This window comes from Triticum aestivum, chromosome 4A (genome assembly GCF_018294505.1).
Source record: "Triticum aestivum cultivar Chinese Spring chromosome 4A, IWGSC CS RefSeq v2.1, whole genome shotgun sequence".
In the NCBI taxonomy this organism is placed as follows: domain Eukaryota; kingdom Viridiplantae; phylum Streptophyta; class Magnoliopsida; order Poales; family Poaceae; genus Triticum; species Triticum aestivum.
In genome coordinates this window covers 615,555,736-615,627,824 of record NC_057803.1, presented here as the reverse complement: position 1 = coordinate 615,627,824, position 72,089 = coordinate 615,555,736, and the positions used below count along the sequence as shown (strand labels likewise).

General features: G+C 42.9%; 2 protein-coding genes across 8 annotated transcripts; both read left to right on the top strand.

Moving 5' to 3' along the window:
• The first annotated feature begins 38,997 nt into the window (after nucleotides 1-38,997).
• On the top strand, nucleotides 38,998-46,548 carry LOC123082625 (uncharacterized). 7 transcript variants are annotated; one of them, XM_044504925.1, is made up of 23 exons: nucleotides 38,998-39,228; nucleotides 39,995-40,494; nucleotides 40,586-41,233; nucleotides 41,343-41,495; nucleotides 41,580-41,928; nucleotides 42,106-42,147; nucleotides 42,269-42,328; nucleotides 42,420-42,491; nucleotides 42,608-42,682; nucleotides 42,772-42,828; nucleotides 42,922-42,996; nucleotides 43,360-43,524; nucleotides 43,615-43,695; nucleotides 43,844-43,954; nucleotides 44,066-44,202; nucleotides 44,276-44,392; nucleotides 44,487-44,627; nucleotides 44,717-44,782; nucleotides 44,888-45,153; nucleotides 45,249-45,438; nucleotides 45,565-45,675; nucleotides 45,760-46,089; nucleotides 46,187-46,548. In XM_044504925.1, exons 2-23 carry the CDS (start codon nucleotides 40,000-40,002, stop codon nucleotides 46,304-46,306), a joined length of 3,861 nt encoding a protein of 1,286 aa, XP_044360860.1. In that variant the 5' UTR covers nucleotides 38,998-39,228; nucleotides 39,995-39,999; the 3' UTR covers nucleotides 46,307-46,548. The 7 variants fall into 7 exon arrangements, with proteins under 7 accessions (XP_044360860.1, XP_044360858.1, XP_044360859.1 ...); XM_044504923.1 differs by having other exon boundaries at nucleotides 42,772-42,831; XM_044504924.1 differs by having other exon boundaries at nucleotides 42,605-42,682.
• Nucleotides 46,549-52,994: 6,446 nt separating this feature from the next.
• Nucleotides 52,995-60,196, top strand: LOC123084073 (uncharacterized). Its single transcript, XM_044505865.1, has 23 exons — nucleotides 52,995-53,225; nucleotides 53,944-54,443; nucleotides 54,535-55,182; nucleotides 55,292-55,444; nucleotides 55,529-55,877; nucleotides 56,055-56,096; nucleotides 56,218-56,277; nucleotides 56,369-56,440; nucleotides 56,557-56,631; nucleotides 56,721-56,780; nucleotides 56,871-56,945; nucleotides 57,309-57,473; nucleotides 57,564-57,644; nucleotides 57,793-57,903; nucleotides 58,015-58,151; nucleotides 58,225-58,341; nucleotides 58,436-58,576; nucleotides 58,666-58,731; nucleotides 58,837-59,102; nucleotides 59,198-59,387; nucleotides 59,514-59,624; nucleotides 59,709-60,038; nucleotides 60,140-60,196. The coding sequence occupies exons 2-23, from the start codon at nucleotides 53,949-53,951 to the stop codon at nucleotides 60,194-60,196; spliced, it is 3,801 nt and encodes a 1,266-aa protein (XP_044361800.1). The 5' UTR covers nucleotides 52,995-53,225; nucleotides 53,944-53,948.
• The last annotated feature ends 11,893 nt before the right edge of the window (nucleotides 60,197-72,089 follow it).

Here is a 72,089-nt window from a genome sequence, read left to right as displayed (position 1 = left end):
CCACCTGTCGGACACTCCCCGCGCAGAACTGAACTGGTTGAACCGGACCGTGTGGCGAGGCGACACTCCACATCGGATCCCCTCCCTCACGAAACCCTCCGCCACCCAACCCACCATGCCGCCGGCATCGCTGCCGGACGACCTCGTCGAGGAGATCTTCCTGCGCCTCCCACCGGACGAGCCTGAGAACCTCGTGCGCGCCTCCCTCGCCAGCATGCTCTGGTTCGGCTGTCGCTTCCGCGGTCGCTACCGCGAGCACCATGGAGCTCCCCCCATGCTGGGATTCCTTCATACCTGGCCGGGTCCTCCTTGGGGATGCGAATCATTCATCCAAGCCGCTCGTCGTTTGGGATGGGACCCCATAACGGGCTGCCGTAATGAGCTGCCCATGCCTTACATGTTGGGAAACAGCCATCGGGCCGCCGTGCTCTGCGCCATGAGCGGCTGCGACCATCGCACTTGTCACGCCGGTCCCTTCCAGGTGCTCTGTGTCGGCCTGTACAGGAAAGGAGAAGTTGATGATGATTGTGTTGCACACGCTTGTGTGTCCTTGCCAGAGACCAGCATGCAGTGTCCCCCTTGGTTCGATTTCTGGGGAGAACCATGCCGTCGTCTTCATCTTCCAGACAATGCACGCATAGAGCCAATGCCCCCTGTCCTAGTTGAAGAAGCACTTCACTTCATGCTTGAGTATGATGGTGATGACAGTGTACAAATTCTCAAGTACGACTTGAGCTCCAATAGCTTATCACTGATTGATGCACCTATTGTGGACTCTCACATCGCGAGTGCCTCTATCCTCATGGCGATGGAGGATGGCGGTTTGGGGTTTGCACATGTGGATGGGCTGACCCTCTACATATGGTCAAGACAGATGGATCCCAACAGAGTTGCGTCATGGAGTCGGCGTACAGTCATCCATCTCAGGAACCTTCTCCCCATCCAAAATCCCGAGGAAACACTTATACTGGTTGGATCCGTGGAAGGCAGTGATACCATTTTCGTGACCACAGACCTGGGCATCTACGAGATTAATGTCAAGTCGCATCACTGGAAGAAGCTGTGGAAGAGACAAAATTTCTGTGCTTTCATTCCGTATATGAGTTTCTACGATCCATAAGGTATAGTTGTATCTATATGTCCTTTTTTATGATTTGAGAACAACTGTTAAGTAATACTCTATATAAGTTAGTGGAGCAACAAAAACAATGAATCTCTAATCAGACATAAAGTTGCATTTAGTGTTCCCGATCAAACTTTCAGTGCTTGGTAATTACATCTAATTATGCTTACTTTTTGACGTTTTGTATAGTATCATGGCATACCTGTTTTGCAATCACACTGACAAATATGTGTTTGCAGAAAGAGTGATGCCCAGTGACGCGGCGCATTGACAAGGTATGCTTAAGGTTAGGAGACCACTCTCTCATCAACAAGAAAGAAGACAAGCTGGGAGGCAACAGGGGTTTGTGATGAATTATGCCACTATTCAGTAGCCCTTTTTGTGCAGTTGTGTTTGTTTGATTTCTCATATTGTTTTTGGCTTTTGTCAGTAGGCTTGATAGTGTCTCCAGTGAGTGAACGGATAACCTTGTAATGAATCTCCAATTCTTCAGGTGCAGTAGGAACCATGTACTTAATTTGCAAGAGACAGTAGCTTTCTCTTATCATTATGAAAACTCTACAGTTTACTGCCCCCCTCTCTAAATTCATCTCTCTGAAGAGGTACCTTTGAACTTTGATGAGTTGATAATGATGACATGACTAAAGCTAGTCGTTTGTCTTGCTCTAGGGAAGTAGAGATGATAATAGTTTCTGCATGGTGAATTTAGTTAGTGTTTTTTTAACAAAGCAATGACAAGTATAAGATGTAAACTGAATCTTGAGCTATCTGTTCAAGGAACTACATATATGGGGCTGTATTGCTGCCTGAGATCTTGTAAGCTTTTATTTTGCGTCAGTAGCTAGCTCCACAAAACAGCATGAATATCTTCAGTAGTTCGTTATTTGTTGCATATTTTTTGCCTATAGTACACATAATAGTAGACTGCAATGTCTATGTAGTGAGATGAAGATGTTCATATATATGTTTGGTCAGAGTGCAATACTACAATGATCATTGCAGCGGTTTGTGGTGTATTATAATTTCCAGTTTGATTTCACAAATTTTCCTCTTAGACAAGAACTTTTACTCAAAATCACGAACACATGTTTCTCTATTTTTTTTTCTGTACCTAAATTACATGGAAGGGGTATGGTTCTGTTCCAAATACCTGAAAGCTAGTTAATCTTGTTCATCCTTCATGGGAAAAACGAATTGCCTTTTGAGTTGGGTTTTTTTCTCTGCATTCACCTGTTCCTCGTATTCGGATCTTATTCGCCTGTTTTTCTGCATTTTTCTAGATAATTGCTTGCTGTTCTGGGTATATCTGAGGCTTGAGTAAGTTATCATGTCCATTATGGTATATACACGCATCGAAAGTTGTTGAGTATGCTGAAGGGCAGGGTGCTCGACATGGTATGGCTGAAGCCAAGCTAGATTGGACAGTTTAGAAAATATGAGAACTGTGAAGTTTCAAAATGTACTAAAAAAGAATCACTCATGAACTAGTAAAGCATTTACATTCAAATTTTCATGATAAAATCTGCTAATTTATGTTTTGACGTAATGTATATGCGTGATTTTTGTCGAGAATTTTTACTTTTGTGAGTCTGTTTGGTAAAAAAAATGTGTCATCCGTAAGGGTGATCCTATATGTATATGCATGTAGTACCATTTAAAGAACTGTATAGTTTGCTCTCCCTGCTTTGGTCCAATCTCAAATTCTGTCCCAGAGGAGGTTCAGATGATCAGCAGAGTATGAGGGCTTGTCCTGAGCTAGGATTATCTGCCGATCAAGAGATGATGATGGCTTGTGCATGGTTTGGTTATAAATCATAATTAACCTTTGTGAACTGAAGTGCTGAACTATGAGTATTTGACAAAAATCTACCACATTAGGGGTATCCGTCCCACAGAACTACCACTTTCAAAAAAGTGACTAATAACCATCGAAAATTTCTAATTTTGTGATAAAAAACTACCAAGTCGTGTTGATCGTCCATTTAGCCGTTTTAACCGCTTAACTGTCAGGGATGGCCCACATGGTAGGCCAACGGCTGCCCTAACGGCTAACGGACGCCCGCTCGTGGCCGTTAGTGGCCTGGCTCGGTCGGAACCAGCTAGGGGCCAGGTCAAAAAGAACGACCGGCCGGCCGACCCTCACTCACTCTCACTCACTCCTCTCCCCGAGCTCTCTTCTTCCTCTGTTTCTCACCTCCGGCGACTGCAACGCGGCGGCGCGAGGATGCCTTCCTGGCCCAACAGCAACGAGACATCCGATGCCAACGATGACGAGTACATGGACGAGTACATCAGCATGCAGATGGAGTATTTTGTAAGTGAGCTCACTCTGTTCTCTCCTATGCTAGGGTTAGGGTTAGGGGTTGAGCTCACTCTGCTCTTCCATGTAGTTCTTATGTGTGAGGTGTTGTGGCTGATATATATGGGGTTGGTACTGCAGCAAACTCTTGACACGGTGATAGATCCAAGTTTCAGTGGGCTTGTGGTTGAATCTGGTCGTAAGTGCATCCTGCATAGGCAGAGACCAGGCAGGTTTGTGGCATTTGAAGGGACTGACACTGGAAGGAGATTCATTGGATGTGCTACTACGGTAAGAGCAACTATTGTTAGTGGTTTTCATGTGTAGATTTATTTGGTGATACATAGTGCAAACAACATTGATATTCTTGTTGTTTCAGTATCTGTTAACTGAAAACTGAAGTACAAAGCTGGTGTGGTGTTCATGTGTTAGCTAAATCTCTGCTAGGAACTGAATCTAGGAAGCATCTAAAATTGGTCTAACTGGATTTCTTTGTTACTGCATTCAGACAAACATTGATATGTATGTATGAATTCTGTAACTGAATTTTACTGGATTTAGTTAGCATTAATATTTCACTGCATTTTCAGGATGGTGTGAACTGTGGTGTTCTGCAGTGGGTAGATGCTCCTTGGCCAGTAATTCTGCAGAGGTGTTTAACCAAGCTGTGGGATATGTATCATGAGGAGAACCTTGGTGGAGTCCAAGACAAAGAAGCTCATGAGATAGAGGTTGAGAAACTGAAGAAGGAGCTGGATTCTCTTGCCAATCAGTACAGTCAGCTTGTGGATGATGTATCCAAGCTGTTTGATTACCAGGATGGGCAGAAATCCCATGACATGGATTACACAAGCCAGACAATCAATGAATTTAAGGAGAAGAAGCATCAGCTTGAGGAGCAGGCAAAGATTGAGGTTCAAATGGAGAAGCTTAAGCTGAAGAAAGAACAGAGGTACATCCTGCAGAGTCAAGCTAATATCATTCAAAACACCAGGAAGGCCATGAAGGAGATACAAGTGGAGAGAGACCTCCTTAAAGAAGAGAAGAAGAAGCTGGAGCATGTCATTTCTGAGTAGGGCTGCAAACGAGTCGAGCTCGAGCGAGTTTGAGTTGGCTCAGCTCAACTCATATGAAAATTCGAGCGAGCTCAAACTGAGTGAAGCTCATGATCGAGCTGTAGAACATGACTCGTGCTCAGCTTGTAACGATCTCGAGTAGATCTCGAGCTAGTTTCGAGCTAAATGAGATGGTAAAAATTATAAATCTATCGATGAAAAACAAAAAATTAAGGTGAATATACTGGGAACCTTTGCCAAAAATATAGGATGTTTAACACACAGGCAACCACGTGCCATAATTAGGCCTAAATCTTCTCTGCATGTAATTAAGTTTCCATGTTCGTTGGTAAATAAAATGGAAAAAAATCATGGACAACATGTATGGTAATAAATTATCTTATTTCCATTTAATATATGGCATGCTCATATAACATAATGATATTTTGTCGAGCTATCGAGCTAAAATCGAACGAGCCAACATTGGCTCAAGATCGGCTCGTTTCTTGGCCGAGCTACATAAAGTGTTCAAACTCAGCTTGTTTCTTTTCGAGTCGATCTCGAGTCGAGTCAAAAAACGAATCGATCTCGAGCGGCTCACGAGCCCCGAGCTTTTCTTGTAGCCCTATTTCTGAGCTACTTAAGGCTGGTCATTGGTGCAAGGAAAAGTTGGACAAGATCAAAGAAGTTGTCATGGAGGAGTGATGTTTTTAGGCATGGTTGGTAAGTAAATATGAGGCCTATATATATATATATATATATATATATATATATATATATATATATATATATATATATATATATATATATATATATATATATATATATATATATATATATATATATGGCCTAGCAATGAAGGAGTCTGATGCAAATATGCATCTCAGTACTAATATTAGCTATGAACTGCCTAAGCCTAAGAACTGTCTATGGTTTCAGATCATTTTGGTTGTGGTGTGGGGTGCTGTTATGGCCCTGATCTGTAATGCTCTAAGATGATGTTATCTTTAATGCCCTGATGCTAAGTTAAGAACCTTATTATCTAAGCCTGCTGCAGTTTCTATCTGTCTTTTTTATCCTACCTGCAATATGGTCCTGAGAGGTTTGTTGTAACATTTCACAGATTCCACAAACTTGGTAACACTGAACAAAGGTAGGTAGTTCACATAGGAGGCACCATAGGTAGCATTGCATAGATAGCACAATACTTGCTAACACTGAAGATAACTGACACTGACGAAACTGACATATGTAGTTCAATTGACGAAACTAACATAGGTAGTTCAACTACTGACGAAACTGAATCTGAAACTTATAGTTTTAGATTCACTTAGTTGTCTGTCCTGCTAAGCGCCCGGATCATCGTACCTCTTACTTCAGTTGGGTGGGATTTGGCTGCACCTCCACCTCCTCTTCGTCTTCGTCTTCATCGATGATGATGATGGGAGGAGGACGGCGGCGAGCCTGCACAGCTGGTTGTGCGACGATCTATAGGTCGTCATCGTCTTCGTGCACCTCTGCTGCGTTTGCATTTGATGTAGCTTGTGCTGGAGCGACATAGCGGTGGTCTGCCCACCGCTGCCTCTGCCCAGCATCGCCGGAGTCGGCCTCCTTCATTGCCCATAGGAGAATGTCAATGGGCATGACCACCTTACCTGGGTTTCCATAGCGCTGCTCCATGCGCTGCTCCATGCGCTGCTTCTCCTCGCTAGTCGCCTTCTTCCTCACTTCCTCTGCTGCATCTACCAGCCCAATAGCGTTGGTGTACCTCATGGCGACCTTCATGTAGTTGAGGAAGAGTTCTTGGTCGCCGCGTGCTGAACCAAGAAGCATGGCAACCCATCCCTTGCCAGTTGGGAATGGGTTTAGCCGTGGGTCTGGGGAAGGGGAAGAGGAAGAACCAGCCATGGTTGGAGCTAGGGAGAGGAGGGGTAGTTGTGGGTGCGGTAGAAGTGAGGTGGATAGGTGTTGGAGTAGTAGTTATGTGGAGGAGTTAAGTCGGGGGAGGTGTTGTGTGGCAGTGGAGTAGTAATAATGAGTGGTGAGATTTTACTAGTCTGTACAGATGGTAGATGTGCTGTATTTAATGTTCATAGTTTCAGTGTGTTGAAACTTGTGATAATTTGCTGCCATTTCTCATCGGGAAAGTGAAAGTTAGGTTGGAATGTAACCAAACGCAAAAAAGATTTGTCAAGTATTTACAGACATTCATGAACGTAAACCTGATTCATAAACTTAAACCACATTTAAAAACATTCAGCAAGGCTTAGATAGCATAATCGTTAACCAGAGTCAGACATAGACAGAGACGAAACATTTAGTACCACGCATTAAAACGCATAAAACATAGATAGTTCGAGCTGATTTAAGCAAACATAGTACTAATACAGATGACGAAGATGATGATAATTTGCTGCTCCATCTCCATTTTTGCATGCTCTCTCACTCTACAGACGACGAAGATGACGCCGCTCTGAACATTCAGAAATAACAACAATAAGTGCACGCAAATGCATTATAAAGGATGACATAAGTTCAGAGACATACATAAACAGAAAACACAGAGCATGCAGAGAACATGCAGCGAACTAATCCTCTCTTCCTTCGAACGCAGCCAACATCCTAGTCCACTAAGTCCTTGTTACTTGGAATCAATGGAAGCTTGCCCTGTCTCTTGCCCACCAGATGACAAGGTCATTCGTGATGTGTGTTCCTTCTGGGAACGCCTCATTGAACTGCTTGACATCGTTGGCGTTGCGTTCTACCATAATCCTGGTAGCCAGCCTCCGCCGTCGCTCCAGCGCGTGCGCTCTGCGATTGGCCCTTGCAGCAGCCCTATCAACCTCCTCGTGGTCATCCACTACCTCTCCTAATGTTGGATCCATCTCTGGCTAAACTAGGGTCCGCGTGCTTCCGCGGCGGCTAGGTTTTGGGTTAGGGGAAAGAGGTTGTACGATCGCTGCATCTTTTGTAGACAGAATGGCAGGCTTGGGAGGGAGGGGGGGTAGAGAGATCTAATAACCGAGCCCAGTACCAGGCCCAAATTAATAAAGCATAACAGGGCAGCAGGCCCATCTTAGATAAGTTCAGTTTCAGACAAGTTCAGTTTCAGACAAGTTCAGAAACTAAGTTCAGACTTACCATTAGTTACCACTTGCATAGAAGTAGCCCTTCAATTTGGATCTTGGATACCTCTTTCTTTTGGTCCGTGCCAAACCTTGTGCAGAAGTTGTGGCAGATCTTGGTGCACTGAAACCAGAATTTCTCCCTCTACCTGCAGGCCTGCCCCTTCTAGATGTACCAACAGGGGCTGGTGCTGATGCAGAAGGGCCTGGAGCAGAATATGATGCTCTATTTGCTGTTGCACCAGGGACTGATATGGTAGGATTGGCTCTTCAGTTGTAGCATGGCCTTGAGCTGATGCAGCTGGTGTATCTACATAAACTGCCCTGTTTTCCTGCATTCAAGAACCAGGACACATTTAGTGAGGTAAATACCATGGAAAAAGGAAACTTGTAAGTCATGTAATTACCTGATGTTTTTCCTCATCTGAAGCTTAGGCCTCAAAGGCTTCTGGCAACTTGTATACTTGTGTCCTTATAGCCCACAGTTACTACATGTTATAGTCCCCATCCTACTACTATCTCTTGGACCTGGAACTTCAAATTGCCCTTTCCTCCTTGCAGTTTGTTTTTTCCCTGCCTTTTCTTTAAAAACAAGAGGCTCAATGTCTGGTGTGTTTGTTTGAGGCCAGCAATCTGGACCAGGGACAGGGTATATAATATTTTTGTATGTCTCAAAATATAGTGTCTTCTTGAAAAATTCACTAATATAGTCCTCAGGATGCAGTTTTTGCTTTGTCATTGCAGATATGGCATGACTGCAAGGTACTCCTGACAATACTTGGCATATTGTTTCACCTGCTCTATCAGCCTGACAATACTTGGCATATTTCTTGTTCTCTTCTAAAATCTCTGCATAGTTGGGTGTGATTGTCCACCTGCTAATCTGTAACTTCTCTCTGGTCTGCTGCCTCTTGATCATCTGCTTGGTCCTAATCCCTTCAAACATTGTCCTTATAGGCTTAGCCCTAACATCCAGTATCATCTTGTTGAACACTTCACTCAGGTTGCTCACCACTAGATCTGTTTTGCATGTATGATCCATAGCAAACCTAGCCAAAGCAGAAGCATCAATCTTTTTGAGCCATTTCCAAGCATCCTCACACTGTGCTTTCAAATCTGCCATCCCTAATTCATGACCATGTTTTGTGTAGGAGTAGCTAGCCCGATCCACACATTTCTTTAGTTCCTACCCTCTAAATCCAGCTGCTTGGAAATTTGCATATATGTGCCTAAGACAGTACCTTTGAGGTGAATCAGGGAATACCTCATTTATTGCCTTAAGCAAGCCCTGTACATTAACAAATTAGTGATGCACATGATCAAACTTAAATAATTCCAATAGGTACTAAAACCACATTGATCAAACATATTTGTGCATAAGACACTAACCTTTTGCCTGTCAGATATGACGGTGTCTGTTCCAAACGTGTTTCCACTACCAATGCAACATCTCAACTGAGTTAAAAACCAAGTCCAACTCTGTAACACCCCGGATGTAATTTACCTTATCTGTATTCCAACTCTTGCCGTTTCCGACACTAAGTTATTTTATTTCTCCGTTGTCAGGTTTTTGTCTCCGTGTGTTTTGTCTTTGTCATGCTTCTCATATCATGTCATCATGTGCATTGCATTTGCATACATGTTCGTCTCATGCATCCGAGCATTTTCCCCGTTGTCTGTTTTGCATTCCGGCGCTCCTATGTCCTCCGGTGGTCCTTTCTACCTCTTTTCATGTGCGGGTGTTAAACATTTCCGGATTGGATCGAGACTTGTCATGCGGCCTTGGTTTACTATCGGTAGACCGCCTGTCAGGTTTCGTACCATTTGGACATCGTTTGATACTCCAACGGTTAACCGAGGGACCGAAAAGGCCTCGTGTGTGTTGCAGCCCAACACCCTTCCAAAGTGGCCCAAAACCCACCTAAACCTCCTCCATCATCTAGAGCGTTCGATCACGATCGCGTGGCCAAGAACCACACCTCATTTGGAGCTTCCTAGCTCCCTCTACCTCTATAAATAGACCCCTCCTCAAAAATCACGGATCCCCTCCTTCGAAACCCTAGAATCCTGCTCCCCTCGCCGCCGGACGTGTCCGAATTAGGCCAGACACATCTGCCCACCGCCGCCGACCAACGGGACGCCGCCACGTCAGCCACCGTGGCGCCCCACATCGCCGCGCCGCCCGAGGCCCGCTAGGCCCGCGGGAAGCCCCCGAGGCCCGTTCCGCCCACCGCCGCCCGAAGCCATCTTCGCGCCGCCTCTTCGCCGCCCAGGCCGATCGCCGCCTCCGCCGCCCCACTCCCCGCCCGCCGGCCGAAGTTCGTCGCCGGCCAGCCCTCGCGGCTCCCCGCGCCTCCCGAATTGGCCAAGGGGCCGGAGCCGCCGCCCGCCGTCAGATCCAGTCGGGGAGAGGCCGCTTCACCTCTCCTTCGCCTCCCCGCCGCCTTGCCGACCTCGCCGGAGCAAGAACACCTCGCCGGAGTGGCCTCGGATTGCGTGCCCGCGAGGAACCCTAGATCTGAGGGTTGACCTTTTTGCCTCCGTTTCAAATTTTTTTTGCAATCTTCATCATGCCATAACTCTGCATCCGTAGCTCCGATTCGTGTGTGTAGCATATCAAAATGTTCGTCTCGACGAGTACATCATTTCATATCATTGCATCATTTTCATTCGAGCTCATCTTGATGCCTGAAATGCTGTTGGAAGAGGGCTATGTGAGGAATATGTCAGATCTGTTTCAGCAAATGGCCATTTGTCATTTTTGCCATGATTAATGTGTGCATGCTATGATCTTGAGCTCTACATGTGTTTTGTTATATGCCATGCCATCTTTACAGGGGTGTATGCCATGTATTTTTGTGATCTTTGTGGTGACTAGCACAAGCATGCAAAGTAGCTTACTCGGTGATGTTGATTTCAGGGACTTAGAATTTCTCCAAGTCCTTGTCCTGTTTTTGTTTTTATGCCATATGTTCATGTTGTTTCCTAGTGATCCGTGCCTCTTTTGAGGATGATCAGTAAGGATGTTTTGTTAATATTGTGGTGCTCTATCCATACATGTCTTTGTTTGCAATTATCGAGCACCCTAGCTTGAGTCAATCGAGCTCTACTTTTGCTATAAAATGTTCCTGACAGATTGTTAACATGTTTAGCGATTTTGCCGAGCTTGTTGTTGTTGATCCGTTCATGCTATGTTGTTGTTCTTGCCATGTCTACCTCCTATGCCATGTCTTGTTGATGGGTGTATGCTTAGTTTTTCATGCCATGCTCTGTAGTGAGTGCATCGAGCTCGTAAACATGCCACTTGTTAACTGTTTTGCATGCTCCAGTTTTTCACTAAGTCTGAATCTGTTTATGTTTTTGCTATGTTCACATGCTTGCAATTGTATTTTATGATCCCTTTTGGCTCAAGGTCACTAAGGGACTTTTGTTATGTGCTTTGAGTAGCTTCATGCCATGCCTTGCTTTGCCATGATATGTTCCTATAGCATGTAGTTTTCATGCTCTAAAAATTGCTTCCTGATGATAAATTCCTGATATGTTGTTAATTTCACTAAGTCTGAAACCTGTTATCATTTGCACTTTTGCCATGCTTGTTTGATCCTGTTAATGGATGAATTAGCCGTAGCTCAGTGTTCATCTTTTGTCAAGATTCATGAGTGGATCCCGGCCATATATTTTGTTGCCATGTTTGAGTGTTGTAGCATGTATATCGTGATGCATTTAGATGGTCACTTGCTGATTATCGCAGACCGGTGTCATATTTGTTTTGCTTGCCATTTCCAAACCGTGCATCCAATTCCGGTGATCTTTATATCGATTTCGACCGAAATCATCTCACCTCTCCAGTGGCACTCTTGGATTTCCAAGTTGAGGCCAGGTTCAATCATTCCTTTCCAAATCATGCATATGCATCACATACCGCATCCCGCATATCATACCATGTTTGCATCATGTTACTTGAGCATTGCACGTGGTTGATTGTGCTCCTTTTGCTTGTTGTTCTTGTTTGGGTAGAGCCGGGAGACGAGTTCGTGAACGAGGAGCCAGTTGAGTTCGCTTACGAGGATCAAGGCAACTCTGAAAACTTTGCAGGCAAGATAACCATACCCTCGAAATCACTTCTATCTTTGCTTGCTAGATGCTCGCTCTTTTGCTATGCCTATGCTACGATACCTACCACTTACTTATCATGCCTCCCATATTGCCATGTCAAACCTCTAACCCACCATGTCCTAGCAAACCGTTGTTTGGCTATGTTACCGCTTTGCTCAACCCCTCTTATAGCGTTGCTAGTTGCAGGTGAAGATTGGAGATCGTTCCTTGTTGGAACATGTTTATTGTTGGGATATCACAATATTATCTTGTTATCTTAATGCACCTATATACTTGGTAAAGGGTGGAAGGCTCGGCCTTATGCCTGGTGTTTTGTTCCACTCTTGCCGCCCTAGTTTCCGACATATCGGTGTTATGTTCCCGGATTTTGCGTTCCTTACACGGTTGGGTTATAATGGGAACCCCTTGATAGTTCGCCTTGAATAAAACTCCTCCAGCAATGCCCAACCTTGGTTTTACCATTTTCCACCTAGCCTCTTTTTCCCTTGGGTTTCCGGAGCCCAAGGGTCATCTTTATTCAACCCCCCTGGGCCAGTGCTCCTCTGAGTGTTGGTCCGACCGAGTAGACTGCGGGGCCACCTCGGGGCAACTTGAGGGTTGGTCTTACTCGTAGGATATCTCATCTGAGTGTGCCCTGAGAACTAGATATGTGGAGCTCCTATCGGGATTTGTCGGCACATTCGGGCGGTGTTGCTGGACTTGTTTTACCATTGTCGAGGATGTCTTGTAACCGGGATGCCGAGTCTGATCGGATTGTCTTGGGAGAAGGAATATCCTTCGTTGATCGTGAGAGCTTGTGATGGGCTAAGTTGGGACTCCCCTGCAGGGATTTGAACTTTTGAAAGCCGTGCCCGCGGTTATGGGCAGATGGGAATTTGTTAATGTCCGGTTGTAGATAACCGGAAACTTAACTTAACTAAAATGCACCAACCGCGTGTGTAACAGTGATGGACTCTTCTCGGCGGAGTCCGGGAAGTGAACACGGTGTTGGAGTAATGCTTGACGTAGGTTGCTCTAGGATCACTTCTTGATCATAGTTGTTTCGACCGTGCTTTTGCCTTCTCTTCTCGCTCTCTTCTGCGAATATGTTAGCCACCATATATGCTAGTCGCTTGCTGCAGCTCCACATCATACCTTTGCCTTACCTATAAGCTTAAATAGTCTTGATCGCGAGGGTGTGAGATTGCTGAGTCCCCGTGACTCACAGATTACTTCCAAACCAGATGCAGGGACCGATGATACCGTTCCAGATGACATGACCGAGCTCAAGTGGGAGTTCGATGAAGACTCTCGCCGTTACTACGTCTCTTTCCCAGATGATCAGTAGTGGTGCCCAGTTGGGGCGATCGGGGACTGTGTCGCATTTGGGGGTTGTTCTTCATTTTGGTACCGTAGTCGGACCCTGAGTGTATTGGATGAATGTAATGACTTATTTATGTATTTGTGTGACGTGGCGAGTGTAAGCCAACTATGTATCTTTCCCCTTCATTTATTTACATGGGTTGTTGTGAAGATTACCTCACTTGCGACATTGCTTTCAACGCGGTTATGCCTCTAAGTCGTGCTTCGACATGTAGGAGATATATGAAGAAAATATGCCCTAGAGGCAATAATAAAGTTATTATTTATTTCCTTATTTCATGATAAATGTTTATTATTCATGCTAGAATTGTATTAACCGGAAACATAATACATGTGTGAATACATAGACAAACATAGTGTCACTAGTATGCCTCTACTTGACTAGCTCGTTAATCAAAGATGGTTATGTTTCCTAACCATGGACAAAGAGTTGTTATTTGATTAACGAGGTCACATCATTAGTCGAATGATCTGATTGACATGACCCATTCCATTAGCTTAGCACACGATCGTTTAGTATGTTGCTATTGCTTTCTTCATGACTTATACATGTTCCTATGACTATGAGATTATGCAACTCCCGTTTGCCGGAGGAACACTTTGGGTGCTACCAAACGTCACAACGTAACTGGGTGATTATAAAGGAGCATTACAGGTGTCTCCAAAGGTAGATGTTGGGTTGGCGTATTTCGAGATTAGGATTTGTCACTCCGATTGTCGGAGAGGTATCTCTGGGCCCTCTCGGTAATACACATCACATAAGCCTTGCAAGCATTACAACTAATATGTTAGTTGTGAGATGATGTATTACGGAATGAGTAAAGAGACTTGCCGGTAACGAGATTGAACTAGGTATTGGATACCGACGATCGAATCTCGGGCAAGTAACATACCGATGACAAAGGGAACAACGTATGTTGTTATGCGGTCTGACCGATAAAGATCTTCGTAGAATATGTAGGAGCCAATATGGGCATCCAGGTCCCGCTATTGGTTATTGACCGGAGACGTGTCTCGGTCATGTCTACATTGTTCTCGAACCCGTAGGGTCCGCACGCTTAAGGTTTCGATGACAGTTATATTATGAGTTTATGAGTTTTGATGTACCGAAGGAGTTCGGAGTCCCGGATGAGATCGGGGACATGACGACGAGTCTCGAAATGGTCGAGACGTAAATATCGATATATTGGACGACTATATTCGGACATCGGAAAGGTTCCGAATGATTCGGGTATTTTTCGGAGTACCGGGTAGTTACGGGAGAAGTAATGGGCCTTGATGGGCTTTAGTGGGAAGAGGAAAAAGGCTGCTGCGCCCCCCCTCCCCTTTGGTCCGAATTGGACTAGGGAAAAGGGGGCCGGCCACCTCTCCTTCTCCTCCTATTCCTTCTCCCTTCCTCCCCTCTTGGTGGACTCCTACTAGGTCTTGGAGTCCTAGTAGGACTCCCTATCCTGGCCGCACCTTTGCCTTGGCCGGCCTCCTCCTCCTCCATCCTTTATATACAGGGGCAAGGGGCACCCTCTACACACAAGTTGATCCACGTGATCTATTCCTTATCCGTGTGCGGTGCCCCCTGCCACCATATACCTCGATAATACTGTAGCGGAGTTTAGGCGAAGCCCTGCTGCTGTAGTACATCAAGATCGTCACCACGCCGTTGTGCTGACGGAACTCTTCCCCGACACTTTGCTAGATCGGAGTCCGGGGATCGTCATCGAGCTGAACGTGTGCTCGAACTCGGAGGTGCCGTAGTTTCGGTACTTGATCGGTTGGATCGTGAAGACGTACGACTACTTCCTCTACGTCGTGTCATCGCTTCCGCAGTCGGTCTGGGTTGGGTACGTAGACAATACTCTCCCCCTCGTTGCTATGCATCACATGATCTTGCGTGTGCGTAGGAATTTTTTTTGAAATTACTACGTTCCCCAACAGTGGCATCCGAGCCAAGGTTATTTATGTTGATGTTATATGCATGAGTAGAACACAAGTGAGTTGTGGACGATACAAGTCATACTGCCTACCAGCATGTCATACTTTGGTTCGGCGGTATTGTTGGACGAGACGACCCGGACCAACCTTACGTGTATGCTTACGCGAGACCGGTTCCCTCGACGTGCTTTGCACAGAGATGGCTTGCGGGCGACTGTCTCTCCAACTTTAGTTGAACCAAGTATGGCTACACCCGGTCCTTGCGAAGGTTAAAACGGAGTCTATTTGACAAACTATCGTTGTGGTTTTGATGCGTAGGTGACATTGGTTCTTACTTAAGCCCGTAGCAGCCACGTAAAACATGCAACAACAAAGTAGAGGACGTCTAACTTGTTTTTGCAGGGCATGTTGTGATGTGATATGGTCAAGGCATGATGCTGAATTTTATTGTATGAGATGATCATGTTTTGTAACCGAGTTATTGGCAACTGGCAGGAGCCATATGGTTGTCACTTTATTGTATGCAATGCAATCGCGATGTAATGCTTTACTTTATTACTAAACGGTAGTGATATTCGTGGAAGCATAAGATTGGCGAGACGACAACGATGCTACGATGGAGATCAAGGTGTCGCGCCGGTGACGATGGTGATCATGACGGTGCTTCGGAGATGGAGATCACAAGCACAAGATGATGATGGCCATATCATATCACTTATATTGATTGCATGTGATGTTTATCTTTTTATGCATCTTATCTTGCTTTGATCGACGGTAGCATTATAAGATGATCTCTCACTAAATTATCAAGAAGTGTTCTCCCTGAGTATGCACCGTTGCGAAAGTTCTTCGTGCTGAGACACCACGTGATGATCGGGTGTGATAGGCTCTACGTTCAAATACAACGGGTGCAAAACAGTTGCGCACGCGGAATACTCAGGTTATACTTGACGAGCCAAGCATATACAGATATGGCCTCGGAACACGGAGACCGAAAGGTCGAGCGTGAATCATATAGTAGATATGATCAACATAGTGATGTTCACCAATGAAACTGCTCCATCTCACGTGATGATCGGACATGGTTTAGTTGATTTGGATCACGTGATCACTTAGAGGATTAGAGGGATGTCTATCTAAGTGGGAGTTCTTAAGTAATATGATTAATTGAACTTTAATTTATCATGAACTTAGTCCTGGTAGTATTAGCATATCTATGTTGTAGATCAATAGCTCGCGTTGTTGCTTTCATATGTTTATTCTGATATGTTCCTAGAGAAAATTGTGTTGAAAGATGTTAGTAGCAAAGATGCGGATTGGATCCGTGATCTAAGGTTTATCCTCATTGCTGCACAGAAGAATTATGTCCTTGATGCACCACTAGGTGACGGACCTATTGCAGGAGCAGATGCAGATGTTATGAACGTTTGGCTAGCTCAATATGATGACTACTTGATAGTTTAAGTGCACCATGCTTACCGGCTTAGAATCGGGACTTCAAAAGACGTTTTGAACGTCATGGAGCATATGAGATGTTCCAGGAGTTGGAGTTAATATTTCAAGCAAATACCCGAGTTGAGAGATATGAAGTCTCCAACAAGTTCTATAGCTAAAAGATGGAGGAGAATCGCTCAACTAGTGAGCATGTGCCCAGATTGTCTGAGTACTACAATCGCTTGAATCAAGTGGGAGTTAATCTTCCAGATAAGATAGTGATTGACAGAATTCTCTAGTCACCATCACCAAGTTAGTAGAACTTCATGATGAACTATGATATGCAAGGGATAACGAAAACGATTCCCAAGCTCTTCGTAATGCGGAAATTGACGAAGGTAGAAATCGAGAAAAACATCAAGTGTTGATGGTAGACAAGACCACTAGTTTCAAGAAAAGGGCAGAGGGAAGAAGGGGAACTTCAAGAAGAACAGCAAGCAAGTTGCTGCTCAAGTGAAGAAGCCCAAGTCTGGTCCTAAGCCTGAGACTAAGTGTTTCTACTGCAAAGGGACTGGTCACTGGAAGTGGAACTACCCCAAGTGATTGGCAGATAATAAGGATGGCAAAGTGAACATAAGTATATTTGATATACATGTTATTGATGTGTACTTTACTAGTGTTTATAGCAACCCCTCAGTATTTGATACTAGTTCAGTTGCTAAGATTAGTAACTCGAAACGGGAGTTGCAGAATAAACAGAGACTAGTTAAGGGTGAAGTGACGATATGTGTTGGAAGTGGTTCCAAGATTGATATGATCATCATCGCACACTCCCTAAACTTTCGGGATTAGTGTTGAACCTGAATAAGTGTTATTTGGTGTTTGCGTTGAGCATGAATACGATTTGATCATGTTTATTGTAATACGGTTATTCATTTAAGTAAGAGAATAAATTGTTATTCTGTTTACATGAATAAAACCTTATATGGTTACACACCCAATGAAAATAGTTCGTTGGATCTCGATCATAGTGATACACATAATCATAATATTGAAACCAAAAGATGCAAAGTTAATAATGATAGTGCAACTTATTTGTAGCACTGCCATTTAGGTCATATTGGTGTAAAGCGCATGAAGAAATTCCATGCTGATGGGATTTTTGAATCACTTGATTATGAATCACTTGATGCTTGCGAACCATGCCTTTTGGGCAAGATGACTAAAACGCCGTTCTCCAGAACAATGAAGCAAGCAACAGATTTATTGGAGATCATACATACTGATGTATGTGGTCCGGTGAATATTAAGGCTTGCAGCAGATATCATTATTTTCTGACCTTCACAGATGATTTGAGCAGATATGGGGATATCTACTTGATGAAACATAAGTCTGAAACATTTGAACAGTTCAAAGAATTTTAGAGTGAAGTGGAAAATCATTGTGACAAGAAAATAGAAGTTTCTACGATATGATCGCAGAGGTAAAATATTTGAGTTACGAGTTTGGTCTTCAATTAAAACAATGTGGAATAGTTTCACAAACTCATGCCACATGGAACACCACAGCATAATGGTGTGTCCGAACGTCATAACCGTACTTTATTAGATATGGTGCGATCTATGATGTCTCTTACCGATCTACCACTATCGTTTTTGGAGTTATGCATTAGAGACAGCTGCATTCACGTTAAATAGGGCACCATCTAAATCCGTTGAGACGACACCGTGTGAACTATGGTTTGGCAAGAAACCTAAGCTGTCGTTTCTTAAATTTGGGATTGCGATGCTTATATGAAAAAGTTTCATCCTGATAAGCTCAAACTCAAATCGGAGAAGTGCGTCTTCATAGGATATCCAAAGGAAACTATTGGATACACCTTCTATCACAGATCCGAAGGCAAGACTTTTGTTGCTAAATTCGGAAACTTTCTGGAGAAGGAGTTTCTCTCGAAAGAAGTGAGTGGGAGGAAAGTAGAACTTGACGAGGTAACTGTACCTGCTCCCTTATTGGAAAGTAGTACATCATAGAAAACTGTTTCTGTGACACCTACACCAGTTAGTGAGGAAGCTAATGATGATGATCATGAAACTTCAGAACAAGATACTACTGAACCTCGTAGATCAACCAGAGTAAGATCCGCGCCAGAGTGGTACGATAATCCTTTTCTGGAAGTCATGCTACTAGATCATGATGAACCTACGAACTATGAAGAAGCGATGGTGAGCCCAGATTCCGCAAAGTGGCTTGAAGCCATGAAATCTGAGATGGGATCCATGTATGAGAACAAAGTATGGACTTTGGTTGACTTGCCCGATGATCGGCAAGCAATTGAGAATAAATGGATCTTTAAGAAGAAGACTAACGCTGATGGTAATGTTACTGTCTATAAAGCTCGACTTGTCGCAAAAGGTTTTCGGCAAGTTCAAGGGATTGACTACGATGAGACCTTCTCACCCGTAGCGATGCTTAAGTCCGTCCGAATCATGTTAGCAATTGCCACATTCTATGATTATGAAATATGGCAGATGGATGTCAAAACTGCATTCCTGAATGGATTTCTGGAAGAAGAGTTGTATATGATGCAACCGGAAGGTTTTGTCTATCCAAAGGGAGCTAACAAAGTGTGCAAGCTCCAGCGATCCATTTATGGACTGGTGCAAGCCTCTCGGAGTTGGAATAAACGTTTTGATAGTGTGATCAAAGCATTTGGTTTTATACAGACTTTTGGAGAAGCCTGTATTTACAAGAAAGTGAGTGGGAGCTCTGTAGCATTTCTGATATTATATGTGGATGACATATTGCTGATTGGAAATGATATAGAATTTCTGGATAGCATAAAGGGATACTTGAATAAAAGTTTTTCAATGAAAGACCTCGGTGAAGCTGCTTACATATTAGGCATTAAGATCTATAGAGATAGATCAAGACGCTTAATTGGACTTTCACAAAGCACATACCTTGATAAATTTTTGAAATAGTTCAAAATGGAACAGTCAAAGAAGGAGTTCTTGCCTGTGTTGCAAGGTGTGAAATTGAGTAAGACTCAAGACCCGACCATGGCAGAAAATAGAAAGAGAATGAAAAGTCATTCCCTATGCCTCAGTCATAGGTTCTATAAAGTATGCTATGCTGTGAACCAGACATATTGTATACCTTGCTCTGAGTTTGTCAAGGGAGTACAATTCTGATCTAATAGTAGATCACTGGACAGCGGTCAAGAATATCCTTAGTAAGGACTAAGGAGATGTTTCTCGATTATGGAGGTGATAAAAGAGTTTGTTGTAAAAGTTACATCGGTGCAAACTTTTACACAGATCCAGATGACTCTAGGTCTTAATCTGGATACATATTGAAAGTGGGAGAAATTAGCTAGAGTAGCTCCGTACAGAGCATTGTAGACATAGAATATTTGCAAAATACATACGGCTCTGAATGTTACAGACCCGTTGACTAAGCTTCTCTCACGAGCAAAACATGATCACACCTTAGTACTCTTTGGGCATTAATCACATAAGCGATGTGAACTAGATTATTGACTCTAGTAAACCCTTTGGGTGTTGGTCACATGACGATGTGAACTATGGGTGTTAATCATATACAAATATGAATATTGGTGTTAAATCACATGGCGATGTGAACTAGATTATTGATTCTAGTGCAAGCGGGAGACTGAAGGAAATATGCCCTAGAGGCAATAATAAAGTTATTATTTATTTCCTTATTTCATGATAAATGTTTATTATTCATGCTAGAATTGTATTAACCGGAAACATAATACATGTGTGAATACATAGACAAACATAGTGTCACTAGTATGCCTCTACTTGACTAGCTCGTTAATCAAAGATGGTTATGTTTCCTAACCATGGACAAAGAGTTGTTATTTGATTAACGAGGTCACGTCATTAGTCGAATGATCTGATTGACATGACCCATTCCATTAGCTTAGCACACGATCGTTTAGTATGTTGCTATTGCTTTCTTCATGACTTATACATGTTCCTATGACTATGAGATTATGCGACTCCCGTTTGCCGGAGGAACACTTTGGGTGCTACCAAACGTCACAACGTAACTGGGTGATTATAAAGGAGCATTACAGGTGTCTCCAAAGGTAGATGTTGGGTTGGCGTATTTCGAGATTAGGATTTGTCACTCCGATTGTCGGAGAGGTATCTCTGGGTCCTCTCGGTAATACACATCACATAAGCCTTGCAAGCATTACAACTAATATGTTAGTTGTGAGATGATGTATTACGGAACGAGTAAAGAGACTTGTCGGTAACGAGATTGAACTAGGTATTGGATACCGACGATCGAATCTCGGGCAAGTACCATACCGATGACAAAGGGAACAACGTATGTTGTTATGCGGTCTGACCGATAAAGATCTTCGTAGAATATGTAGGAGCCAATATGGGCATCCAGGTCCCGCTATTGGTTATTGACCGGAGACGTGTCTCGGTCATGTCTACATTGTTCTCGAACCCGTAGGGTCCGCACGCTTAAGGTTTCGATGACAGTTATATTATGAGTTTATGAGTTTTGATGTACTGAAGGAGTTCGGAGTCCCGGATGAGATCGGGGACATGATGAGGAGTCTCGAAATGGTCGAGACGTAAAGATCGATATATTGGACGACTATATTCGGACATCGGAAAGGTTCCGAATGATTCGGGTATTTTTCGGAGTACCGGGTAGTTACGGGAGAAGTAATGGGCCTTGATGGGCTTTAGTGGGAAGAGGAAAAAGGCTGCTGCGCCCCCCCTCCCCTTTGGTCCGAATTGGACTAGGGAAAAGGGGGCCGGCCACCTCTCCTTCTCCTCCTATTCCTTCTCCCTTCCTCCCCTCTTGGTGGACTCCTACTAGGACTTGGAGTCCTAGTAGGACTCCCTATCCTGGCCGCACCTTTGCCTTGGCCGGCCTCCTCCTCCTCCATCCTTTATATACAGGGGTAGGGGGCACCCTCTACACACAAGTTGATCCACGTGATCTATTTCTTAGCCGTGTGCGGTGCCCCCTGCCACCATATACCTCGATAATACTGTAGCGGAGTTTAGGCGAAGCCCTGCTGCTGTAGTACATCAAGATCGTCACCACGCTGTCGTGCTGACGGAACTCTTCCCCGACACTTTGCTGGATTGGAGTCCGGGGATCGTCATCGAGCTGAACGTGTGCTCGAACTCGGAGGTGCCGTAGTTTCGGTACTTGATCGGTTGGATCGTGAAGACGTACGACTACTTCCTCTACGTCGTGTCATCGCTTCCGCAGTCGGTCTGCGTTGGGTACATAGACAATACTCTCCCCCTCGTTGCTATGCATCACATGATCTTGCGTGTGCGTAGGAAATTTTTTGAAATTACTACGTTCCCCAACAATATAGCCGCATCGAGGGTGTTACAAACTCTCTCCATCTTCCTTGTCAACCACACCAAAAGCTATGGGGTAGATGTTGTTGTTGCCATCCCTTCCTGTGGCTGCAAGTATTTGTTGTCCAGTGGTTAACTTGATGAAGCATCCATCAAGACCTGGATTAAGTGACAAATTAGCTACATCATAGAACTACTAGGAAACCACTAATTAATAACAGTTAAATCTTCAAAACCTATAAATGGTCTGCAATCATTAAGAAAACCTTCCTTTGAAGCTGCTAAATAGTAGAAAAGATACTTGAACCTAGGAGTAGGTGCTGGGTTTTTTGGATCTTCAAATGTTGTCACTATACACCTTCTCCCAGGGTTTGTATCAAGAACAGCTCGAAGATAATCTCTTAACCTCAAATACTGCTGCTTGTGATCACCTTGCACCTCATCAACAACCTTCCTCCTTGCCCTATATGCCAAACTCCTTGACACATCCACTGAAAACTTGGTCTTTGTCTTTTTTAATTAATGCATCCACAGGAGATCTAATGTCTTCTCTCAATGCTTCATGTACTGATCTAGACAACCACTTTGTAGTAACCTTTGTGGACTCTGCACATGCTCCACAAGTGTGCACAATATCACACTTCTTGATGCAGAAAGTTTTCTCATGAGCTATTTTAGAGGCAGTGATATAAAAATCACATCCTTGTGCTCTCTTTGAGCACCAAACAATAATCCTATCTGGGGCATTTCTATGGTATTGAAAGTTCCTCAATGTCCTAATGTGAAAATCCCTAAGTGCATCTCTGTACTCATAAACACTGGTGAAGAACAATCCCTTACAAAACTGTTCTTCTGGGTTGGGTAGTTTGGGATTGAACAATGCCCTTTCCTTCAACTTCATATTCCTTCTCTTCCTACCACTTGGTAGTTTATAGGATCCTTCAGGCTCATCTTCTTTATCACTAATGCCATAATCACCAGGAAAACATTTTTCATCACCTTCAGGCAACCAACCTGGTTTTTCCATTTTCTCAGCCTCATTGTGTGATCTAATTGTTGGACCAGGATTTCTCACTGGCTTTAGTTTCTGTGCCATTGGTCTATCTTCATCATCAGATGAAGAAACAGCTTGCAGTTCCACACTGTTGCCATCTGAATCAGACAGAAATTCTGATACATCAGTGTCACCTTCAAAATGATTGAGGTCAGCTTCTCTCTGAAGAATACTTTTCTTAAGCTCTTCCTTTCTGTCCATGCTTGTGTCCACCAACTTACTGCAACTTTGTTGGGTATTAATGCAATGATGAACAAAATAATAATCTATGTTTTCATCTGCATTACACAGCTCATTTGCTCTCACAACTCTTATTTCACACTCTTTTCATTTAGAGAGTGGACATCAGTGTCACCTTCAAAATGATTGAGGTCAGCTTCTCTCTGAAGAATACTTTTCTTAAGCTCTTCCTTTCTGTCCATGCTTGTGTCCACTAACTTACTGCAACTTTGTTGGGTATTAACGCAATGATGAACAAAATAATAATCTATGTTTTCATCTGCATTACACAGCTCATTTGCTCTCACAACTCTTATGTTCACACTCTTTTCATTTAGAGAGTGGAGCAACATCTGCTGCACATCATCTTCAGAAGATATTTTCTCTAAGCCTTCTATCCCTTTATGAGCATCACTAACATAGTACATATAATCATCAGAGCAACAACCCTCACTCCTAATAAGAGATATCAGAGTCCCAAATGATATGCCTGACTGGTACATGTTGAAGGAAATATGCCCTAGAGGCAATAATAAAGTTATTATTTATTTCCTTATAATCATGATAAAAGGTTTATTATTCATGCTAGAATTGTATTAACCGGAAACATAATACATGTGTGAATACATAGACAAACAAAGTGTCACTAGTATGCCTCTACTTGACTAGCTCATTAATCAAAGATGGTTATGTTTCCTAACCATGAACAATGAGTTGTTATTTGATTAACGGGATCACATCATTAAGAGAATGATCTGATTGACATGACCCATTCCATTAGCTTAGCACCCGATCATTTAGTATGTTGCTATTGCTTTCTTCATGACTTATACATGTTCCTGTAACTATGAGATTATGCAACTCCCGTTTACCGGAGGAACACTTTGGGTACTACCAAACGTCACAACGTAACTGGGTGATTATAAAGGAGTACTACAGGTGTCTCCAAAGGTACATGTTGGGTTGGCGTATTTCGAGATTAGGTTTTGTCACTCCGATTGTCGGAGAGGTATCTCTGGGCCCTCTCGGTAATGCACATCACATAAGCCTTGCAAGCATTGCAACTAATGAGTTAGTTGCGAGATGATGTATTACAGAACGAGTAAAGAGACTTGCCGGCAACGAGATTGAACTAGGTATGGGATACCGACAATCGAATCTCGGGCAAGTAACATACCGATGACAAAGGGAACAACGTATGTTGTTATGCGGTCTGACCGATAAAGATCTTTGTAGAATATGTAGGAGCCAATATGGGCATCCAGGTCCCGCTATTGCTTATTGACCGGAGACATGTCTCGGTCATGACTACATTGTTCTCGAACCCGTAGGGTCCGCACGCTTAAGGTTACGATGATAGTTATATTATGAGTTTATGCATTTTGATGTACCGAAGGTTGTTCGGAGTCCCGGATGTGATCACGGACATGACGAGGAGTCTCGAAATGGTTGAGACGTAAATATTGATATATTGGAAGCCTATGTTTGGATATCGGAAGTGTTCCGGGTAAAATCAGGATTTTACCGGATTACCGGGAAGGTTACCGGAACCCCCCGGGAGCTAAATGGGCCATGACGGGCTTTAGTGGAAAAGAGAAGAGGCAGCCCTACATGCGCTGCGCGCCTCCCCCTTCCCCTAGTCCTATTAGGACTAGGAGAGGTGGCCGGCCCCCCCTCTCTCTTTTCCCCCTCCGCGAATCCTATTCCAACTAGGATTGGGGGGGGGGGGAATCCTACTCCCAGAGGGAGTAGGACTCTCCTGGCGCGCCAAGCTTGGATGGCCAGCCTCCCCCCTCTAGTCCTTTATATACTAAGGCAGAGGCACCCCAGTAACACACAAGTTGATCTATGTGATCTATTCCTTAGCCGTGTGCGGTGCCCCCAGCCACCATAGTCCTTGATAATACTGTAGCGGAGTTTAGGCGAAGCCCTGCTGCTGTAGTACATCAAGATCGTCACCACGCCGTCGTGCTGACGGAACTCTTCCCCGACACTTTGCTGGATCGGAGTCCGGGGATCGTCATCGAGCTGAACGTGTGCTCGAACTCGGAGGTGCCGTAGTTTCGGTGCTTGATCGGTTGGATCGTGAAGACGTACGACTACTTCCTCTATGTTGTGTCAACGCTTCCGCAGTCAGTCTGCGTGGGTACGTAGACAGCACTCTCCCCTCTCGTTGTTGTGCATCACATGATCTTGCGTGTGCGTAGGAATTTTTTTGAAATTACTACGAAACCCAACAGTGGCATCCGAGCCTAGGTTTTTTATGTTGATGTTATATGCACGAGTAGAACACAAGTGAGTTGTGGGCGATATAAGTCATACTGCCTACCAACATGTCATACTTTGGTTCGGCGGCATTGTTGGACGAGACGACCCGGACCAACATTACGTGTACGCTTACGCGAGACCGGTTCCCCCGACGTGCTTTGCACATAGGTGGCTTGCGGGCGACTGTCTCCCCAACTTTAGTTGAACCAAGTGTGGCTACGCCCGGTCCTTGCGAAGGTTAAAACGGAGTCTATTTGACAAACTATCATTGTGGTTTTGATGCGTAGGTGAGATTGGTTCTTGCTTAAGCCCGTAGCAGCCACGTAAAACTTGCAACAACAAAGTAGAGGACGTCTAACTTGTTTTTGCAGGGCATGTTGTGATGTGATATGGTCAAGACATGATGCTGAATTTTATTGTATGAGATGATCATGTTTTGTAACCGAGTTATCGGCAACTGGCAGGAGCCATATGGTTGTCGCTTTATTGTATGCAATGCAATCGCGATGTAATGCTTTACTTTATTACTAAGCGGTAGTGATAGTCGTAGAAGCATAAGCTTGGCGAGACGATAACGATGCTACGATGGAGATCAAGGTGTCACGCCGGTGACGATGGTGATCACGACGGTGCTTCGGAGATGGAGATCACAAGCACAAGATGATGATGGCCATATCATATCACTTATATTGATTGCATGTGATGTTTATCCTTTTATGCATCTTATCTTGCTTTGATTGACGGTAGCATTATAAGATGATCTCTCACTAAATTATCAAGAAGTGTTCTCCCTGAGTATGCACCGTTGCGAAAGTTCTTCGTGCTGAGACACCACGTGATGATCGGGTGTGATAGGTTCTACGTTCAAATACAACGGGTGCAAAACAGTTGCACACGCGGAATACTCAGGTTATACTTGACGAGCCAAGCATATACAGATATGGCCTTGGAACACGGAGACCGAAAGGTCGAGCGTGAATCATATAGTAGATATGATCAACATAACGATGTTCACCATTGAAAACTACTCCATCTCACGTGATGATCGGTTATGGTTTAGTTGATTTGGATCACGTAATCACTTAGAGGATTAGAGGGATGTCTATCTAAGTGTGAGTTCTTTAATTAATTAACTGAACTTAAATTTATCATGAAACTTAGTACCTGATTAGTATCTTGCTTGTTTATGTTTGATTGTAGATAGATGGCTCGTGCTGTTGTTCCGTTGAATTTTAATGCGTTCCTTGAGAAAGCAAAGTTGAAAGATGATGGTAGCAATTACACGGACTGGGTCCGTAACTTGAGGATTATCCTCATTGCTGCATAGAAGAATTACGTCCTGGAAGCACCGCTGGGTGCCAGGCCTGCTGCAGGAGCAACGCCGGATGTTATGAACGTCTGGTAGAGCAAAGCTGATGACTACTCGATAGTTCAGTGTGCCATGCTTTACAGCTTAGAATCGGGACATCAACGACGTTTTGAATGTCATGGAGCATATGAGATGTTCCAGGAGTTGAAGTTAATATTTCAAGCAAATGCCCGGATTGAGATATATGAAGTCTCCAATAAGTTCTATAGCTGCAAGATGGAGGAGAACAGTTCTGTCAGTGAGCATATACTCAAAATGTCTGGGTATAATAATCACTTGATTAAATTGGGAGTTAATCTTCCAGATGATTGTGTCATTGACAGAATTCTTCAATCACTGCCACCAAGCTACAAGAGCTTCGTGATGAACTATAATATGCAAGGGATGAACAAGACTATTCCCGAGCTCTTCGCGATGCTGAAAGCTGCGGAGGTAGAAATCAAGAAGGAGCATCAAGTGTTGATGGTCAACAAGACCACTAGTTTCAAGAAAAAAGGCAAAGGGAAGAAGAAGGGGAACTTCAAAAAGAACGGCAAGCAAGTTGCTACTCAAGAGAAGAAACCCAAACCTGGACCTAAGCCTGAAACTGCGTGCTTCTATTGCAAGCAGACTGGTCACTGGAAGCGGAACTGCCCCAAGTATTTGGCGGATAAGAAGGATGGCAAGGTGAACAAAGGTATATGTGATATACATGTTATTGATGTGTACCTTACTAATGCTCGCAGTAGCACCTGGGTATTTGATACTGGTTCTGTTGCTAATATTTGCAACTTGAAACAGGGACTACGAATCAAGCGAAGATTGGTTAAGGACGAGGTGACGATGCGCGTGGGAAACGGTTTCAAAGTCGATGTGATCGCAGTCGGCACGCTACCTCTACATCTACCTTCGGGATTAGTATTAGACCTAAATAATTGTTATTTGGTGCCAGCGTTAAGCATGAACATTATATCTGGATCTTGTTTGATGCGAGACGGTTATTCATTTAAATCAGAGAATAATGGTTGTTCTATTTATATGAGTAATATCTTTTATGGTCATGCACCCTTGAAGAGTGGTCTATTCTTGTTGAATCTCGATAGTAGTAACACATGTTGAAGCCAAAAGATGCAGAGTTGATAATGAGAGTGCAACTTATTTGTGGCACTGCCGTTTAGGTCATATCGGTGTAAAGCGCATGAAGAAACTCCATTCTGATGGACTTTTGGAACCACTTGATTATGAATCACTTGGTACTTGCGAACCGTGCCTCATGGGCAAGATGACCAAAACACCGTTCTCCGGTACTTTGGAGAGAGCAACAGATTTGTTGGAAATCATACATACAGATGTATGTGGTCCGATGAATATTGAGGCTCGTGGCGGATATCATTATTTTCTCACCTTCACAGATGACTTAAGCAGATATGGGTATATCTACTTAATGAAACATAAGTCTGAAACATTTGAAAAGTTTAAGGAATTTCATAGTGAAGTTGAAAATTATCGTAACAAGAAAAATAAAGTTTCTACGATCTGATCGTGGAGGAGAATATTTGAGTTACGAGTTTGATGTACATTTGAAAAATTGTGGAATAGTTTCGCAACTCACGCCACCCGGAACACCACAGCGTAATGGTGTGTCCGAACTCGTAATCGTACTTTACTAGATATGGTGCGATCTATGATGTCTCTTACTGATTTACCGCTATCGTTTTGGGGATACGCTCTAGAGACGGCCGCATTCACGTTAAATAGGGCACCATCAAAATCCGTTGAGACGACGCCTTATGAACTGTGGTTTGGCAAGAAACCAAAGTTGTCGTTTCTAAAAGTTTGGGGCTGCGATGCTTATGTGAAAAAGCTTCAACCTGATAAGCTCGAACCCAAATCGGAGAAATGTGTCTTCATAGGATATCCAAAGGAAACTATTGGATACACCTTCTATCACAGATCCGAAGGCAAGACTTTTGTTGCTAAATTCGGAAACTTTCTAGAGAGGAGTTTCTCTCGAAAGAAGTGAGTGGGAGGAAAGTAGAACTTGACGAGGTAACTGTACCTGCTCCCTTACTGGAAAGTAGTACATCACAGAAAACTGTTCCAGTGACACCTACACCAGTTAGTGAGGAAGCTAATGATGATGAAACTTCAGATCAAGATACTACTGAACCTCGTAGATCAACCAGAGTGAGATCCGCGCCAGAGTGGTACGGTAATCCTGTTCTGGAAATCATGCTACTAGATCATGATGAACCTACGAACTATGAAGAAGCGATGGTGAGCCCAGATTCCGCAAAATGGCTTGAAGCCATGAAATCTGAGATGGGATCCATGTATGAGAACAAAGTATGGACTTTAGTTGACTTGCCCGATGATCGGCAAGCAATTGAGAATAAATGGATCTTCAAGAAGAAGACTGACGCTGACGGTAATATTACTGTCTACAAAGCTCGACTTGTCGCGAAAGGTTTTTGGCAAGCTCAAGGGATTGACTACGATGAGACCTTCTCACCAGTAGCGATGCTTAAGTCTGTCCGAATCATGTTAGCAATTGCCGCATTTTATGATTATGAAATTTGGCAGATGGATGTCAAAACTGCATTCCTGAATGGATTTCTGGAAGAAGAGTTGTATATGATGCAACCGGAAGGTTTTGTCGATCCAAAGGAAGCTAACAAAGTGTGCAAGCTCCAGCGATCCATTTATGGACTGGTGCAAGCCTCTCGGAGTTGGAATAAACGTTTTGATAGTGTGATCAAAGAATTTGGTTTTATACAGACTTTCGGAGAAGCCTGTATTTACAAGAAAGTGAGTGGGAGCTCTGTAGCATTTATGATATTATATGTGGATGACATATTACTAATTGGAAATGATATAGAATTTCTGAATAGCATAAAGGGATACTTGAATAAGAGTTTTTCAATGAAAGACCACGGTGAAGCTGCTTACATATTAGGCATAAAGATCTATAGAGATAGATCAAAACGCCTAATTGGACTTTCACAAACAACATACCTTGACAAAATTTTGAAAAAGTTCAAAATGGATCAAGCAAAGAAAGGATTCTTGCCTGTGTCACAAGGTGTGAAATTGAGTAAGACTTAATGCTCGACCACTGCAGAAGATAGAGAGAATATGAAAGATGTTCCCTATGCATCAGCGATAGGATCTATCATGTATGCAATGCTGTGTACCAGACCTGATGTGTGCCTTGCTATAACTCTAGCAGGGAGGTACCAAAGTAATCCAGGAGTGGATCACTGGACAGCGGTCAAGAACATCCTGAAATACCTGAAAAGGACTAAGGATATGTTTCTCGTAGATGGAGGTGACAAAGAGCTCGCCGTAAAAGGTTACGTTGATGCAAGCTTTGACACTGATCCGGACGATTCTAAATCGCAAACCGGATACGTGTTTACATTAAACGGTGGAGCTGTCAGTTGGTGCAGTTCTAAACAAAGCGTCGTAGCGGGATCTACATGTGAAGCGAAGTACATAGCTGCTTCGGAAGCAGCGAATGAAGGAGTCTGGATGAAGGAGTTCATATCCGATCTAGGTGTCATACCTAGTGCACCGGGTCCAATGAAAATCTTTTGTGACAATACTGGTGCAATTGCCTTGGCAAAGGAATCCAGATTTCACGAGAGAACCAAGCACATCAAGAGACGCTTCAATTCCATCCGGGATCTAGTCCAGGTGGGAGACATAGAGATTTGCAAGATACATACGGATCTGAATATTGCAGGCCCGTTGACTAAGCCTCTACCACGAGCAAAACATGATCAGCACCAAGGCTCCATGGGTGTTAGAATCATTACGGTGTAATCTAGATTATTGACTCTAGTGCAAGTGGGAGACTGAAGGAAATATGCCCTAGAGGCAATAATAAAGTTATTATTTATTTTCTTATAACCATGATAAAAGGTTTATTATTCATGCTAGAATTGTATTAACTGGAAACATAATACATGTGTGAATACATAGACAAACAAAGTGTCACTAGTATGCCTCTACTTGACTAGCTCGTTAATCAAAGATGGTTATGTTTCCTAACCATGAACAATGAGTTGTTATTTGATTAACGGGATCACATCATTAAGAGAATGATCTGATTGACATGACCCATTCCATTAGCTTAGCACCCGATCGTTTAGTATGTTGCTATTGCTTTCTTCATGACTTATACATGTTCCTGTAACTATGAGATTATGCAACTCCCGTTTACCGGAGGAACACTTTGGGTACTACCAAACGTCACAACGTAACTGGGTGATTATAAAGGAGTACTACAAGTGTCTCCAAAGGTACATGTTGGGTTGGCGTATTTCGAGATTAGGTTTTGTCACTCCGATTGTCGGAGAGGTATCTCTGGGCCCTCTCGGTAATGCACATCACATAAGCCTTGCAAGCATTGCAACTAATGAGTTAGTTGCGAGATGATGTATTACGGAACGAGTAAAGAGACTTGCCGGCAACGAGATTGAACTAGGTATGGGATACCGACGATCGAATCTCGGGCAAGTAACATACCGATGACAAAGGGAACAACGTATGTTGTTATGCGGTCTGACCGATAAAGATCTTCGTAGAATATGTAGGAGCCAATATGGGCATCCAGGTCCCGCTATTGGTTATTGACCGGAGACATGTCTCGGTCATGACTACATTGTTCTCGAACCCGTAGGGTCCGCACGCTTAAGGTTACGATGATAGTTATATTATGAGTTTATGCATTTTGATGTACCGAAGGTTGTTCGGAGTCCCGGATGTGATCACGGACATGACGAGGAGTCTCGAAATGGTCGAGACGTAAATATTGATATATTGAAAGCCTATGTTTGGATATCGGAAGTGTTCCGGGTAAAATCGGGATTTTACCGGATTACCGGGAAGGTTACCGGAACCCCCCGGGAGCTAAATGGGCCATGATGGGCTTTAGTGGAAAAGAGAAGAGGCAGCCCTACATGGGCTGCGCGCCTCCCCCTTCCCCTAGTCCTATTAGGACTAGGAGAGGTGGCCGGCCCCCTCTCTCTCTTTTCCCCCTCCGCGAATCCTATTCCAACTAGGATTGGGGGGGGGGGGGGGAATCCTACTCCCAGAAGGAGTAGGACTCTCCTGGCACGCCAAGCTTGGCCGGCCAGCCTCCCCCCTCTAGTCCTTTATATACTAAGGCAGAGGCACCCCAGAAACACACAAGTTGATCCATGTGATCTATTCCTTAGCCGTGTGCGGTGCCCCCAGCCACCATAGTCCTCGATAATATTGTAGCTAGCGGAGTTTAGGCGAAGCCCTGCTGCTGTAGTACATCAAGATTGTCACCACGCCGTCGCGCTGACGGAACTCTTCTCCGACACTTTGCTGGATCGGAGTCCGGGGATCGTCATCGAGCTGAACGTGTGCTCGAACTCGGAGGTGTCGTAGTTTCGGTGCTTGATCGGTTGGATCGTGAAGAGGTACGACTACTTCCTCTACGTTGTGTCAACGCTTCCGCAGTCGGTCTGCGTGGGTACGTAGACAGCACTCTCCCCTCTCGTTGCTGTGCATCACATGATCTTGCGTGTGCGTAGGAAATTTTTTGAAATTACTACGAAACCCAACACATGTTTCTAACAACAGAATCTCTGCCTTCTAAATGGAACCAAATTCCCCATTTTGGGTCATCAGTACTGGACAAAAATGGAATGAATTATTATAAAGAATGCACACTGCTAAAGTTTCTAACAATTTGCAATTACTCTATTATCATACATTAGGGGAAATTGACCTAAAATACATCCTATCAATAAAACTGAAAAAGAAGAAGATATGTTGTACCTGCCGCCTCCCGCACGAGGAAGCTTGCGCCGGCTGCGAGGTGCACTTCTTGTCGTCGTCGGTGGTGGAGCCGCCGCCAACTCCTGGGATGGCTCGTCGGTGGTCGAGCCGCCGCCGGCGCCAACTCTAGATTCAGGCTGTTGCGCCGCAAAGCTAGAGCTGCCTAGCCACGTATCGACCTCCAAAAGGTCGACGCGGCCCCCAACTACATCAGGAGGTTGGCCGCCGAACAAATCCCCGTTGGGGTTTGAATCCACCGCCGCCATTACCACCACCGCCTAGGGATACAGAGGAGAGAGCTCGGGGAGAGAGATGTGGTTCGGTCGGTTGGTCGTTTTGACTTGGCCCCTGGCTGGTTCCGACCGAGCCGGGCCACTAACGGCCGCGAGCGGGCGTCCGTTAGCCGTTAGGGCAGCCGTCCGCCTGCCATGTGGGCCATCCCTGTCAGTTATGCGGTTAAAACGGCTAAATGGACGATCAACACGACCTGGTAGTTTTTTTTGCCACAAAATTTGAAATTTTTGGTAGTTATTAGTCACTTTTTTGAAAGTGGTAGTTCTGTGGGACGGATGCCCCTAATGTTGTAGTTTTTTGTCAAATACTCGCTGAACTATAGTACTTTTTGAGCAACATAATTAATGTTACTGCAGTAATCTTTGTGGTGATTTTAGTTCTTGTTTTTTTCCTGTTTAAGATTACTGGATCTTGTTGCCAAGATTGCGAACGCAAATTCATGTTCTTGTTGTAACATAATTATATGAGCTCAGCTAAAACCATCTTTTAATGCTTAGTTTTATCTGAGAAGGAAATCATTTGCTGGCATATCTTTTAGGGAGAACTGTACAGTTTTCTCTCCCCTTTGGTCCACTCTCTGGTCTTTCCGCCCAGAGGAGGTTCGAATGATCTGCAGACGATGAGGGCATGTCCAGACTTTCCCTGTTTTCTTTAGCCCAAGACATGACGATGGCAGATAAATCTTAAAATTAACCTTGTGAACCGAAATAGTACTACATGTCAAGTGCTACGAGGCAACATGGGTCACCGGCTGTAGATGGTAGGTGTTTCGGTGGTAGCCGGTTTGTGATGCTGTTCTTTGCTTTCATCGGTTAGTTTTGTTCATTTTCATCGTGTTGTTAGTTTTGGCCATTTTTTCATGTTGTGTGTGTGTGCATCTTGTATGGGTAATCTTGTACATACATGTCGTTTAATTTTCTCCCATATGCATGTGTATGACTGCGTACATCCAATTTTGTTCTCCCAGCTTTGATCAGGAGGTTCCAATAATGGTCAGTTGATGATGAGGCGATTTCCAGAGCTATATTCATTCATCTGACCAGTTTGTCGTCAATGGAGCATCTCATCCATGGATCCCGGCAACGGCCAGAGAAGAGACGAACTTTAACAACACCAGGGTGAAATTGTGTATATTGCGAGGAGCCAAGTGCTGGAAACTTCGAGAGTGCTAGATGGTGCTTTGTGCATGGTTATGTATCAGTTTCATACGCTTCATTGTCCAGGAATACATCCACACCATGGCATGCTGATCAGAAGCTTCTACTAGCCATTGTAGCAGCCACTCTTTAATTCTGAAAAAAAGGTTCAAAATTAGCAAACTGACAATACATTCAGATTTAACACATTCTCAAAATATGCTTCATTGTCTCTATTATGGTTTCATATTCTTCATTATCCAGGAACTCTGATTTAACACATTCTGAAATTCCCTTAGCAAACTGACAATAATAGCACAAAAGTTGCACACATAATCAGTGGTAGTTGATCTCCACTGTAGCTTCAGCTCCAGTGGGTAAACAACTGTGTGGGTGATTTGCCAACAAAAACTTTCATCTTGTTATGGCATTGTATACACACCATTGTCACTTCTAGTTTTTTGGTTTTCAACTTTTCATGCTTGAGAACCTGGATTGACAGAGAAACCATAATATGTCGTCGGCTCAAGAAATGGGGGTGAACAAATATGCAAAAATAGAATATCAACCAATGGAAAAAAAATCAAGATGGATTCATGCCGAAGTTGTACTAGATAAGTGTCGCACTTGGGTATTAAGAACAACAGTTTTTTTATAATTTATTTGTATGTATGATATAAAAAGGTACATTTGTGTAAAAAGGAAATACTTCTATGCTCTCAACAGAAGAACAAATAGCACATTTGTTTAAAAAATATTTAACATTTGCGACATCTAGTTTTATATGGAAATGGAATACATAAACACTATTGTGTTTTAGAATTTTATAGGAAAGCTATGCTGCTTTAGCTTTTTTAGAGAAGCTATTCTGTTTTAGTAATGGCACAACAGTGCTATATAAATCATAATCCCAACTCGGAATTGGACTGATCTTTACATGACATGTACTTTGAAATTTATGATATGAATGAGACATGTATTGCAGTGCAAAAAAAAAAACTCAGAATCGGACTTGGTTGACTATTGTGACCTGTGAGGAGCACAACACAGTCCAGCCCACACAGATAGGGAAGGAAGGCCAGGTCTCCTTCATCCCCACAGCCTCAAAACTTTTCCCCTCCCGAAACTCTCACCTCCACCGATCATGACGCCGACACCTTATATTTGTAATAAATTTTATTGGAGTTGCTCAAACTAATCCCAAAGGTTTTGGAATTGATTTTGCTTTTGAATTAAAATGATTTCAGCACCTTATATTTAATTAGAAAAGCAACTCCAGTCGAGCTGGGCCCAATTTTCTGGCCCAACTTCTCTCTGCCACGGCCTTGGCGCATTGCACTCTCGTGCACGCAGAGAAATGGCAGCCTCGCGTGATTGCCGCCCCGCCCTCCTTAATTCCCTGAGAAAATTTCTTATTTGAAACTATCTTAAAATCTGCTTCCTTATTCAATACTGAAATTTTGTTTCCCTATTTGACACAAGTTTTAAATTTTATTCTCTATATGACATTTCCATCCATTTTGAGCCTAAATGACATCTGAAAAGACTCGTTTGCCTCTTATGTGGTATGTGTGTGGGGGCAATAGCGCACACACGCAGCATCAGTGCGAGGGCAGGAGCACACACGCAGCAACACATACACATGCACCAACACACACGCACACGCGCACACACACACGCAACAACACGCACGCGCGCGTGCACAGAGACACACACACGAGCAGCAACACACATGCACGCAGCAGCACACACGCAGGCAGCAGCACACACACGCGCACGCACGTACACACATAGTAGCAAACACACACGCAGCAACACACATGTGCGCGTGCACCCACACACGCAACAACACACGCGCGCACACACACATACCGTGTGAGGGGCAAAATTGTCTTTTCAGGTGTCATCTAGGCTCAAAATAGAGGGAAGTATCGTATAGGAAATAAAATTTAGAACTAGTGTCAAATAGGAAAAAAAATTCCCGTTATTAAATAAAAAATCAGATTTTAAGACCAGTGTCAAATAAGGAATTTTCTCTAATTCCCTCCGATCTCCTCCGTCCCAGTTCCCACATCCCACGTCCCCAAACCCTCACCTCCACCGATTCACCATGCCGCCGCCACCGGTACTATCGCTGCCGGACGAGCTCATCGAGGAGGTCTTCTTCCGCCTCCCGCCGGACGAGCCCGAGCACCTCGTGGCTCGTGCGCGCCTCCCTCGCATGCAAGCTCCTGCTGGGCCTCCTCACCGGACCTAGCTTCTGCCGTCGCTACCGCGACTTCCACGGAGCTCCCCCTATGTTGGGCTTCCTTTATTCCTGGCCACAATTCTCCCGCCAACGGTCCGAGGACCTCCTCGTCCCACAGTTCTTCCCCACCACAAAATTCGGCGCGCGCATTCCGGACGACCCCTGGCCGGACTGGGGGGACTCCGAGTTGGCTGTGTTGACTGCCACCATGGTCGCGTTCTCCTTGGGGACTATGATAAACCCATGCCGCTCGTCGTTTGGGACCCCATGACAGGCCGCCGGACCAAGCTGGAAGCGCCCAAAGGATGCAATATGCCCTTGACCGCCGAGCCCGGTTGGAGCCGCCGTGCTCTGTGCCGTGGCAGGATGTGACCACCGCGGATGCCATCAGGGCCCCTTCCGGGTTGTCTTCTTCGGCATGACCACGGATGGTGACGATAATTGTATTATACACGTGCGAGTGTCCTCGCCGGAGACTGGTGAGTGGAGCGAGCAGTGCCCTAGTCTTGATCTTGGTATGGATGCATTCATCAGACCAGTGCCTCCTGTCCTCATCCAAGACGCACTTTACTTTATGCATATTCTTGGTGAAGATGGTCTCAAAGAAGGAATTCTCAAATACGACGTGGACTCTAGTTGCTTATCGCGGATTGATGCGCCAGCGCCACTGCCGTCGCCTGCCAGTGACGATTCTACTATCCTCATGGCTATGGAGGATGGCAGTTTGGGTTTCGCACAAGTGGATATGTTAACTTTCTATCTGTGGTCAAGCCAGATGGGTTCCGAGGGTGTTGCGTCATGGACTCAGCCTAGAGTAATCGATCTCAACAACCTTCTCCCCATCAAAAATCCTGATAAAATTCTTAGACTGATTGGATCAGTGGAGGGCAGGGATATTGTTTTCGTCACGACAGACCTTGGCATCTACCAGATTAATCTTAAGTCGCTACAGTGGAAGAAGCTATGGAAGAGAAAAAAATTCCTTAGATTGATTCCATACATGAGTTTCCACAACCCACAAGGTATATCTATATATACTTTCTTTTGTGATTGTAATAATATAGTACGCATTAGTTAGCCAAACAAACAAAATAATTGAATGGTTAATTAGACTGAAGGTTATATTTGATGTTTCATTTTGTGATAATATATCTGCTAGAGCAAACTTTCACTGCTATGTACCACTCCCTCTGTTCCTAAATATAAGTCTTTGTAGAGATTTCACTATGGACCACATACGGATGTATCTAGATGATTTTAGAGTATAGATTCACTCATTTTGCTCTGTATGTGGTCCGTAGTGGAATCTCTTCAAAGACTTATATTTAGGAACGGAGGGCAATCGAATGTTATACCTTATTGGCAGTATAGTATCCTGTCTTCTCCTTTTGGAATCACGCTGACAAATCTGCGTTTGCAGAAAGGGTGATCCCTTGTGATGTGGCTCATTGACGACGTAGGGTTGAATATGACTAAGGGCAGGAGGCCACAGTCATCAAGAGGAAAGATGACCAGTTGGAGGCGACAAGGTCTTGTGATGAATATGCAGTATCTGGCAGCTGGTTTGCTGCAATGGTGCTTGTTTTCTCATACTGTTGGTAGCTTTTGTCAGTAAGCTACATAAATTCCCCATGCGCTGTGGGTGAATGGATTGTTCTTGCACTGAACATCTAATTTCTTGCGGCCAGAGTTATGTGCCCATCTTAAAAAACCCTACATTCTACAATTTGCCCTCCCAAGCTTAATTTGATCGAACATGTCTAAATTCATCTCGTACAAGAGGTATAAAACTCAAGAGCAGATGATGAGGGCATGTCTAGAGCTAGTGGTCTATGATGTGATGTGTATTTAATTAGTGCCTACATGCCAAATTTTTTTGTTACTGCAGTTCTGAATTTCATATGTTTTCTGCAACTCTAGGAATTTTGGTCAGCCCCAGCTCTACATTTTATCATTTGTTCTTTTCTAAGAATATATGGAACCTATTTGTGTAGTCTGACCTACCTCTCCTTGATTTTGATGTTGTTACTAGAACCGCCATAAATGCTCAGTATATAAATTTAGATGTTTATATGCTGGCTGGGTGCTCTAGTATTACTGTTTGAGAGGTTCATACTGCTGCAATTACTCTTGGCAGAGCATGGCCAAGCTGGCATATAACTAGATCTTTTACCTCCAAGTTCCTACCATAGAGGTACCAAATCTGTAGGTGTAGTTTGATTGTTTTGTGAGTTTTGTGGCATTGACAGTGTTTTGCTTGTTTTATATATATATATATATATATATATATATATATATATATATATATATATATATATATATATATATATATATATATATATATAGGCTTGCTAAACTATGGCTGCGCGCATTCTACCTTATCCTACGCTCCGGCCACTTCAACCGAGCCAACCTACGCGACTAATTAGGCCGACGCGCTAACCAGGTGGAAGGGCGCGGGCGACGTGGGAAAAGATTGATCGTAACGCTTACGACCAAAACTGTTGGCGGCGCTTTGCTGGCCTTCTCCTAGACAAAAAGATAGTAATGGATTACCATCGCCCTGGTGTCGCTTTGCCAGCCTTCTCTCAGAAAAAAAAAATAGTAACACGTTACCGTTGCCATACTTTAGTTAACAGTCATCCCTCGCACGCCTACACCATCGAAACATCGTAAAAGTGACCCAGCCTAAGTGTTAATTCCTAGCTTTTCAGTAGTAACGATTTACCATCACATACAGTTTTCTTTAAAATAATAAACTCCAGTTACGTTTCGTACCCACGTTCCCACGATTGTGCATTGACCGGTCACTAGGCGGTCTCTATTCTTTAATACCTCGTTCCTATCGACATCCACCGCATCATCACTATCGCCATCCGCCGCCGCCGCCGCCGCCGCCGCTGTTAACTTCCGCCACGACCACGTCCTTCGTAGTCTCCGGTCGACATCCGCGGCCGCCGATAACATCGCTGGTCGCTTGTTCATACTACACATCCGGCAGCCGTCGTTTTCTCCGTCCGTATTTTTGGAGGTAATCCACCTGCTAATCTGATTCTCCCCCGATGGATGCTTTGAGTTTTGACTAGGCGTACATCCCCGTTTCCGGCCGTCCTCCTCACAAGCTCACATGGGCTGCCGGATTTAATAATTTCTTAATTGCCGCGAACCTGCAATCGCTATCTGCCATCCCCTCACCCCCCCTTATTAGTGTGTCAACTTTTCCCCTTTTGTTGCAGTGCAATCTCCTTTTTCTGTACAAATCCTCTGGTACAAATTCTACGCCAAGTTAGTGTAACACATCAACTAATCTTAATTAGTGGTAATCTGAATCCAGTTAACAGGTGGTAGTAATACAACTTCATTTATGGTAATCTGAATCTAATTAAGAAGTGCTAGTAATACAACTTCAGTTCTAGTAATCTGAATCTAATTAAGAAGTGCTAGTAATACAACTTCAGTTCTAGTAATCTGAATCTAATTAAGAAGTGCTAGTAATACAACTTCAGTTCTAGTAATCTGAATCTAATTAAGAAGTGCTAGTAATACAACTTCAGTTCTAGTAATCTGAATCTAATTAAGAAGTGCTAGTAATACAACTTCAGTTCTAGTAATCTGAATCTAATTAAGAAGTGCTAGTAATACAACTTCAGTTCTAGTAATCTGAATCTAATTAAGAAGTGCTAGTAATACAACTTCAGTTCTGGTAATCTGAATATAATTAAGAAGTGCTAGTAACACAACTTCAGTTCTGGTAATCTGAATCTACATTTTAACACATATGTGCTATTCTGTTTCAGGACAAATGAAAGTCGTTGGCACACGTCCACAGAAGGTCCGAAAAGTTACGATTCAAGACAGTCAAGATGCAGTCACCTATCAATTTGATGATCCACCATTAGTTCCCCCTACGGCTGGGTTGCAAATTACTATCCATCCTGCTGCAGCCTCATCATCGGAGCACTCTGTAGCACAAGAAGCGGCTCACAATACAGTTGCAGAGGAGTGTCCGGCACAGGCGGTACCGGGTCAACAAACTAATCCTAATAACACATCAACATCTCACACTTCAACGGGGATCCCCCCGTTGGTTTCACCCATTGTTGCTGGAGGGAACACTTCGGTCGGTTCCAAGAGGTCGGCTGCAACAACATGCAACCGTTCCAACTCCCATCAATATGAAAATGACGATGATGATTTTGACCCCCCGCCACCTAGAACTGCTCTTACCCGGAGGACCGACCCGCCAGTCAAGCGGCCAAAGGTAGCTAAAGCTATATCATCCACCGCCGGTCATAATGTGAGTTTTATCTCAAATGCCCAACTTATTTTCTGTGAGTTTTCAAACTTTGTTTTTACTGGCCTCAACAATACATTTCATTGTTTTCCAGGGAAACCAACCATCAAAACCGGCACCAACCATTAGGTGCTCACCTGGATTCGTGCTCTCTGCCATTGATCTATTAACCGAAGATCAATATGCAAATGTCAAGGCTACTCCATTTGGTGAAATTCTGAACCTAAAAGCTGATGCTCTTGAGTCCAGGAATTTGCCGGTATTCCTTATGAACAAGACTGACAAGGACACTCTAATAATCAACGTCGGCACTCAAGGTGGACTGAAAATTACCCCGCATGCTGTGCATTGTGTCATGGGCACTCCACTTGGTGGTCGTGACCCATCGGTCTGTTCTGTCACCCAAAAGAATGAGCTGCTTAGACTCAAGAACGAGCTGAGCGTGCCAGTCGATCAGAATATAACCTACAAAACTCTGTGCGACTATATAAAGTTGAAGAGGCCTGATGATTTGTCCACAAGATGTTTCATTCTGATTATATTCAACTGGTTACTCTTTCCTTCCACAAGGACATATATATCTGGTAGGGAGGCTGCTTGGACTGCAGACATTGCTAATATTGGTGCGATCGATTGGTCCAAAGCTGTTGTTGATTACATGAGGGATAGTGTTGCAACATGGCACTCCAAGAAGAACAACAATGGAGTATTGTCCATTTCTGGTTGTGTGCTCTTTTTAATAGTAAGTTTACTACATGTAGTTCCTTTTGTATCTTTAAATTTCCAACCAACAGGAAGTGTCTACAACCTAGAATTTCATTAGTACTACTAAATCTTTATGGCTTCTTCAGATTTACTATTTGGACAATCTCCTGAGTGTCAATATGTTGGATGCGTCTCAAACACCACGCATAGCTTTCTACAACACTGGGAAGATGCAAGCTATCTTAAGTGAGGATAAGTCGAAGAACAAGCCAGACTCGGAGTCATATGGCAACCTACCGGTATGTTTCCCTACCCTATTGCTGCCAACTAGTAAATCTAGCTTTCATAATATCATTACATTAACTCTTTATGGTTATTTCCAGCTTCGGTCCCAGGAGGGTACTTGCTGCTTGGATGTTAATGCCAACGCGACATCAGCAAGCCATGCTCAACCTCATGCCCATTCTGTTCTGTTCATTAGCATGCTGGAGCAACTCAGGGACTGCGTGGATCAACTACCTCAATCGAAGCAGGCTGTGGCATTTGCTGCTATACGGAGGTGTGATGATTCAGTTGCCAAACTACTTGCTGATGTTTCTCTCGAACAACGCAAGGTTGTATCGGAGTTACGCTGCATAATGCTCGATCCTTCGACGTCTTCGCCATCACCTCCAATTCAGAGGGATCCTAAGCCAATTTCTTGTGCTGCGGCACATTTGGATAATGTAGCGGGTAATGTGGACATCGATCACACTACTATCTTTGGCCCCAATAGTTAGTACCATATAATTCTATTTTTGATGTGTTTCTCACCACCACATTACCTAGGGAATAAAACTTGAAAACAAGACATCAAGAAGGGAATTATGGCTCCTGTCACTAAGCTTGTTTATTTTTACCCATTTTCAGATGAGAACCCACCTGGGAGATCTTCAGCCCAACTCGCTCGGGGTGATTCCCAATCCTCAGTGACCAACTGCCATCAACATTTTTCACACCCTTCTCTACTTTTCATTGCTGTCTTTTTAACGATATATCTTAGCTTTTGCTACTTTTCTTGATGGCCCAGCAGAACGGTCGATTCATGACATTCCTGCTGCTACAGACAATATTGAAGTTGATGGCACCAGTAGTAAGTTTAATCTTGTTCTTTTCTCTCTTTTCTGCCTCACTAGCGCATTTCTCTATATTATGCCCTTTCAAAAATCACACGTTATGTGCAGTACAATCCGAAGCCGACCGCAGTGTTCAGCGAAACGATGGTGTGGATCCCAGCAAGAATCTTCCATCGTCAGGTATTGGTCATGATGGCACATAATTTTATAAGTTAATTCTATGACTCACCACAACGCAACTAGTCATTTGCATATCATGTATTTAAACCTTGTGTATTTTTACTAATTATCAGCAGATGGCCCACTGCAAGGTTCTCTTACCCAACTGCTCCAGGGTAATATCGAAGCTTCTACGACCAAGTCCCAGCAAGGTTTTTGCACACCCTTATGTTATTAAATTGCATTTCTTTGTTCTTACAAACCATATTATTTGTCACCGCTTTTGTTGTTGCTCTTGCAGAAAGCTTGCTTACCGCATTTTATGGACCTTATGACAAAAGCGAAAATGATTGCACAAGTAGTAAGCTTACATTTTTCTGTATGTTTCATATGTCTTCAACTTGAATAAACTAATTTTAATTGTATACCTTGTCAACATTTGCATGCGCAGACCAGCCCAATAAACCTCATCAAACAGTTGAGCCACACAATACTGTTGACTCTATGAACAACCTTCCACCACCAGGTTTCATTCCTCATCTCACTTTCCATTCTATGCTAACTTGATGTAGTGATTCATGTAATTTAAATGTTTTTCACATATGAAGCTGGTAGTGACTTCTTACATTTGATGGTAAAACCCACTTGTTATTGTAGTAATCCCTCTAAGGGTTTCCATGCACACATTTATGATAATACCAAGTTTCTTTTCTAGGAATTCATTTTATTTCGTGGTGTTTCCACTTGTCATTTATTGTAACACCAACTAGATATTCTAGTAATCTATTTATTTCCGCCTAGCTATGTTGAAAATTGAACGCACCACGACCAACTATTTCTCACCTTTTCTTTAACCCTACACGACAACTTCTGAACGCTGTGCATGCAGACAAACAACATGGCTCTGACAGCCACTCAAAAACCGATTGCCCTACTCATGCTGCTAACTGTTCTGATGTGGATGCGCAAGGAATCACCGATCCCATTACGTTTTCTCAAATGTGTGAAGGCATTGAATATGATGGAACTGGATGCCCCTCATGTGATGCAGACGGTCAGTTCATGAATCATAATACAAATTCAATACATCTTCGGACTGCACTTGTTTATGGTAATACTATTATAATTTTTCTATACTGCACAGCGCGTCTTATTAATGAGGTGCACCTTGATGACGTAGGCCATGAGCATGAAGAAGAAGCTGAGATAGCTCCAACTAACACTGGTAACTAGGATACAAATCTATTACTTCTCTTTTGACATGTTTCTATATTTTCTCTTACTACTGGTCTTGTTTATCTATTTGTAAATACTATCTACTGCTTGGTTGTTTCATGTACAAATATTTTCTTCGAATTTCTTTTTCTTTCTAGATGCAGAAAACTTGGGGGTGGGTGTGTCAGACGTATTCACGGGCCAAAAGTTTGTCAATGAGGCACAAATCGATGCAGAAGCTGCTGATCACACAGAGCAGGTCTCAAAAGGTTGTTTTTCCTACTCAAACTTAAGTCCATACCAACTTATAAATAGATGTGTCGGCTTCGCCAAAATTATAACATTTTTTTTCAATGACTTAATTTTATGGTTAAGTATAGATGGTCATTTATCTGTGGATGCACCAATAATTACTGGTCAAGTCCCAGTTAACCATGACAATGATGCTGATCGCCAAATTACTGTCCATGAACCAATTAGCCACACAGAACAGTGTACCACCGCAGAGCAATTTCAGGTAATACCCTCCATTACGTCTACATAGCTCCAAATATAGCACATTTCTAATGAAGTATCCATCATGTATACAGTTGGAAGATGCCAACACACCTGAATCCTTAGTATCCTTCGGTCAGCCAACACAAGAATGGGAAGTTAGCCAACAACTTCGAGATGCTAATATTCACCCAGACAGAACCCCCCATTTTGTAATTATCTATCTTTATGCTTACTTATAATTATTATGCCAGGTGCTCATAAATCTTATTAACCTCCTTTTTTACTATTTCCATTTCAATGCAGGATACTAGAGAGCCATCCCACAAAGTGTGTATTAGGAGTGGCAGTGAAATCATCAAATTACCTCACACTGGAGCGGAGGCTCAACCTACCAACCTACAGCAGTCTGCCTCCACTGCACAACAGGCTGCCCACACTATCCAGGTGATACTTTTTATAAGTGCATTCTTTCGTAAATCAGAGTTGCGGCTGCACACACATTGCCTAAAATTTACCATTTTAATGTCTGTCAGGTCTCTGATGCATCTGCTCTACAGCTGTCTCCCAGGCGCTCGGCGAGATTTAAAAAAACAGATGTTGTAAGTGCTGCCCTGCTATTAACTTTGTTTTTACATTTTTTTCCAATAGTAATGTTCACATACATAATATCGTATCTCAGTTGGGTTATTTTCTACATATTTCAGTCTACGGAAAAACATACACTTGTTCGCACCGCCAAGAACATGGAGAAGGACAAAACCAATGTCCCAAGCTTTGTGAACCCCAACCAATTCGGAGCTCCTGGAAATGTTCTGCAATGCGGTCAACTACCAGTTATCGTAAAGAGGATCAGGAAGAGACCATTGAAGATCATTTCTCCATTTAAATTACATCCTGTTAAGTCTACCATTTCTCTCAACCACGCCCGAAAACTCCGTGACATAGTAATCAACGACCTTGATCTCAAAAAGTAAACCTTCACACCATTGCATCCTATTTTTAATGTGCACTAATTATTTCATCATTTTAAAATACATTACAAATTCCGAATTAACCTTGTCATAGGACTGGACTTCTTGCTTACGAACCTTCTAAGTTATATCTTACTGGCATGGATCTCGCAAAAAGCTTCGGCGATGGGGCATCAATGCTACCCAGCTTGATGGAATACTACATAGACATTCTGCGTCACGATGAGATTAAATTAAGGCCCACGTCGGCTGGGTACAGGATGTTCCTTCGTTGGTCACTATCGGTATTTAAACCTGATTTTACAATTATCCATTTTTACTATGGCTAACCATTCCATGTTCTCGTTACCTAAGTATTCAGCATCATTTTGTCAAATCAATAATCAACATTTTTGAATTATTATGTGCAGTTCCACCTTAATGTCGATGCTCGGCACGAGACGCAATCCTTCAATCCTACTTTCATTGAGGCACTATTAAAGGAAGACCTCGCGGATAAAGACCCTCAAGATGTTCGCATGGTAAGGTTCCTTACTGCATCACACTTTTCATCTTGCATGCTCTACATCCTTTGCTCTCCATTCATATTTTTTTATCTGCTGCAGATATTATGGGTATCCCATCAGGGCAGTCATTTCTCAGTTTATTGTGTGAATCGTGTTCACAGACGGATTGACGTCCTCGATTCAGTTGACTGGAGCACACAACAGACTACATTTGAGGATTTTCATAAGCCGTGGGGTCCTATTGCTGTCGCCAGACTCAATGATGCTTTTTTAAAAGTTACTGAGGGGAAGTTCGACAACTTCTGCAAGTGGCCTATTGCTAGATTTCCAACCCCCAAACAACTTGCCAACGACTGTCCTTTCTTCTGTTTCAAATTCCTGAAATTTTATGATGGCGAGGAGAATCAATTACGAATCAAAATCGACCCAGTGAGCATCCCCCCCCCACACACACGTATCGTTACTAGATAAATACGATGTCATGGCTACAATGTTAATTCTTTTTTTCTCTATGAATCATTTGCAGGAGAAGTTTAGTGATTACAGGTCGGAGGAGCTTGCATACATGGTGTTCCATGAATTGAATTTATTTCGTCAGCTACCACCTCAAATTGAAGTTTTGAGGAAGGCTATTACAAAAGCATAACCAGTTGCCGGCACTAGCAAACCAAAATGTTTCGCGAGGGGAGTCACAAGCTAGCCATGTTTATTTCCATATCCACCATGATTACTTTCCCGACAGATATTCGTCCTAATGTAAACCTAAGTGACGGAGAATATTATTGTACTGCTTTCCGTACTTGCTTCTGCATTACTGTATTTTGTATTATCTAATCGTATATTAGGTGGCACAATCGATGGCTGCAATGTGCATTAATGTTTTATATATTTTCTGTAGTACCTTTTCTCTCCCGTTATATACGAGGTCATTACTACCTAATACTCCCTCCGTCTCGAAATAAGTGCCTCAACTTTGTACTAGAGTTTCAGACACTTAGTTTGGGACAGAGGGAGTATTATTTACAATTACAGGTTAAATCACCAGAACTTATTTCCATTCACTGCAAGTAGGCACAACCTTGTACCAGAAGGCATGCCAATTTCCTACCAGCTCTTTGAACGTGTCACTCTATGTTTAAATATTTTTCATATTTTTAAATATGTAAATTTTCCTGCAAATCTTTGACCAAATCATACAATGCAGCCTACGATATGTCAAGGCTACATTTTCATTACACATACATTTTTCTTTTTGTTTTCCTGTCACCGATGTGATCAATTTTTTTATAGTAACACCATGCACCATATATGGTAAATCGACCGTAGATTCTTACGAACTATCCTTATATGGTAACACACTGAAACAATAATAGTAATTCCCTTCATTTTACGCAGTACTTATTCCCTCCATTCAATCGTGCCGGCAATAGATTAGGGAAGAAATCGTGGCCGCAATACATGCGCCTTTCCCGCCCCCACCTCCCCACTAATCTTGCCGCAGCACTATATAAATATGTTTCTCCTGCGCACTGAAATCTCCTACACCTCCCAGTTTCATCAGAGCTCCCAAGTGCATGCAAGCCATGCCTCCTTCAGCCATTAGGCCTCCTCGCAAGCCATCCGCCATGCCACGGCTATACTGCGCCTGTGGCACACACGCCCAGAGGCTCGTGCAACTCGTTGGAGCTAACGAGGGGAGGTTCTTCTACCAGTGCCCCTATTGGGATGTAAGCGCTCCTATTCTCATTTCTTTGATGTATTTCCATGCTTCACGTCACCTCGGGTTTTTACATCCTTGTGCTTGCAGGATCCATCGGCTGCAGCCTGCAACATCTTTATTTGGGAAGATATTCTGGACAATTACGTTAACCAGAACCAGTGGCATCTTGATCTGAAGGTGGCCTTCGATGCTGCAGACAATGCCAAGGCACAAACCATCAAAATTGCTAGACAGATGAAGCTGTCCCTTGCTTTTGCCATTGCCGCTCCTGTTTTTACTTTTCTCATGTTTTACTACCTAGCTTGATATGATGTACCACTCGAAATGCGGAGACACTTCATTGATGAAGTATTTTATTTCCTTTCTTTGTTAGTTGCCTCTCCCATGTTTTAGTAATCCCTTGATATGATGTACCGCTCTAAATGTCCGAGAGACTTTAATTAATGTAGTATTTGCTTTCCTTTCTATATTACCAGTGCAAGTTCTGCAGATGATACTTCACCGTGTTTTCTATAAATTGTTTGATGTTGTTACCATTGCTGATTCGCCCGAGATTCCAATATACCTACATAAGTTTTGTGATTGCTTTTTTTGGTCAACGTAATCCTCACATGTTTCTCTTGTGGTCTGGGGTCGTAAATACATTAAATAAATCTATGGTTATAGCAATTCGCAACTGTAGTAATGCGCTTACTATCCGCAAGAATTGGGGCCTCTTGCCATTAGACAGTATATATGGTAAAAACAACCTGTTACTCCAGTATATCCCATCAAATGTTTCTATTGCAGACGGCCGACGTTGTCACAGATTATAACCCAATAGTAATGGTTACTGTATAGTAACCGTAAAGCAAATAACAGTAAGAGTCTTACCACGACTCCTTACTTTCTCATACCCCACTTACCACCACCAACACGCCATCATTTCCTTAACCCCCCCACCCCGTCCTTGCGGATGTGTGCGTACTAACTGCTCTCTAATCGCTGAACACCCCCATCCATACTCCATCTCCATCTCATCTTCCGAAGCTTCTTCCATGATTTCCTGATGAAGGCAAGATATCTCTCGTAATGGATCCCTCTCCTGTGACATTCAATTTCTCGCAAGGAGCTCCAGCAACTTCTACGCCAACATCATGGAAGAACACCGCCGGTGCATCATCTTCATCATCATCTGTCCCCTGCAGTCCACCATCTGTACGAGATCCACGGATGCACACTTCCGTCCTCACCCCACCGCCAGGACTCCAACCGGGTGACATGGTCACCCCTGATAAAACCCAAACCTACAGTCCGGTAAGTTCCGATTCAGTTTAATCTTGTACATTTTCCCTCTTTGAACTTGGTGTTCCTATTTCCAATTTCGTTTCTATACGCAGCGTGAAGATATTTCCGAAGACATCGTTCCTAAACTGCTGCAATGCTTTGCTGACGAGAAAGAAGCTTACGAATTTTATGTCCGCTACGCAAGTCATGCTGGATTTGATGTTCGCAAGAGTCGCACAAAAAAGACGGTGCGTGAGTTTTGCTGTTCCCGTGAAGGGCATGCACCCCTACCAAATCACGACGAAGAACGCAAGCGAGCAAAGATGTCGAAGAGAACAGGCTGTCGAGCCTTTGTCAAGCTAAGGAAAAATCTGAAAGATGGATCTTTTCAAATTGAGAGGCTAGTTCAAGAACACAACCATCCTCTTGTATCCACGCCCTCCCAACTTAAGTTTATGAGGGTACACAAAAACTTTGATCCTTCATTAATGTTGTTCGTCGATCATTTGCAAGCCGCAAAAGTAAAACACAAGTCTATGATCAATTTGCTCTCAGACATGCATGGTAGCCGAGATAATATTCCTTTTCCGGACAGGGACTTGGAGAATAGGTACCCGTGTTACTCATTGTTTTTTATATCAGTCTAATAGGTTTCCTGTAGTCTAGCTTATACATGTTTTTGAATTTATAGGAAGGCGGCTAACATGCGTAACGAGAAAACTGATGATGGAAACAAGATGATGGAATTTTTCAATGAATTCCATGCACACAATGGAAAGTTTTATCACGACATAATGTATGATGCTGATGGTCTTCCGAATTTTTTTTTCTGGAGCCATGCTAGTTGCCGTGCGAACTATAGTGATTTCGGTGATGTTGTTACGTTCGACACCACCTTCAAGACCAACAGGTACAATATGCCACTGGCAATGTTTGTTGGTGCTAACCATCACCTGCAGAGCACTATTTTTGGTTTTGCCTTACTTCGTGATGAGTCGGAGGACTCATTCGTCTGGCTTTTCAATACATTCAAGAAATGTATGGAGGGCCACGAACCGCGTTGCATTTTAACAGGTACTTCTTGTTTTTATACATGTGCTCATGATTTATGTATGCTTTATTTCACCGACATACTTTCGACTTACTGTTTATCCAGACGAAGACCAGGCTATGGCAAATGCAATTAAATTTGTGTACCTAGGACTGCTCATAGACTCTGTAGGTGGCATGTCTTAAAAAAGTATAAGGACCAGTTGAACATCTTGTATGCGAGTCGACAAGGCCTGAAGGAATGGATGCTCTCAGTGATAAATCACCCCCTAACACCTAAAGAATTCGAGCAAGCTTGGGATGAAATGCTAACAACTTATGATCTTCACGGGAATGTCACCCTTGCTGCCCTTTATGAGAACCGCAGAGACTGGATAGCCCCTTACTTTAAAGACATATATTGTGGAAAGATGACGTCAACTCAAAGAAGCGAGAGCATGAATAGGCTAGTAAAAATTAATTTTGTTGACCATACCACTGCCCTGCATAGATTTGCTCGTCAGATGTACCGTGTTCTTCAGGATAGGAAGCACGCCGAGTCTAAACTCACACACGCATCACAGGTACTTTGTCAATCCATCTTTTACATTTTTTCTATATAAATGTTGGGTTCTACACATCTTTACTTCATGATTATCTTTCTTCAACAGGCTTCTGTACAACGAGCATCCAATTTTCCTTTTGATGAACAACTCAGCAGGTTATATACCCCAATGGTATACAAGGAGTTCAAGGAAGCATACTTTAAAAGCACTGCTTTTCGTATCAGCAAATCCTCAGAGGATGATTTGGTGTATCTAGTCACACACGGTAAATGTTCCAAGGAATTTTCATGGTCCCAGCATGATTTCCGGGTGGTTTGTGACGAACAAAATGGATTGTTTTCTTGTGAGTGTCATAGATGGGAACATACTGGTAAGTTATATATACCAATGATTAAATTGGAGCATACTGCAACTTACATTGACCTTTCCACTTATCGTCTGATGCTCCATTCTTTTTAGGTCTATTCTGTCCGCACATCATTAGGGCTTTCACACATCTTCAGATTGAGAGAATCCCCAGCAAGTATGTCATGAGAAGGTATACCAGACATGCCAAACAAGACCTGCCCTATGATAGACATGATGTCTTAAATGATGGCACCGACGCCCCTATGGACTTGTATCGGCACCATACTCTTCTTACTGAAGCACTAGCAAATGTTAGGCTTGGCACCAAGTCTGATTGTGCATATGACAGGGCTTTGTATGTCTTCAAAGAACTTCGAAGTCAGCTAGAGGCAGTCCCGGTTGAACCCCCTACCAGGAAGGAGCATGAGCATAATTCTGAAGTGCACATTACAAAACTCAACACCCCAGCGCCACCTATGTCACTCACCAAAGGCCGCAAGCGCTCATCAACAGAACCAAAACCTGTAGGAGCTCCTGGTGAGAAGAAGAAAACTAGAGTTTGTAGTAACTGTGGGCTGAAGCAGGGGCACAACAGATCAACATGCCCAAATCCCCCGTCAAGCATTGGAGTTGGTGGTAGGGGACGTGGCAGGGGCCGTGGCAGGGGACGTACATCTGGAACAAGGGCAATCAGACGTCAATTATTGTGCGACACCGATGAAGAAGAGGAAGATGTGGAAGTAGAAGAAGATGTAGAAGAAGAAATGGATGAAGGTGCTACACCAGACGACGAGGACAGTCAGTAGTACATACATTATCATAGCTGTAAACTCTACTCATATGGTTTGCTTGTGCGTCTCTTTTACTACATAATGGCTCGATGTTTACTGTAATAATTACTACTACATATTATTATAGCTACCTGCAATCTTCTTTCTACAAACTGCTATTAATACATTACTATACTTAATTTCTGAATAACCTTACTTACTATTACTACATGCGGCCTATAAGATCTAGAGCAATCTACTATTACTGCATGCATCCTGTACGATCATGAGCAATCCATTTTTCAACGAAAATATCACATGTATTACTGCATTACTTCATATCAGCCCAGATCGAAACATCTTTAAATTTTTCGTTCTTTTCATATCATCCACACTCCATTTTTTTACTACTGCCAATTTCTGAGCATGTCTTGCAAAGGTTTTTCTACATTTAGGGTCAGTGCCAGTAAAAAACCAATGACCATTACTATGTATACTCAATCTATTACTGGCAATTTTTAGGGATGAAACCATCGTTCGATGTCTTAGTGTCGGTAAAAAATCGTAGCTCTATTACTATCTACTCTTAATCTACTACTGGCAATGATTAGGGATGCAACCTTCATATCTACCAGCCGGTAAATAACCTAGGTCCATTACTATCTACACTTAATCTATTACTGACAATGTTTAGGAATGAAATCATGATGGCTTAGAGCCGCCGGTAAAAACCTAGGTCCATTACTATCTACACTTAATCTATTACTGGCAATGTTTACAAATGAAATCATGATGTCTTAGAGCCGGTAAAAAACATAGGTCCATTACCATCTATACTTATTTTATTACGGGCAATGAATACTGACGCAAGATCTCGCGTAGCGGAGCAACACATGGTAATATAACTAAACATGTTACTTTATTTTGCACATGCCGTTACCCACCAAATCTGCCTTCTCATCGACCGGCGCACCCGCCTGTGATTAGTAGCAGCAGCCTGCGTAGCGGAGAAACACATGGTAACAGAAATAAAGCGTGTTACTTTATTTTGCATATACAGTTACCCTCAAAATTTGGCCTTCTGAGCGACCCGCGTGCCCCGCGCACCCGCGTGCGCGTGATTAGGAGCAGCGGCCGGCGCGTAGATTAACTCAAAATGCGCGCACGCTCACTATAGCGCAGCTTGCTAAACTATGGCTGCGCGCATTCTACCTTATCCTACGCTCCGGCCACTTCAACCGAGCCAACCTACGCGACTAATTAGGCCGACGCGCTAACCAGGTGGAAGGGCGCGGGCGACGTGGGAAAAGATTGATCGTAACGCTTACGACCAAAACTGTTGGCGGCGCTTTGCTGGCCTTCTCCTAGACAAAAAGATAGTAATGGATTACCATCGCCCTGGTGTCGCTTTGCCAGCCTTCTCTCAGAAAAAAAAAATAGTAACACGTTACCGTTGCCATACTTTAGTTAACAGTCATCCCTCGCACGCCTACACCATCGAAACATCGTAAAAGTGACCCAGCCTAAGTGTTAATTCCTAGCTTTTCAGTAGTAACGATTTACCATCACATACAGTTTTCTTTAAAATAATAAACTCCAGTTACGTTTCGTACCCACGTTCCCACGATTGTGCATTGACCGGTCACTAGGCGGTCTCTATTCTTTAATACCTCGTTCCTATCGACATCCACCGCATCATCACTATCGCCATCCGCCGCCGCCGCCGCCGCCGCCGCTGTTAACTTCCGCCACGACCACGTCCTTCGTAGTCTCCGGTCGACATCCGCGGCCGCCGATAACATCGCTGGTCGCTTGTTCATACTACACATCCGGCAGCCGTCGTTTTCTCCGTCCGTATTTTTGGAGGTAATCCACCTGCTAATCTGATTCTCCCCCGATGGATGCTTTGAGTTTTGACTAGGCGTACATCCCCGTTTCCGGCCGTCCTCCTCACAAGCTCACATGGGCTGCCGGATTTAATAATTTCTTAATTGCCGCGAACCTGCAATCGCTATCTGCCATCCCCTCACCCCCCCTTATTAGTGTGTCAACTTTTCCCCTTTTGTTGCAGTGCAATCTCCTTTTTCTGTACAAATCCTCTGGTACAAATTCTACGCCAAGTTAGTGTAACACATCAACTAATCTTAATTAGTGGTAATCTGAATCCAGTTAACAGGTGGTAGTAATACAACTTCATTTATGGTAATCTGAATCTAATTAAGAAGTGCTAGTAATACAACTTCAGTTCTAGTAATCTGAATCTAATTAAGAAGTGCTAGTAATACAACTTCAGTTCTAGTAATCTGAATCTAATTAAGAAGTGCTAGTAATACAACTTCAGTTCTAGTAATCTGAATCTAATTAAGAAGTGCTAGTAATACAACTTCAGTTCTAGTAATCTGAATCTAATTAAGAAGTGCTAGTAATACAACTTCAGTTCTAGTAATCTGAATCTAATTAAGAAGTGCTAGTAATACAACTTCAGTTCTGGTAATCTGAATATAATTAAGAAGTGCTAGTAACACAACTTCAGTTCTGGTAATCTGAATCTACATTTTAACACATATGTGCTATTCTGTTTCAGGACAAATGAAAGTCGTTGGCACACGTCCACAGAAGGTCCGAAAAGTTACGATTCAAGACAGTCAAGATGCAGTCACCTATCAATTTGATGATCCACCATTAGTTCCCCCTACGGCTGGGTTGCAAATTACTATCCATCCTGCTGCAGCCTCATCATCGGAGCACTCTGTAGCACAAGAAGCGGCTCACAATACAGTTGCAGAGGAGTGTCCGGCACAGGCGGTACCGGGTCAACAAACTAATCCTAATAACACATCAACATCTCACACTTCAACGGGGATCCCCCCGTTGGTTTCACCCATTGTTGCTGGAGGGAACACTTCGGTCGGTTCCAAGAGGTCGGCTGCAACAACATGCAACCGTTCCAACTCCCATCAATATGAAAATGACGATGATGATTTTGACCCCCCGCCACCTAGAACTGCTCTTACCCGGAGGACCGACCCGCCAGTCAAGCGGCCAAAGGTAGCTAAAGCTATATCATCCACCGCCGGTCATAATGTGAGTTTTATCTCAAATGCCCAACTTATTTTCTGTGAGTTTTCAAACTTTGTTTTTACTGGCCTCAACAATACATTTCATTGTTTTCCAGGGAAACCAACCATCAAAACCGGCACCAACCATTAGGTGCTCACCTGGATTCGTGCTCTCTGCCATTGATCTATTAACCGAAGATCAATATGCAAATGTCAAGGCTACTCCATTTGGTGAAATTCTGAACCTAAAAGCTGATGCTCTTGAGTCCAGGAATTTGCCGGTATTCCTTATGAACAAGACTGACAAGGACACTCTAATAATCAACGTCGGCACTCAAGGTGGACTGAAAATTACCCCGCATGCTGTGCATTGTGTCATGGGCACTCCACTTGGTGGTCGTGACCCATCGGTCTGTTCTGTCACCCAAAAGAATGAGCTGCTTAGACTCAAGAACGAGCTGAGCGTGCCAGTCGATCAGAATATAACCTACAAAACTCTGTGCGACTATATAAAGTTGAAGAGGCCTGATGATTTGTCCACAAGATGTTTCATTCTGATTATATTCAACTGGTTACTCTTTCCTTCCACAAGGACATATATATCTGGTAGGGAGGCTGCTTGGACTGCAGACATTGCTAATATTGGTGCGATCGATTGGTCCAAAGCTGTTGTTGATTACATGAGGGATAGTGTTGCAACATGGCACTCCAAGAAGAACAACAATGGAGTATTGTCCATTTCTGGTTGTGTGCTCTTTTTAATAGTAAGTTTACTACATGTAGTTCCTTTTGTATCTTTAAATTTCCAACCAACAGGAAGTGTCTACAACCTAGAATTTCATTAGTACTACTAAATCTTTATGGCTTCTTCAGATTTACTATTTGGACAATCTCCTGAGTGTCAATATGTTGGATGCGTCTCAAACACCACGCATAGCTTTCTACAACACTGGGAAGATGCAAGCTATCTTAAGTGAGGATAAGTCGAAGAACAAGCCAGACTCGGAGTCATATGGCAACCTACCGGTATGTTTCCCTACCCTATTGCTGCCAACTAGTAAATCTAGCTTTCATAATATCATTACATTAACTCTTTATGGTTATTTCCAGCTTCGGTCCCAGGAGGGTACTTGCTGCTTGGATGTTAATGCCAACGCGACATCAGCAAGCCATGCTCAACCTCATGCCCATTCTGTTCTGTTCATTAGCATGCTGGAGCAACTCAGGGACTGCGTGGATCAACTACCTCAATCGAAGCAGGCTGTGGCATTTGCTGCTATACGGAGGTGTGATGATTCAGTTGCCAAACTACTTGCTGATGTTTCTCTCGAACAACGCAAGGTTGTATCGGAGTTACGCTGCATAATGCTCGATCCTTCGACGTCTTCGCCATCACCTCCAATTCAGAGGGATCCTAAGCCAATTTCTTGTGCTGCGGCACATTTGGATAATGTAGCGGGTAATGTGGACATCGATCACACTACTATCTTTGGCCCCAATAGTTAGTACCATATAATTCTATTTTTGATGTGTTTCTCACCACCACATTACCTAGGGAATAAAACTTGAAAACAAGACATCAAGAAGGGAATTATGGCTCCTGTCACTAAGCTTGTTTATTTTTACCCATTTTCAGATGAGAACCCACCTGGGAGATCTTCAGCCCAACTCGCTCGGGGTGATTCCCAATCCTCAGTGACCAACTGCCATCAACATTTTTCACACCCTTCTCTACTTTTCATTGCTGTCTTTTTAACGATATATCTTAGCTTTTGCTACTTTTCTTGATGGCCCAGCAGAACGGTCGATTCATGACATTCCTGCTGCTACAGACAATATTGAAGTTGATGGCACCAGTAGTAAGTTTAATCTTGTTCTTTTCTCTCTTTTCTGCCTCACTAGCGCATTTCTCTATATTATGCCCTTTCAAAAATCACACGTTATGTGCAGTACAATCCGAAGCCGACCGCAGTGTTCAGCGAAACGATGGTGTGGATCCCAGCAAGAATCTTCCATCGTCAGGTATTGGTCATGATGGCACATAATTTTATAAGTTAATTCTATGACTCACCACAACGCAACTAGTCATTTGCATATCATGTATTTAAACCTTGTGTATTTTTACTAATTATCAGCAGATGGCCCACTGCAAGGTTCTCTTACCCAACTGCTCCAGGGTAATATCGAAGCTTCTACGACCAAGTCCCAGCAAGGTTTTTGCACACCCTTATGTTATTAAATTGCATTTCTTTGTTCTTACAAACCATATTATTTGTCACCGCTTTTGTTGTTGCTCTTGCAGAAAGCTTGCTTACCGCATTTTATGGACCTTATGACAAAAGCGAAAATGATTGCACAAGTAGTAAGCTTACATTTTTCTGTATGTTTCATATGTCTTCAACTTGAATAAACTAATTTTAATTGTATACCTTGTCAACATTTGCATGCGCAGACCAGCCCAATAAACCTCATCAAACAGTTGAGCCACACAATACTGTTGACTCTATGAACAACCTTCCACCACCAGGTTTCATTCCTCATCTCACTTTCCATTCTATGCTAACTTGATGTAGTGATTCATGTAATTTAAATGTTTTTCACATATGAAGCTGGTAGTGACTTCTTACATTTGATGGTAAAACCCACTTGTTATTGTAGTAATCCCTCTAAGGGTTTCCATGCACACATTTATGATAATACCAAGTTTCTTTTCTAGGAATTCATTTTATTTCGTGGTGTTTCCACTTGTCATTTATTGTAACACCAACTAGATATTCTAGTAATCTATTTATTTCCGCCTAGCTATGTTGAAAATTGAACGCACCACGACCAACTATTTCTCACCTTTTCTTTAACCCTACACGACAACTTCTGAACGCTGTGCATGCAGACAAACAACATGGCTCTGACAGCCACTCAAAAACCGATTGCCCTACTCATGCTGCTAACTGTTCTGATGTGGATGCGCAAGGAATCACCGATCCCATTACGTTTTCTCAAATGTGTGAAGGCATTGAATATGATGGAACTGGATGCCCCTCATGTGATGCAGACGGTCAGTTCATGAATCATAATACAAATTCAATACATCTTCGGACTGCACTTGTTTATGGTAATACTATTATAATTTTTCTATACTGCACAGCGCGTCTTATTAATGAGGTGCACCTTGATGACGTAGGCCATGAGCATGAAGAAGAAGCTGAGATAGCTCCAACTAACACTGGTAACTAGGATACAAATCTATTACTTCTCTTTTGACATGTTTCTATATTTTCTCTTACTACTGGTCTTGTTTATCTATTTGTAAATACTATCTACTGCTTGGTTGTTTCATGTACAAATATTTTCTTCGAATTTCTTTTTCTTTCTAGATGCAGAAAACTTGGGGGTGGGTGTGTCAGACGTATTCACGGGCCAAAAGTTTGTCAATGAGGCACAAATCGATGCAGAAGCTGCTGATCACACAGAGCAGGTCTCAAAAGGTTGTTTTTCCTACTCAAACTTAAGTCCATACCAACTTATAAATAGATGTGTCGGCTTCGCCAAAATTATAACATTTTTTTTCAATGACTTAATTTTATGGTTAAGTATAGATGGTCATTTATCTGTGGATGCACCAATAATTACTGGTCAAGTCCCAGTTAACCATGACAATGATGCTGATCGCCAAATTACTGTCCATGAACCAATTAGCCACACAGAACAGTGTACCACCGCAGAGCAATTTCAGGTAATACCCTCCATTACGTCTACATAGCTCCAAATATAGCACATTTCTAATGAAGTATCCATCATGTATACAGTTGGAAGATGCCAACACACCTGAATCCTTAGTATCCTTCGGTCAGCCAACACAAGAATGGGAAGTTAGCCAACAACTTCGAGATGCTAATATTCACCCAGACAGAACCCCCCATTTTGTAATTATCTATCTTTATGCTTACTTATAATTATTATGCCAGGTGCTCATAAATCTTATTAACCTCCTTTTTTACTATTTCCATTTCAATGCAGGATACTAGAGAGCCATCCCACAAAGTGTGTATTAGGAGTGGCAGTGAAATCATCAAATTACCTCACACTGGAGCGGAGGCTCAACCTACCAACCTACAGCAGTCTGCCTCCACTGCACAACAGGCTGCCCACACTATCCAGGTGATACTTTTTATAAGTGCATTCTTTCGTAAATCAGAGTTGCGGCTGCACACACATTGCCTAAAATTTACCATTTTAATGTCTGTCAGGTCTCTGATGCATCTGCTCTACAGCTGTCTCCCAGGCGCTCGGCGAGATTTAAAAAAACAGATGTTGTAAGTGCTGCCCTGCTATTAACTTTGTTTTTACATTTTTTTCCAATAGTAATGTTCACATACATAATATCGTATCTCAGTTGGGTTATTTTCTACATATTTCAGTCTACGGAAAAACATACACTTGTTCGCACCGCCAAGAACATGGAGAAGGACAAAACCAATGTCCCAAGCTTTGTGAACCCCAACCAATTCGGAGCTCCTGGAAATGTTCTGCAATGCGGTCAACTACCAGTTATCGTAAAGAGGATCAGGAAGAGACCATTGAAGATCATTTCTCCATTTAAATTACATCCTGTTAAGTCTACCATTTCTCTCAACCACGCCCGAAAACTCCGTGACATAGTAATCAACGACCTTGATCTCAAAAAGTAAACCTTCACACCATTGCATCCTATTTTTAATGTGCACTAATTATTTCATCATTTTAAAATACATTACAAATTCCGAATTAACCTTGTCATAGGACTGGACTTCTTGCTTACGAACCTTCTAAGTTATATCTTACTGGCATGGATCTCGCAAAAAGCTTCGGCGATGGGGCATCAATGCTACCCAGCTTGATGGAATACTACATAGACATTCTGCGTCACGATGAGATTAAATTAAGGCCCACGTCGGCTGGGTACAGGATGTTCCTTCGTTGGTCACTATCGGTATTTAAACCTGATTTTACAATTATCCATTTTTACTATGGCTAACCATTCCATGTTCTCGTTACCTAAGTATTCAGCATCATTTTGTCAAATCAATAATCAACATTTTTGAATTATTATGTGCAGTTCCACCTTAATGTCGATGCTCGGCACGAGACGCAATCCTTCAATCCTACTTTCATTGAGGCACTATTAAAGGAAGACCTCGCGGATAAAGACCCTCAAGATGTTCGCATGGTAAGGTTCCTTACTGCATCACACTTTTCATCTTGCATGCTCTACATCCTTTGCTCTCCATTCATATTTTTTTATCTGCTGCAGATATTATGGGTATCCCATCAGGGCAGTCATTTCTCAGTTTATTGTGTGAATCGTGTTCACAGACGGATTGACATCCTCGATTCAGTTGACTGGAGCACACAACAGACTACATTTGAGGATTTTCATAAGCCGTGGGGTCCTATTGCTGTCGCCAGACTCAATGATGCTTTTTTAAAAGTTACTGAGGGGAAGTTCGACAACTTCTGCAAGTGGCCTATTGCTAGATTTCCAACCCCCAAACAACTTGCCAACGACTGTCCTTTCTTCTGTTTCAAATTCCTGAAATTTTATGATGGCGAGGAGAATCAATTACGAATCAAAATCGACCCAGTGAGCATCCCCCCCCCACACACACACACGTATCGTTACTAGATAAATACGATGTCATGGCTACAATGTTAATTCTTTTTTTCTCTATGAATCATTTGCAGGAGAAGTTTAGTGATTACAGGTCGGAGGAGCTGCATACATGGTGTTCCATGAATTGAATTTATTTCGTCAGCTACCACCTCAAATTGAAGTTTTGAGGAAGGCTATTACAAAAGCATAACCAGTTGCCGGCACTAGCAAACCAAAATGTTTCGCGAGGGGAGTCACAAGCTAGCCATGTTTATTTCCATATCCACCATGATTACTTTCCCGACAGATATTCGTCCTAATGTAAACCTAAGTGACGGAGAATATTATTGTACTGCTTTCCGTACTTGCTTCTGCATTACTGTATTTTGTATTATCTAATCGTATATTAGGTGGCACAATCGATGGCTGCAATGTGCATTAATGTTTTATATATTTTCTGTAGTACCTTTTCTCTCCCGTTATATACGAGGTCATTACTACCTAATACTCCCTCCGTCTCGAAATAAGTGCCTCAACTTTGTACTAGAGTTTCAGACACTTAGTTTGGGACAGAGGGAGTATTATTTACAATTACAGGTTAAATCACCAGAACTTATTTCCATTCACTGCAAGTAGGCACAACCTTGTACCAGAAGGCATGCCAATTTCCTACCAGCTCTTTGAACGTGTCACTCTATGTTTAAATATTTTTCATATTTTTAAATATGTAAATTTTCCTGCAAATCTTTGACCAAATCATACAATGCAGCCTACGATATGTCAAGGCTACATTTTCATTACACATACATTTTTCTTTTGTTTTCCTGTCACCGATGTGATCAATTTTTTATAGTAACACCATGCACCATATATGGTAAATCGACCGTAGATTCTTACGAACTATCCTTATATGGTAACACACTGAAACAATAATAGTAATTCCCTTCATTTTACGCAGTACTTATTCCTCCATTCAATCGTGCGGCAATAGATTAGGGAAGAAATCGTGGCCGCAATACATGCGCCTTTCCCGCCCCACCTCCCCACTAATCTTGCCGCAGCACTATATAAATATGTTTCTCCTGCGCACTGAAATCTCCTACACCTCCCAGTTTCATCAGAGCTCCCAAGTGCATGCAAGCCATGCCTCCTTCAGCCATTAGGCCTCCTCGCAAGCCATCCGCCATGCCACGGCTATAACTGCGCCTGTGGCACACACGCCCCAGAGGCTCGTGCAACTCGTTGGAGCTAACGAGGGGAGGTTCTTCTACCAGTGCCCCTATTGGGATGTAAGCGCTCCTATTCTCATTTCTTTGATGTATTTCCATGCTTCACGTCACCTCGGGTTTTTACATCCTTGTGCTTGCAGGATCCATCGGCTGCAGCCTGCAACATCTTTATTTGGGAAGATATTCTGGACAATTACGTTAACCAGAACCAGTGGCATCTTGATCTGAAGGTGGCCTTCGATGCTGCAGACAATGCCAAGGCACAAACCATCAAAATTGCTAGACAGATGAAGCTGTCCCTTGCTTTTGCCATTGCCGCTCCTGTTTTTACTTTTCTCATGTTTTACTACCTAGCTTGATATGATGTACCACTCGAAATGCGGAGACACTTCATTGATGAAGTATTTTATTTCCTTTCTTTGTTAGTTGCCTCTCCCATGTTTTAGTAATCCCTTGATATGATGTACCGCTCTAAATGTCCGAGAGACTTTAATTAATGTAGTATTTGCTTTCCTTTCTATATTACCAGTGCAAGTTCTGCAGATGATACTTCACCGTGTTTTCTATAAATTGTTGATGTTGTTACCATTGCTGATTCGCCCGAGATTCCATATACCTACATAAGTTTTGTGATTGCTTTTTTGGTCAACGTAATCCTCACATGTTTCTCTTGTGGTCTGGGGTCGTAAATACATTAAATAAATCTATGGTTATAGCAATTCGCAACTGTAGTAAATGCGCTTACTATCCGCAAGAATGGGGCCTCTTGCCATTAGACAGTATATATGGTAAAAACAACCTGTTACTCCAGTAAATCCCATCAAATGTTTCTATTGCAGACGGCCCGACGTTGTCACAGATTATAACCCAATAGTAATGGTTACTGTATAGTAACCGTAAAGCAAATAACAGTAAGAGTCTTACCACGACTCTTACTTTCTCATACCCCACTTACCACACCAACACGCCATCATTTCTTAACCCCCCCGCCCCGTCCTTGCGGATGTGTGCGTACTAACTGCTCTCTAATCGCTGAACACCCCCATCCATACTCCATCTCCATCTCATCTTCCGAAGCTCTTCATGATTCCTGATGAAGGCAAGATATCTCTCGTAATGGATCCCTCTCCTGTGACATTCAATTTCTCCGCAAGGAGCTCCAGCAAACTTTCTACGCCAAACATCATGGAAGAACACCGCCGGTGCATCATCTTCATCATCACTGTCCCTGGCAGTCCACCATACTGTACGAGATCCACGATGCACACTTCCGTCCTCACCCCACCGCCAGGATCCAACCGGGTGACATGGTCACCCCTGATAAAACCCAAACCTACGAGTCCGGTAAAGTTTCCGATTTCAGTTTAATCTTGTACATTTTCCCTCTTTGAACTTTGGTGTTCCTATTTTCCAATTTTCGTTTCTATACGCAGCGTGAGATATTCCGAAGAACATCGTTTCCTAAACTGCTGCAATGCTTTGCCTGACGAGAAGAGCTTACGTATTTTAATGGTCCGCTACCGCAAGTCATGCTGGATTTGATGTTCGCAAGAGGTCGCACAAAAAGAGACGGTGCGTGAGTTTTGCTGTTCCCGTGAGGGCATGCACCCCTACAAATCACGACGAAGAACGCAAGCGAGCAAAGATGATGAAGAGAACAGGCTGTCGAGCCTTTGTCAGCTAAGGAAAAATCTGAAAGATGGATCTTTTCAAATTGAGAGGCTAGTTCAAGAACACAACCATCCTCTTGTATCCACGCCCTCCAACTTAAGTTTATGAGGGTACACAAAAACTTTGATCCTTCATTAATGTTGTTCGTCGATCATTTGCAAGCCGCAAAAGTAAAACACAAGTCTATGATCAATTTGCTCTCAGACATGCATGGTAGCCGAGATAATATTCCTTTTCCGGACAGGGACTTGGAGAATAGGTACCCGTGTTACTCATTGTTTTTTATATCAGTCTAATAGGTTTCCTGTAGTCTAGCTTATACATGTTTTTGAATTTATAGGAAGGCGGCTAACATGCGTAACGAGAAAACTGATGATGGAAACAAGATGATGGAATTTTTCAATGAATTCCATGCACAATGGAAAGTTTTTCATAATGTATGATGCTGATGGTCTTCCGTAATTTTTTCTGGAGCCATGCTAGTTGCCGTGCGAACTATAGTGATTTCGGTGATGTTGTTACGTTCGACACCTTCAAGACCAACAGGTACAATATGCCACTGGCAATGTTTGTTGGTGCTAACCATCACCTGCAGAGCACTATTTTTTGGTTTTGCCTTACTTCGTGATGAGTCGGAGGACTCATTCGTCTGGCTTTTCAATACATTCAAGAAATGTATGGAGGGCCACGAACCGCGTTGCATTTTAACAGGTACTTCTGTTTTTATACATGTGCTCATGATTTATGTATGCTTATTTCACCGACATACTTTCGACTTACTGTTTATCCAGACGAAGACCAGGCTATGGCAAATGCAATTAAATTTGTGTACCTAGGACTGCTCATAGACTCTGTAGGTGGCATGTCTTAAAAAAGTATAAGGACCAGTTGAACATCTTGTATGCGAGTCGACAAGGCCTGAAGGAATGGATGCTCTCAGTGATAAATCACCCCTAACACCTAAAGAATTCGAGCAAGCTTGGGATGAAATGCTAACAACTTATGATCTTCACGGGAATGTCACCCTTGCTGCCCTTTATGAGAACCGCAGAGACTGGATAGCCCCTTACTTTAAAGACATATATTGTGGAAAGATGACGTCAACTCAAAGAAGCGAGAGCATGAATAGGCTAGTAAAAATTAATTTTGTTGACCATACCACTGCCCTGCATAGATTTGCTCGTCAGATGTACCGTGTTCTTCAGGATAGGAAGCACGCCGAGTCTAAACTCACACACGCATCACAGGTACTTTGTCAATCCATCTTTTACATTTTTTCTATATAAATGTTGGGTTCTACACATCTTTTATATTTACTTTTTCAACAGGCTTCTGTACAACGAGCATCCAATTTTCTTTTGATGAACAACTCAGCAGGTTATACCCAATGGTATACAAGGAGTTCAAGGAAGCATACTTTAAAAGCACTGCTTTTCGTATCAGCAAATCCTCAGAGGATGATTTGGTGTATCTAGTCACACGGTAAATGTTCCAAGGAATTTTCATGGTCCCAGCATGATTTCCGGGTGGTTTGTGACGAACAAAATGGATTGTTTTCTTGTGAGTGTCATAGATGGGAACATACTGGTAAGTTATATATACCAATGATTAAATTGGAGCATACTGCAACTTACATTGACCTTCCACTTATCGTTGATGCTCCATTCTTTTTAGGTCTATTCTGTCCGCACATCATTAGGGCTTTCACACATCTTCAGATTGAGAGAATCCCCAGCAAGTATGTCATGAGAAGGTATACCAGACATGCCAAACAAGACCTGCCCTATGATAGACATGATGTCTTAAATGATGGCACCGACGCCCCTATGGACTTGTATCGGCACCATACTCTTCTTACTGAAGCACTAGCAAATGTTAGCTTGGCACCAAGTCTGATTGTGCATATGACAGGGCTTTGTATGTCTTCAAAGAACTTCGAAGTCAGCTAGAGGCAGTCCCGGTTGAACCCCCTACCAGGAAGGAGCATGAGCATAATTCTGAGTGCAACATAAACTCAACACCCAGCGCCACCTATGTCACTCACCAAAGGCCGCAAGCGCTCATCAACAGAACCAAAACCTGTAGGAGCTCCTGGTGAGAAGAAGAAACTAGAGTTTGTAGTAAACTGTGGGCTGAAGCAGGGCACAACAGATCAACATGCCAAATCCCCCGTCAAGCATTGGAGTTGGTGGTAGGGGACGTGGCAGGGCCGTGGCAGGGGACGTACATCTGGAACAAGGGCAATCAGACGTCAATTATTGTGCGACACCGATGAAGAAGAGGAAGATGTGAAGTAGAAGAAGATGTAGAAGAAGAATGGATGAAGTGCTACACCAGACGACGAGGACAGTCAGTAGTACATACATTATCATAGCTGTAAACTCTACTCATTATGGTTTGGCTTGTGCGGTTCTCTTTTACTACATAATGGCTCGATGTTTTACTGTAATAATTACTACTACATATTATTAAGCTACCTGCAATCTCTTTCTACAAACTGCTATTAATACATTACTATACTTAATTTCTGAATAACCTTACTTACTATTACTACATGCGGCCTATAAGATCTAGAGCAATCTACTATTACTGCATGCATCCTGTACGTCATGAGCAATCCATTTTTCAACGAAAATATCACATGTATTACTGCATTACTTCATATCAGCCCAGATCGAAACATCTTTAAATTTTTCGTTCTTTTCATATCATCCACACTCCATTTTTTTACTACCTGCCAATTCTGAGCATGTCTTGCAAAGGTTTTCTACATTTAGGGTCAGTGCCAGTAAAAAACCAATGACCATTACTATGTATACTCAATCTATTACTGGCAATTTTTAGGGATGAAACCATCGTTCGAATGTCTTAGTGTCGGTAAAAATCGTAGCTCTATTACTATCTACTCTTAATCTACTACTGGCAATGATTAGGGATGCAACCTTCATATCTACCAGCCGGTAAATAACTAGGTCCATTACTATCTGCACTTAATCTATTACTGACAATGTTTAGGAATGAAATCATGATGGCTTAGAGCCGCCGGTAAAAACCTAGGGTCCATTACTATCTACACTTAATCTATTACTGGCAATGTTTACAAATGAAATCATGATGTCTTAGAGCCGGTAAAAAACATAGGTCCATTACCATCTATACTTATTTTATTACGGGCAATGAATACTGACGCAAGATCTCGCGTAGCGGAGCAACACATGGTAATATAACTAAACATGTTACTTTATTTTGCACATGCCGTTACCCACCAAATCTGCCTTCTCATCGACCGGCGCACCCGCCTGTGATTAGTAGCAGCAGCCTGCGTAGCGGAGAAACACATGGTACAGAAATAAAGCGTGTTACTTTATTTTGCATATACAGTTACCCTCAAAATTTGGCCTTCTGAGCGACCCGCGTGCCCCGCGCACCCGCGTGCGCGTGATTAGGAGCAGCGGCCGGCGCGTAGATTAACTCAAAATGTGTGCACGCTCACTATAGCGCAGCTTGCTAAACTATGGCTGCGCGCATTCTACCTTATCCTACGCTCCGGCCACTTCAACCGAGCCAACCTACGCGACTAATTAGGCCGACGCGCTAACCAGGTGGAAGGGCGCGGGCGACGTGGGAAAAGATTGATCGTAACGCTTACGACCAAAACTGTTGGCGGCGCTTTGCTGGCCTTCTCCTAGACAAAAAGATAGTAATGGATTACCATCGCCCTGGTGTCGCTTTGCCAGCCTTCTCTCAGAAAAAAAAAATAGTAACACGTTACCGTTGCCATACTTTAGTTAACAGTCATCCCTCGCACGCCTACACCATCGAAACATCGTAAAAGTGACCCAGCCTAAGTGTTAATTCCTAGCTTTCAGTAGTAACGATTTATCATCACATACAGTTTTCTTTAAAATAATAAACTCCAGTTACGTTTCGTACCCACGTTCCCACGATTGTGCATTGACCGGTCACTAGGCGGTCTCTATTCTTTAATACCTCGTTCCTATCGACATCCACCGCATCATCACTATCGCCATCCGCCGCCGCCGCCGCCGCCGCCGCTGTTAACTTCCGCCACGACCACGTCCTTCGTAGTCTCCGGTCGACATCCGCGGCCGCCGATAACATCGCTGGTCGCTTGTTCATACTACACATCCGGCAGCCGTCGTTTTCTCCGTCCGTATTTTTGGAGGTAATCCACCTGCTAATCTGATTCTCCCCGATGGATGCTTTGAGTTTTGACTAGGCGTACATCCCCGTTTCCGGCCGTCCTCCTCACAAGCTCACATGGGCTGCCGGATTTAATAATTTCTTAATTGCCGCGAACCTGCAATCGCTATCTGCCATCCCCTCACCCCCCTTATTAGTGTGTCAACTTTTCCCCTTTTGTTGCAGTGCAATCTCCTTTTTCTGTACAAATCCTCTGGTACAAATTCTACGCCAAGTTAGTGTAACACATCAACTAATCTTAATTAGTGGTAATCTGAATCCAGTTAACAGGTGTAGTAATACAACTTCATTTATGGTAATCTGAATCTAATTAAGAAGTGCTAGTAATACAACTTCAGTTCTAGTAATCTGAATCTAATTAAGAAGTGCTAGTAATACAACTTCAGTTCTAGTAATCTGAATCTAATTAAGAAGTGCTAGTAATACAACTTCAGTTCTAGTAATCTGAATCTAATTAAGAAGTGCTAGTAATACAACTTCAGTTCTAGTAATCTGAATCTAATTAAGAAGTGCTAGTAATACAACTTCAGTTCTAGTAATCTGAATCTAATTAAGAAGTGCTAGTAATACAACTTCAGTTCTAGTAATCTGAATCTAATTAAGAAGTGCTAGTAATACAACTTCAGTTCTGGTAATCTGAATATAATTAAGAAGTGCTAGTAAACACAACTTCAGTTCTGGTAATCTGAATCTACATTTTAACACATATGTGCTATTCTGTTCAGGACAAATGAAAGTCGTTGGCACACGTCCACAGAAGGTCCGAAAAGTTACGATTCAAGACAGTCAAGATGCAGTCACCTATCAATTTGATGATCCACCATTAGTTCCCCTACGGCTGGGTTGCAAATTACTATCCATCCTGCTGCAGCCTCATCATCGGAGCACTCTGTAGCACAAGAAGCGGCTCACAATACAGTTGCAGAGGAGTGTCCGGCACAGGCGGTACCGGGTCAACAAACTAATCCTAATAACACATCAACATCTCACACTTCAACGGGGATCCCCCCGTTGGTTTCACCCATTGTTGCTGGAGGGAACACTTCGGTCGGTTCCAAGAGGTCGGCTGCAACAACATGCAACCGTTCCAACTCCCATCAATATGAAAATGACGATGATGATTTTGACCCCCCGCCACCTAGAACTGCTCTTACCCGGAGGACCGACCCGCCAGTCAAGCGGCCAAAGGTAGCTAAAGCTATATCATCCACCGCCGGTCATAATGTGAGTTTTATCTCAAATGCCCAACTTATTTTCTGTGAGTTTTCAAACTTTGTTTTTGCTGGCCTCAACAATACATTTCATTGTTTTCCAGGGAAACCAACCATCAAAACCGGCACCAACCATTAGGTGCTCACCTGGATTCGTGCTCTCTGCCATTGATCTATTAACCGAAGATCAATATGCAAATGTCAAGGCTACTCCATTTGGTGAAATTCTGAACCTAAAAGCTGATGCTCTTGAGTCCAGGAATTTGCCGGTATTCCTTATGAACAAGACTGACAAGGACACTCTAATAATCAACGTCGGCACTCAAGGTGGACTGAAAATTACCCCGCATGCTGTGCATTGTGTCATGGGCACTCCACTTGGTGGTCGTGACCCATCGGTCTGTTCTGTCACCCAAAAGAATGAGCTGCTTAGACTCAAGAACGAGCTGAGCGTGCCAGTCGATCAGAATATAACCTACAAAACTCTGTGCGACTATATAAAGTTGAAGAGGCCTGATGATTTGTCCACAAGATGTTTCATTCTGATTATATTCAACTGGTTACTCTTTCCTTCCACAAGGACATATATATCTGGTAGGGAGGCTGCTTGGACTGCAGACATTGCTAATATTGGTGCGATCGATTGGTCCAAAGCTGTTGTTGATTACATGAGGGATAGTGTTGCAACATGGCACTCCAAGAAGAACAACAATGGAGTATTGTCCATTTCTGGTTGTGTGCTCTTTTTAATAGTAAGTTTACTACATGTAGTTCCTTTGTATCTTTAAATTTCCAACCAACAGGAAGTGTCTACAACCTAGAATTTCATTAGTACTACTAAATCTTTATGGCTTCTTCAGATTTACTATTTGGACAATCTCCTGAGTGTCAATATGTTGGATGCGTCTCAAACACCACGCATAGCTTTCTACAACACTGGGAAGATGCAAGCTATCTTAAGTGAGGATAAGTCGAAGAACAAGCCAGACTCGGAGTCATATGGCAACCTACCGTATGTTTCCCTACCCTATTGCTGCCAACTAGTAAATCTAGCTTTCATAATATCATTACATTAACTCTTTATGGTTATTTCCAGCTTCGGTCCCAGGAGGGTACTTGCTACTTGGATGTTAATGCCAACGCGACATCAGCAAGCCATGCTCAACCTCATGCCCATTCTGTTCTGTTCATTAGCATGCTGGAGCAACTCAGGGACTGCGTGGATCAACTACCTCAATCAAAGCAGGCTGTGGCATTTGCTGCTATACGGAGGTGTGATGATTCAGTTGCCAAACTACTTGCTGATGTTTCTCTCGAACAACGCAAGGTTGTATCGGAGTTACGCTGCATAATGCTCGATCCTTCGACGTCTTCGCCATCACCTCCAATTCAGAGGGATCCTAAGCCAATTTCTCGTGCTGCGGCACATTTGGATAATGTAGCGGGTAATGTGGACATCGATCACACTACTATCTTTGGCCCCAATAGTTAGTACCATATAATTCTATTTTTGATGTGTTTCTCACCACCACATTACCTAGGGAATAAAACTTGAAAACAAGACATCAAGAAGGGAATTATGGCTCCTGTCACTAAGCTTGTTTATTTTACCCATTTTCAGATGAGAACCCACCTGGGAGATCTTCAGCCCAACTCGCTCGGGGTGATTCCCAATCCTCAGTGACCAACTGCCATCAACATTTTTCACACCCTTCTCTACTTTTCATTGCTGTCTTTTTAACGATATATCTTAGCTTTTGCTACTTTTCTTGATGGCCCAGCAGAACGGTCGATTCATGACATTCCTGCTGCTACAGACAATATTGAAGTTGATGGCACCAGTAGTAAGTTTAATCTTGTTCTTTTCTCTCTTTTCTGCCTCACTAGCGCATTTCTCTATATTATGCCCTTTCAAAAATCACACGTTATGTGCAGTACAATCCGAAGCCGACCGCAGTGTTCAGCGAAACGATGGTGTGGATCCCAGCAAGAATCTTCCATCGTCAGGTATTGGTCATGATGGCACATAATTTTATAAGTTAATTCTATGACTCACCACAACGCAACTAGTCATTTGCATATCATGTATTTAAACCTTGTGTATTTTTACTAATTATCAGCAGATGGCCCACTGCAAGGTTCTCTTACCCAACTGCTCCAGGGTAATATCGAAGCTTCTACGACCAAGTCCCAGCAAGGTTTTTGCACACCCTTATGTTATTAAATTGCATTTCTTTGTTCTTACAAACCATATTATTTGTCACCGCTTTTGTTGTTGCTCTTGCAGAAAGCTTGCTTACCGCATTTTATGGACCTTATGACAAAAGTGAAAATGATTGCACAAGTAGTAAGCTTACATTTTTCTGTATGTTTCATATGTCTTCAACTTGAATAAACTAATTTTAATTGTATACCTTGTCAACATTTGCATGCGCAGACCAGCCCAATAAACCTCATCAAACAGTTGAGCCACACAATACTGTTGACTCTATGAACAACCTTCCACCACCAGGTTTCATTCCTCATCTCACTTTCCATTCTATGCTAACTTGATGTAGTGATTCATGTAATTTAAATGTTTTTCACATATGAAGCTGGTAGTGACTTCTTACATTTGATGGTAAAACCCACTTGTTATTGTAGTAATCCCTCTAAGGGTTTCCATGCACATATTTATGATAATACCAAGTTTCTTTTCTAGGAATTCATTTTATTTCGTGGTGTTTCCACTTGTCATTTATTGTAACACCAACTAGATATTCTAGTAATCTATTTATTTCCGCCTAGCTATGTTGAAAATTGAACGCACCACGACCAACTATTTCTCACCTTTTCTTTAACCCTACACGACAACTTCTGAACGTTGTGCATGCAGACAAACAACATGGCTCTGACAGCCACTCAAAAACCGATTGCCCTACTCATGCTGCTAACTGTTCTGATGTGGATGCGCAAGGAATCACCGATCCCATTACGTTTTCTCAAATGTGTGAAGGCATTGAATATGATGGAACTGGATGCCCCTCATGTGATGCAGACGGTCAGTTCATGAATCATAATACAAATTCAATACATCTTCGGACTGCACTTGTTTATGGTAATACTATTATAATTTTTCTATACTGCACAGCGCGTCTTATTAATGAGGTGCACCTTGATGACCTAGGCCATGAGCATGAAGAAGAAGCTGAGATAGCTCCAACTAACACTGGTAACTAGGATACAAATCTATTACTTCTCTTTTGACATGTTTCTATATTTTCTCTTACTACTGGTCTTGTTTATCTATTTGTAAATACTATCTACTGCTTGGTTGTTTCATGTACAAATATTTTCTTCGAATTTCTTTTTCTTTCTAGATGCAGAAAACTTGGGGGTGGGTGTGTCAGACGTATTCACGGGCCAAAAGTTTGTCAATGAGGCACAAATCGATGCAGAAGCTGCTGATCACACAGAGCAGGTCTCAAAAGGTTGTTTTTCCTACTCAAACTTAAGTCCATACCAACTTATAAATAGATGTGTCGGCTTCGCCAAAATTATAACATTTTTTTTCAATGACTTAATTTTATGGTTAAGTATAGATGGTCATTTATCTGTGGATGCACCAATAATTACTGGTCAAGTCCCAGTTAACCATGACAATGATGCTGATCGCCAAATTACTGTCCATGAACCAATTAGCCACACAGAACAGTGTACCACCGCAG

What these genes read in the sequence shown, in the direction of transcription:
- LOC123082625 (XM_044504922.1), top strand. Translation starts at nt 40,000, where the DNA reads ATGAAAGTCGTTGGCACACGTCCACAGAAGGTCCGAAAAGTTACGATT. An exon ending in CATCCACCGCCGGTCATAAT is followed by an intron (nt 40,495 to 40,585) that starts GTGAGTTTTATC and finishes ATTGTTTTCCAG; the next exon opens with GGAAACCAACCATCAAAACC. An exon ending in CAGACAGAACCCCCCATTTT is followed by an intron (nt 44,393 to 44,486) that starts GTAATTATCTAT and finishes ATTTCAATGCAG; the next exon opens with GATACTAGAGAGCCATCCCA.
- LOC123084073 (XM_044505865.1), top strand. Translation starts at nt 53,949, where the DNA reads ATGAAAGTCGTTGGCACACGTCCACAGAAGGTCCGAAAAGTTACGATT. An exon ending in CCCCTCATGTGATGCAGACG is followed by an intron (nt 57,474 to 57,563) that starts GTCAGTTCATGA and finishes TATACTGCACAG; the next exon opens with CGCGTCTTATTAATGAGGTG. An exon ending in GATTTAAAAAAACAGATGTT is followed by an intron (nt 58,732 to 58,836) that starts GTAAGTGCTGCC and finishes TACATATTTCAG; the next exon opens with TCTACGGAAAAACATACACT.